Source organism: Ictalurus punctatus, chromosome 21 (genome assembly GCF_001660625.3).
Source record: "Ictalurus punctatus breed USDA103 chromosome 21, Coco_2.0, whole genome shotgun sequence".
NCBI classification, from domain to species: Eukaryota; Metazoa; Chordata; class Actinopteri; order Siluriformes; family Ictaluridae; genus Ictalurus; species Ictalurus punctatus.
This window is the reverse complement of record NC_030436.2, coordinates 19560001-19622500: the sequence shown is the minus strand read 5'-3', so window position 1 is coordinate 19622500 and position 62500 is coordinate 19560001. Positions and strand designations below refer to the sequence as shown.

General features: G+C 45.3%; 3 protein-coding genes across 10 annotated transcripts in view; all 3 read left to right on the top strand.

Moving 5' to 3' along the window:
* slc38a3a (solute carrier family 38 member 3a) overlaps nt 1-4448 on the top strand; it is a 36049-nt gene extending 31601 nt beyond the window's left edge. For all 6 annotated transcript variants that reach the window (XM_017450001.3, XM_017450003.3, XM_017449999.3 and 3 more), the window contains 7 exons: nt 102-269; nt 1477-1556; nt 2268-2368; nt 3127-3251; nt 3472-3616; nt 3739-3842; nt 3997-4448. In XM_017450001.3, coding sequence (XP_017305490.1) covers nt 102-269; nt 1477-1556; nt 2268-2368; nt 3127-3251; nt 3472-3616; nt 3739-3842; nt 3997-4101 — 828 coding nt within the window. In that variant the 3' untranslated portion in view covers nt 4102-4448. The remainder of the gene's footprint in view (nt 1-101; nt 270-1476; nt 1557-2267; nt 2369-3126; nt 3252-3471; nt 3617-3738; nt 3843-3996) is intronic.
* A 5056-nt stretch (nt 4449-9504) lies between these two features.
* gnai2a (guanine nucleotide binding protein (G protein), alpha inhibiting activity polypeptide 2a) lies at nt 9505-47747 on the top strand. 2 transcript variants are annotated; one of them, XM_017450005.2, is made up of 9 exons: nt 9505-10209; nt 35661-35703; nt 36644-36785; nt 40017-40177; nt 42297-42425; nt 44681-44810; nt 45299-45452; nt 45817-46035; nt 46696-47747. In XM_017450005.2, exons 1-8 carry the CDS (start codon nt 10092-10094, stop codon nt 46005-46007), a joined length of 1068 nt encoding a protein of 355 aa, XP_017305494.1. In that variant the 5' UTR covers nt 9505-10091; the 3' UTR covers nt 46008-46035; nt 46696-47747. The 2 variants fall into 2 exon arrangements, with proteins under 2 accessions (XP_017305494.1, XP_053529889.1); XM_053673914.1 differs by lacking the exon at nt 9505-10209 and adding an exon at nt 14651-14765.
* Nucleotides 47748-53331: 5584 nt separating this feature from the next.
* inka1a (inka box actin regulator 1a) lies at nt 53332-57587 on the top strand. 2 transcript variants are annotated; one of them, XM_017496477.2, is made up of 2 exons: nt 53332-53600; nt 56515-57587. In XM_017496477.2, exons 1-2 carry the CDS (start codon nt 53550-53552, stop codon nt 57409-57411), a joined length of 948 nt encoding a protein of 315 aa, XP_017351966.1. In that variant the 5' UTR covers nt 53332-53549; the 3' UTR covers nt 57412-57587. The 2 variants fall into 2 exon arrangements, with proteins under 2 accessions (XP_017351966.1, XP_053529890.1); XM_053673915.1 differs by lacking the exon at nt 53332-53600 and adding an exon at nt 53761-56377.
* The last annotated feature ends 4913 nt before the right edge of the window (nt 57588-62500 follow it).

The window sequence follows — 62500 nt, the reverse complement described above, 5'->3', positions numbered from 1 at the left end:
GGCTCCTACGTTCCGTGCCACACTGACATTTGCAAAAGATGGATGGATGGATGGATGGATGAATAAACTCGAATCACTCCCGTTCCTCTCTCCTCTTGCAGGTGATTTATAAGAAGTTCCAGGTGCCGTGTCCCTTCACCGACTTCTCCTTCACCAATCGGACGGCGGCGCTAAACATCAGTGGCGTGTTGATTGAGCACAACGGGGTCAGCATGACCCCTGAGGACGACCCGTCATGTACCCCTCGCATGTTCAACCTCAACATCCAGGTCTCTCTCTCACACACACACACACACACACACACACACACATAAACACACACACAGCTGCAGAATCTTAGATATCCTTGATAAGGTTGCTTTCACAAATGTTTTTTTTGTTTAAAAAAGTATTTTCTTGTCTCTTCTTGACCTTTTTTTTTTTTTTTTTTACCTCGTGACCAATCAGGTCACACGTTTGGGGAAAGAAAAAAACACTTTGAGGACAATGTGCTAATAAAAAATGATGTTTGGAAAATATTTAATTGCCAACGGAACCGAAAATAACAACGGTTGTGACAACGGGTGTACGTCGCACAAGCAGCTCAAATTCTGTTGATTTTCTGCCTCCAAAACTACAGCGAAGACAGACAACCTCTTCATCACCAGAGTTACACCAAACCCTGTTTCATAATAATACATCTGACCTAGAACGTGAGCTGGGCTATTTATCCAAAACCAGTTAGGACTGGTGAGAGCGTTGTTATGGTTCCAGTGTTTACATCACATGAGCTGCTTCTTTTTTTTTCTTCATATCAACACAAAAGCCGCCCCAAGGAGCGATTAATCTTTTTTTAAAAAGTGTCTCTGAAAGCATAAGGGACCCTCGTGGGATTCTGTGTAGACCTGGGCGTTCTGGGAGTTTTTGGGAACGTCACCATCCTGTGGTTTTAAAGTTCACTGTTAATCAGTGAAGCTATATTCTACAGAGAAGACATTTACATCCTTCTCTCCTTCATTCGTCCATTCCTTCTGTCGCTCTCTTAGAAACAAGGGAGCGAGGAACGTCTCCCTCGGCCTGTCGCTTTCTCCGAGTTCACAGAGTTCAAAGGATGAATTATTCAATCTTATTTAACCTTTAGACCCGCGTTGAGTATCACACAGATCTACACGGGGTTCAGGCATGCATGTTCTTCTATTACTGATGTATACGAGTGTGTGTGTGTGTGTGTGTGTGTGTGTGTGTGTGTGTTGTTCCACATGCCAGTATTAGCATCCCAATGGGATGTTCTGTGAGAATCCGTAGCCCAGGGCACGGGACTGGCATCTCAAATCGGCCCACAATTAGTCGCCTGAACAATTATCCCTCTGTGAAGTGCCTCGTCTGTAATGCTTTATAAAGTGGTGGGCTGTTAGTTAAGGAGTTTGTAGTGGAAGCCTCGGTAACCATGGTGACGTGTCATTCATTTTCGTTTGTGTGTGTGTGTGTGTTCTCCAGACAGCCTACACCATTCCCATCCTGGCGTTTGCGTTTGTGTGCCACCCGGAGGTGCTGCCGATTTACACCGAACTGCGCAAGTAAGTGCCCGAGGAAAGCTCTGGGACCCGAGGTCAGCCCCCGCGTCACGCTTCCGCGATGTGACGTGAATACGTCTGTAGTTACATTTAATGTTGCGGAACGTCCGTGAAACAAGTTAGTTCCTGTTCTCGCTTGCGTTATAGCGGCTATAAACGCCCGTTCCCTCACCAGCCTCTCTCTTTTCTCTCTCTTTTCTCTCTCTCTCTCTCTCTCTCTCTCTCTCGAAGTTAACAAGAATCGCAGCTTGTCACGTTACTGCGAAAGGTTATCCGACAATTCCACGTCTGAGCGTCTCAAAGCACTGGCACTAGAGACTCCTTCCATACGCAAACATCCTAATAAACATCTCTTTACGGAAAATCTCACATGGCGCGTCTTTTCTTTAATCGGTTTGTGTGGAGCGTCTGCCCTACAAGTCCCTGTGAACCAGCTGTTACTATAGCAACGGTTCAGAACCGTATTAGAGCGAGCACATGAATATAAACCTGAACTACTGTCAGAGCTGCTGTTACAGAGAATGAATCAACACCTTCTGAGCAGTCAGAATTATTCTCATTTCAGAGTAGCGGAGCGTTGTTTTATTTACCGTCGATGACGTGGGCTGCTGAAGATCAGTCAGGGAACATCAAGGCTTAACGTATTACCTGACATTTTGAAAGAGAGACAGTGTGCGTGTGTGTGTGTGTCATCCCCTTATTCTGTGATTTCAGCCCCACCAAGAAAAAGATGCAGCACGTGTCCAACATCTCCATCACTGTCATGTATGTCATGTACTTCCTGGCTGCGCTGTTCGGATATCTGACCTTCTACGGTGAGGAACACACGCAGCGGCTCTGTTCCATCATATCTCCTTTAAGTTTCTTTATTTCCTTTCTTTCTTTAAAAGTGGGAAACGCTTAATGCGACGTGGCAAAGGTTCAAAGAATTGCATGAGATTTTGCACCAGGAGGAACAGTTCAGAGTTTTAAAAAAAAATTTTTTGCTTCTTTCTGGTATAGAACGTTATTTTTGATCATGTTCTACAGATTTTCCAGGGTATTTGTACTAGTATTTTTTTTTTTAAACATCTGCACAAATGCACCTTTAATTAATTAAGCACCTGTATAATGATAATTAAATTTAAGGCCAGTGATACCAAACTAGGTTCTAAAGAAGATATGAGACGGAGCCGCCCCAGTTTTGTCCATGTTTGTAGATAACGGTGTCTTACAGAGTTTGAAACATTGAACAACTTCACAGAGACACCGCTGTGTGATTTTACACGCTTTAAACTGGGCTGCTAGCTAAATTAGCCTTGCAGATCCAAGAGGAAAATGTACAGTAAGCAGCAAGAAAAGTCAAATTAGTTATAAGGATTCATATGCAAGCAGTTCGGAGTGGATTTTTCCTTTTAAAATGGGAATCGTGGTATCACTGCTCCATCTAGTGGTCAGAATTGAACATGACACTATTTACTTCTACATTCTATTACTATGTAGGATACATAGCGGGTGTATCACTTGAGGATTCCTGCTCATCCTGTAATCTGTGTGTGTGTGTGTGTATGTGTGTGTGTGTGTCTGTGAGTAGATAAGGTGGAGGCTGAGCTGTTGCACACCTACAGCAAGATCGACCCTTACGACACGCTGATCCTGTGTGTGCGCGTGGCTGTACTGACCGCCGTCACACTCACTGTACCCATCGTACTGTTCCCTGTGAGTCAGCAATCACACACACACACACACACAGACAATGATACTGGACGATACTTGTTATGACACAAATTTAATGACTACTGTTATAACAGGTCATGCCATAACTTCTAAAGTCATTGATGATGGAATTCATGGCATGTTAGGAGAAATTATGACGTGGCCTTGTGGCGCAGAGTGTTTACCTGTGCGCCTTTTAACTTCAAATTTGCGTGTCGCTCAGGTGAGGCGAGCCATCCAGCAGCTCTTCTTCCCCAACAAGACGTTCTGGTGGCCGAGACACATCGCCATCGCCATCCTCCTCCTCACCATCATCAACCTGCTCGTCATCTTCGCCCCCAACATCCTCGGCATCTTCGGGGTCATAGGTCAGTCAGGCCACTTAAATCGAGACACAGATACACTGCGTTTTTAGATAGCACTATTAAAAAATGTGTACGTGTGTGTGTGTGTGTGTGCATGTGTGTGTGCATGTGTTTGTGCCGTACAGGTGCCACGTCCGCTCCATGTCTCATCTTCATCTTCCCGGCCGTGTTCTACATCCGCATCGTTCCCAAAGAGGAGGAGCCCATGCGCTCAGCACCCAAAATCCTGGTGAGAATTCACTCACACAGCTCACACAGCTGCTGATCAAATACATCTGGAGTAAAAATTATAATGTAAATTAGACTCTAAGAAGTGATTCGTAGTTTCAGATTTCTCTCTCTCTCTCTCTCTCTCTCTCTCTCTCTATCTATCTATCTCTCAGGCTGCATGTTTCGCTGGAGTGGGTGTCCTGTTTATGATAATGAGCCTGAGCTTCATCATCATCGATTGGACATCAGGCAGCACCAAATCCAACAGTGGTCATTAGGCCACACCCACATTTCTTTTTCTTTTTTTTTTTAACAGTTGTTGTGGGTGTGTGTGTGCGTGATGTAATCATCTGCCAGGGCCTGTAGTATGTGTGTGTGTGTGTGTGTGTGTGTGCGCATGTTTGTGAGAGAGAGCTCTCAGTGGACCGTCAACATCAGTACAGCAACGATCACTGATCCAAATTACTGTGTGTTTGTGTTCGTGTCCTTCTGTCAGGCAAAATAACCCTGGATGATGATGATGATGATGATGATGATATGTGGACTCACGAAAATCCTGCTAAATAATATTCTTGCTTGTTGTTCCCCCTAAAACTGACCCTTAACATGAATTTAAATGAAGCCAGTCCAGTTTCCTATGTTGGCCTGATTGTGACCTCTGACCCCTTTGACCTTTGACCCCAGGCACAGGAAGACCTGGGGCCATCAAAGCAAGGGTACTTATTCAGGTTGATAAGGATTTCCCTGATGGGAGGGCTGCTTGTTTTTGGATAGTGTAGGTGCCTGTCTCCTCCATCCCTCCCTCTCTCTCTCTCTCTCTCTCTCTCTCTCTCTCTCTCGATGTGGCAATAATCTCTAGCTTAGAAACACTGGAGAGAGAGGTCATTGCCATGACAGCGCCAGGGTCACCAAATCTATCTCTCTCTCTCTCTCTCTCTCTCTCTCTCTCTCTCTCTGCCTCAGACAGTAGCTGTCGTGGCGTATATCGCAGAGCACATTAACCCTGACACAATATGCAAACTGTAAATAACGTGCGTCCGCCATTTTGTTTTTATATGTATGGATTTATATGTGGTTCGTCGTTTCTATAATCACGGAGTATATGACTAAATATAAAGCTATATGTGCTAGTGATACATTAAAAAATCTGCCCATAAGCACATCATCCCTGGAATTTAATGGAATCTAGATTATGAGGAAAGGGGCACGTGGAAAAACTGAGGTCTACTGTAGAGCACAAATAGAAGACACAGATTTATTTATTTCTTTTTAATCCTGAGATTAAATGTAAAGTTGGGGCAGTACTGTTCACAGGAAGTACAAAGGAGACGGAAAGATCAAATGAAAAAACAAAACGTGTTGACATGCTAAAGGTGCAGGGGGGAGAGGGAGGGGGGGGATGGGGAGTGGATGTGGGGGGGGGGGGGGGGGGCAGGTATACAGTAGAAAAACATTCCATGATGGATGAGTCGAGAGAAATAACCTCTCTGCTGCAACCTCATGAACTCGTGATGCCATCGTGGAGATTTGACGTGTGTTGTTGTGTCTTATACCACAGCGCTCTTATATTCTGGATTCTGATTGTATTAACGCGCTCGTTCTCTCTTAATACGTTATCGTTTCTATAGCGACAGCTCCTTCACGGGGATTGAAAAACGCGTGTAATCGTTTATGCGGTGGAGTTTTGTGTAAATCTAACATGTACGGAAGGAGTCTCCAGTGTCGGCGCTTTGTAAAGCTGTACCTTTTTAAGTTTTCCGACTTCTTCAGGACAGATGAGTTTACTCTGCGTGGTGTATGTGTTTTTTTTATTTTATTTTATTTTTTATTAGAGGCTGGTGAGGGAACAACTTTTTGCACAAGGTGTAAATCTAAACGGATAAAAATGTTTTATAAGTGAAAAATTGTAGTCGTCAGCAGGTTGCTGTGGTGTGAGAGGAATAAAACACTTTTGTACAGGCTGTTAGAGGAAAATAATCGGCTTCAACTACGGTTAACTCCGCTTCTTGACACCGACTGGTTGTTGATTATTTTGCTGCAACCGCACGACATGGAGTGGTTTATTCCGTACGTAACGGAGACACGTTATACAGACCACGCAAACACCACTTAATCAGGGTTTAAGGGGCGGGGCATGTAGAGAAGGATGGGCGTGTTTCAAATTAGCATATTCTTCGATTCTGAGTTGATTTGGTTTGGTTCCTTTTGTTGTTGTTGTTGTGTAATGACATTTTTGAGGGTTTTCCAAAAGGTTTTGGATGCAGCTACGACATATTAATATGATATTTCTGAATCGAACAGACGGGATGCGACTTTAAAATAACCGTTGTACACTTTTGGACATAATCCTTATTTACTTCTCTTCAGGTTGTAGCAACAAGAACTACCAGAGGGTGTTTAACAATTCGAATGAAAGCGAATTGTTTAATCGCAGGGTTGGGAGGGTTATTAAACACTTCCTGAATAAAAATGTCATCAGTAACGTAATCCAAGTATCACAGTGTGAAAGTAACGTCATCTGATCACAGTTGGATCACTTCAAGGTCACGTGTGTGAATAAAGTCAAGAGAAAAGCAATATGATCTAAAATCCTTTTATTCAGAGCTGAAAAACACGTTTGGATTTGTTTGAATAAAGTAAATACACTTGTTGCTCATGTGAGTCCGGACCGGCGAGAGAGAGGAACACGACTATAATCATGCAGCTGTATATACTGTGTCATGTCAGAAGATTCATTTCTTTGGTTTTACTTCTTTTTTTTTAATTGTAATCCTGATAGCATTCCCTTTGTTTTTACAAAATGTACCTGTAATGTAATCTGATGACGTTGTTTTCTGACGTAACTGTAACGTATTACAGTTACCTTTTTTTTTTTTTTTTTAAATCCTGATTACGTAACGCCGTTACATGTACTCTGTTACTCCCCGAGCCTGTTTAATCGTTAGCATGATCATCGGATAACAACTGAACACAGTAGCTTTAGCACTTTCTGCTACAAAGCACAATTTAGAGCCATTAAAACACTTAACCTACTGTAGAGACCAACTATATAATGAAATATCTAATAATATATATTTTATAGGCAGAATTCTACAGCCTTTATACTACTAAAGGTTTATAAGAAATGTTTCGTGTGTGTGTGTATGTGTGTGTGTGTGTGTGTGTGTGTGTGTGTCTTGGATATATAGCCTATGTGCAGTGCTGAAGGTGTAGTATAACTCAGTACATTTGAGACGTGTGTGTTTACACCCGTGGTACTTTTTCACTAGTCGATGTAGTCGTGTTCGGTGATTAGACGATTAGATCGTTAGATGGATCGAAGTCTTAACGTCTCTTTGTGTCCCGTGTCACTGGTTTTAATATCCAAGCTGCTGGTGTGTGTGTGTGTGTGTGTGTGTGTGTGTGTGTAGCACATAGTCTCACACTGCAAAAAAAAGACATCTCAACAAGTGAAAATATCTCGAATAAGCAATATGTAATGTATGTAATATATGATTATGTAACATTTCACATTAAATCAAATATACGGCAATTAAACCTATTCCTAGACATTATTTTTCTTCTAATTTCATGCTTCCAAATTTTTCTTATTCTATTGGCAGATCATTTTGATCATGAATGCTTGAAAAGAGAAATCACTCGGCCGGTAGAACAACACTGTTCCACACTTGAAAGCAGTACTCTGCAGTGTAATCGTATCAGTAATAACAGTTCCAGTGTTGTGTGTCTAATCGATATGTAGGGTGTTTTCATTTTTTTACTGTAGCACGTTTTTGGTTTTTTTTTGTTTTGTTTTGTATTTTAAATCCCAGTGTATAGTGCTGTATTTAAAAAGCACAGTGAAAGTAAGGAAAAACATGAAATAAAGTATAAAAGTATATTGTTTATAGATCAGCTCTTGCTTCAGTCTGCAAATTATTCTAATACACCTATATTCAGGGCTTGAGGCAAAATCATCCCACAGAGCAGTTTTGTATATATATATATATATATATATATATATATATATATATATATATATATATATATATATATATAAATTTTTTTTTAATGACTCTAATATTCATATACCTGTATATTTTCATATCATGATGGATATGTTTTGACTACAAGCGTGCCAGTGTATCGTATAACCCTCAGTACAGGCTCAGTGTGTGCGAGATTTATTAGAAGATGCTGAGTTGATGTTTTATTGCGACCTTTATGAACAGGTTTAGGTTTAAAAACAACGGCGTGACTAAAAGATTTTGTTCTCTAGCAGTGTATTTGTGTGCAGTAAACGTGTCTACTTAATCTCTGTACTCTTGACTTAATGCAGTGTGTGTGTGTGTGTGTGTTTTCGTGTATGAGTTCATGACTGACATGGTGGCATTTATAAATGATGGAAATAATTATAAACCCTTTATATGCCTCGTACAGGTCTAGTTTGTACACTGTAAATAGGCAGAGGTTTAGTCTGATGATTAAAACAAACTATAATAATTTGTAAAAGTGCTTTTTTAAAATAAATAAATAAATAAAAAGAAACGTAATCAGAAAGCCAGTTAAATGTCTTTTATTTTTCTTTATTCCTCATATATTGAGTACATGGCTGGCGGTTATTGTACTGTAAACAATGTTGAAATAAATAAAAATAAAGAATGAAAGCGGCCTCCGACGTTTTAATTTCTATCACCATTTTTTGTTGTTGTTATGATAAACGGTATGGAAAAATGGGTGGATAGATGGACTTCACATCATTTCATAGGTAGTCGGTTTTCAAATGACGTCACTGATTCGCGGGCGTGTTTTTTTCCATTATGTGGTCACAAGGGGGCGGTAGAGAAACGCACATTTCCCATCTTGCCTCTTTGTCAGTCCTAGTTCTTTCAAGAATTAGCATTAGAGGAAGAGAACAAAATGTCAAAAACATGAAGAACAAATAGATGAATGAATAAATAAATAAATAAATAATAAAGCAGGAGGAAAAGAAATGAATATTTAAATTTGAACTATGAATAAAATATATTCATATTCCCTACCCAAACCCAGAGGTAGATCCAGATTACACTTGATAAATATGTTAATTTACGAATTATTCAAATAATCACAAACTGAAGTAGTGAGCTATGCGGTTTAAAACCTCCCACAGAACTCACTCATTTATTCATCTCAGTTCATAAACCATTTTATAGTGTGTTCAGCTTGGCTAAGGAAAACTTGTCAGGATGTTTATTTTCACTTTTAACGATAAAGTGGCAGAATCAAAAGACTGCTCAAGTGACGCTTTTCAACTTATAATGCAACTTCATATAATAATAATAATAATAATAATAATAATAATAATACATTTCAGACATATAGCTTAACTGCTTTTATATAAAGATACAAAACGTAGTCAAAAATAAGTTGGCAAATAATAATAATAATAATATAGCAATGACAGGAGAAGAAAATAATATAAAAATAAATTATATTATATTAATAACATATATAGTGTGTAAAAAGTAGAATAAAAACACTATAAAACTAAAGTAAAGCATTTAAAGAAAATGAAATTAAATGAGAAAGACTGTCGGGTTGTTGTCGGGTTTTTAAAAATGGCGCCCGTTAAGAACACTCCACCTCCCATGATGCTCCGCGGCGCGGTGGGCGGGGAGTACGTTTTAAAGGGAGAGGGGGCGGGGCCTGGGCGTGATGACTGAGGCGGTGGGGAGGCTGGGAGCTGCTCGGCTCGGGTGTGGCGGCGGTTTGATAGAACGCTTTGAAACAAATCCGAGGAACGGAGCGCGACGGTTAGCTGACGAAGCTAACTAACGGCTTTCTTTAAACGGTTTCCTATCACAGCTGAAGGCGCGCAGGAGGAAGAAAAGACGGAGCGACACTGACGCGTTATTATTTTTTCTTGTTGAATATTTCAGCTTTTCGCTGGCGAAAGTTGGTGAAAAATTCCGTCAGAACTTTTTTCCTCTGTCTCTCTCTCTCTCTCTCTCGCGTGTCGGATTTGTAATGCTGGAGTGTTTCCCACCCGCGTCATGTCCGACCTCTCAGCTCGGTTCTTCTGTTTAGTTTGGGATCCTTAAACAAACAAACCAAAGAAAAAAACCTGCTGCTTTCTTTTATCTGGCGTCGCGCGAGCTCACGCTATTATCATTGGAAAACTAGAGCTAGCTAACTTTTTTTTTGGCCGAAACAGGGAAGTGAAGTTGAATCTCGGAGAGTAGCAGGAGTGTGTGTGTGTGTGTGTGGTGTTCGGTAAAGGTGTGTGAAGTGTCGGTAAGGGACCCCGATGGGCTGCACGGTGAGTCACGAGGATAAGGCGGCGCGGGAGCACTCCCGGGATATAGACCGGTCCCTGCGCGAGGATGGAGAGAAGGCGGCCAAGGAGGTCAAACTGCTGCTGCTCGGTGAGTCATATACACACTCACACCCTCATCTCTTGTCTTCCTCCTTCAGCCCGGGGTTTCATGATGACACTCAGAACATCTCTGAGATGTTTGAGGAAATCAGCACTGGTGTTTCGATGAGTCAGGAGGAGTGCAGCTGAAGGTTCTAGTGCTTCATGAGTTACATTTCAGTACGAGCGGTTAAATCCATCCATCCATCTTCCCCACCGCTTATCTCACACCGGGCCGCACGGGGAACCTGGGGCTTAACCTGGGGCTTATCCCGGGGAACAGGGTGGTGGACACCCCTGAAGCACAGGGAGAACATGCAAACTCCGCGTGCACAGAGCGGACGCGGGGTTCGAACCCCCAACCCTCCCCCGCCCCGGTGGTGCGACGCGAACCTGATGACCACGATTACGTAATCCTTATTTACTTCGTGTCTGCTGATGCAGCAGCGCTTTAGCCCTTTCGGTCTGCCCGCTCCACTTGCGCGGAAAGCTTCGACCCCGACGTCGGTCCACACCGTCGCTCTCGTCAGTCCGCAGACCGCCCCGACGGACGGGACGGGTCCTGCGAGTCCGACGAACGCTTGTTTTTAGGAGCTGATACGAGCGTTCGGGATCGTAGAGTTATTATTATTTTTCCGTCTTAACGACGTCGTTGCCGCGCTCGTAATAAAGACTGTAAAACGGTTTAAAAAAAAAAAAAAAAACCCCAGCGCCGGTGAATAATTTATCGCACATGACGGGATAAACACTTTAGGGCGGAGTCGCGCTTCAACACGAGACATTTTCCATGTCATATACGTGACATCATAAAGCGTTTTGTGTGAACTTCCGTACGCCGCAAAGTTCCGTACAAGAGTTGCTGTTATCACTGGTGTTACGGTTGTGTGATTATGTTTTGTGATTCAGGATCGACGGGAACATATTCCGCTTCACAGCACCGACGTGTGTGTCGTGACACGTACTGACGCGGCGAAGTGTCGATTACGACAAGGAGCGTCTGCGCTCTGTTTCCCGTTCCCGTCTTTGCCCGTTTCCCCCAGGTTCCGACACAGCGGCACGGTCGGCTCCCGTGCTGCATGTTCACAGCGTGTTCTGGCCCCTGCGGCGCGTCACGCTCTTTACGCACTTTGTTCCCCATCACGCTGTTTATACAGAGCCACAGGGTCATGTGTGTTTGTGTTTGTGTGTGTTATCCTGGAGCGAGCGTGTTTCAGCAAGCATTTGGCCGTCATCCCGGGTCAGGAGGAGAGTGAAAATCTGGCAGGGTCACGCCGTGTTGTCGCGCTCCAGGCGCTCTCTCACGCTCGAGTCGGATTTCTCTTTTTGAGAGCAGCGGGAACGTTTTCTTCAAGTCCGTGTTCGGTCGCGCGCCGGAGTGTGGTGTTAAACCCCACCCCTCATTCTGTCAGTGTTGTCAGCTTCTTTGTTGTATTGTAAAACACTTCACATCTGAAGCGAGCAGGAGCAGGTTTCCCCCTCGCTGGGCGCCGTTTGTTCCCCAAACGCGGCCGGGTCAGGTTTCACGTACGTTAGCGGCAGGGTTTTACCCCGAGCGAGCGAGCGAGCGAGCTCCTGCGGGGCGGGTCCTTTTCTCGGCGGGGGCGGATAATGAAGGTGTTTGGCGTAATTACAGCGCCCGTAAGCGCTCATCAGCTGCCGCGTTTGACTCAGCGTCTGAGGAGGATGTCATCAGGCGCGCTACGTGACGCGTGTACTGCTCATCACGTGCCTTGCATAGCCGTTCCTTCTGTATTCGCTCGGCACCGCCGGGATATTTTGTGGAGTGGACGTTTACAGAGAAATGTCACTTTGACGAGTCTCTCAAACTCGTATACGCGCACGTACGATTTTGTCTGGCGTCGTACGTGTCGGTGAAATTACTCGCTGTAGTCTGAGATGTGAAAACGTCTGGATTTTGGCCTTAGGCTCGGACTTTTGGACCGGACGTCACGTAATTCGACGTTTAAACCGCGTTTCATCGGACTTCGTTTGTCGCGTCCGAGACGGTCGTTTTCCGAGCGTTTACACAAAAAAAATCCTTCGTTCGTATCTTGCGGTGATTTATTTATTTATTTGTTTGTTCCAGAGTCGAATGTTCTCATCACCACTGTGGTTTCATACACGGATTGGTCGCTTCATTTTAACGAGTTGAAAGGAAGCGACGCAAGAATGTATGACCTAAGGCTAGAGGTTCAGCTCGGAGAAAAGTAACTCCGCCCTGTAAGAGTGGGAGGAGTTAGTGTGGTCGCCGTGGTGTCTGAGCTGCGTTACTGGAAGATTTGGCGCACGCCGTGCTTTCTCAGCGTTTAGCCGCCATCTTGTCCTTTTCAGCTCTCTGTGAGCTTTGCCTTTTTTGGAGTTTGGTCACTTACGAAGACGTGTACGCGAGTACGAGGAAAATCAGCTTTACAGAAACTTGTGTAAACCTGGCAGTAATTTGAGTACGGTTTGGCCTACGAAAGCAACGTTCACACTTTCTTCTTCACCGAAAGATTGATTAACGAGGTCTGTTATAAACGAGAGAGAGAGAGGGGTGTAGCAGAGAGATGTTTATTACGAAGGAGCATCGGAGATGTTGTTACTCCCGCTACATAAACGTATTAACTCGGTCACTTCTCGCCTGCGAGGAGCCTCGTAGGGCCTGAAACAGTGGAAACCTGGCACTCGTAGCATATCCGCACGAACGCTTCCTCCCTAAAGCCTGAAATCAGAGCGAGCCTGAGGACGGGACGCGTCTCAATCCGTCGTGTGTGCGTGTGCTGGGAGAGAGCGGACAACGTGCTGCTTTTAGACTTTTTGGTGTGTGTGTGTGTGTACACAGTGAGCGTCGACCAGCGTTCACCATGTTTTACGGGAAACGGGTCCAAATTCTTCTGGAAAAGTCCGATTAGACGGTTCAGGTCATGTGATCATGTGAATATTGGCACTCGTTCAGTTAGCTGGAAGCCGAACCACTTCTAATGACTGTGCAAATCTCTCTCTCTCTGTCTCTCTCTCTGTCTCTCTCTGTCTCTCTCTCTCTCTCTCTCTCTCTCTCTCTCTCTCTCTCTCTGTGACTGAAAGGTTGATTAAGCAGCTCATTAGCGGAGATCTCCTCCAGTTTGTGGACTTTGATCAGGCTTTAATCCGACGCAGCCGGAGCGAATTCCAGCGCTGCCTATGTTTATTTTCTTTCTTCCTGCATTTCTCTAACCTCAGACTTCTGGGTTTTTTCTTCTTCTTGGGGGAAATGCCCTGACTGTAGCCCTGTAGCGGATCAGTGGGTTTACGAGCCTCGGCGTCTCTCGACGCGGTCTGCTTTTCGATGGCAGAACTGATATTGTGATCTGCCCGGCCGTTCAGACTCGTTTATTTGATTTTATTCCACGTAGAAGAGTTTAAGGAGGGTGTGTGGGTAACATGGCGGCTGATCGTGGCATTTCAGTCATTTGTTTGGATTTACTGACATCGCCTACTTGCACTGTAGCCCCGCCCACCTCACTGGTACTGCCTAGAATTATTATTATTATTAACCGTAGTCAATCTTTCCCAGAAATTGTTTTTCTCAGCAGTGGGACAGTCATCAGAATTCCCCGTGTGTGTGTGTGTGTGTGTGTGTGTGTGTGTGTGTGTGTGTGTGTGTGTGTGTGGTGTGTTGATGACTCTCTCATCATTCCTGTTAGACGCTGAGGACTCACACATTTCCTCACACGTCTTAAACCTGTCAGACACAGCTTAAAACACACACACACACACACACACACTTCACTCTGCCGAACGAACAGGTTTGATCCTGCTGTAAACATCCTCGCTGATTTCTGGCTCGTGATTGGACGCGAAGCGGGAAAAACAACACGACAAAACCTCTATCCGAAAGTAAATCTGGAACCGGTTCTGCCACGTCGGCGTCACGGGCAGCGCGACCGCGTGGTCGCGCAGGCACGGGCACCTGCCGATTTTACGTTTAAGGCAGAAAAATAAACTCCCGTGCGGCGGACAGACTTGCAGGACGGCGAGAAACCCGGTGGAAAACCGACGCTTAGCTTCGAGCTCACGTAAATAGACGATAAAAATATATCGTACGTGCGAACTGTTCACACGTGGCTTAGGATCTGTTCTTCTTCATAAATGCTCTGCCGCAGTCCTTCAGTAGTTTATAGTCAGGTTTCACGTCGCGCCGCTGTAAACGGTCATCCCCTCGGCATCCTCCCCCCGTTCCGACGCGCTGACACTGGAGACTCCTTCCGTGCGGGTCTAACCGGCGCGTTTCTCCTCCCAGAAAACCCGTCACCAGCTGTTGAGTTATTAAGAGCGCACTGTCGGAGCTTCTGACCTTCTGAACCAGTGCTGTTCTCGTCTCACGCGAGGGGTTTAAATCGTTTCGACCGGACGGGGGTCGGGGAACGTGGAGGGAACGTCCGGGGGAACGTGGAGGGAACGTCCGGGGGAACGTGGAACGTCTCCGCGTGAGCCCCGGGGCGATCCGAGGCACCGCTGATAAACACGTACGGCTGACGATCGGGGAAGTGAAGCAGGTCTGAACCTGCTGCCGAACTGGTTTTTCCCAGAAGTGTGTCTTCACTTCAGGCAAGGTCAACACACACACACACACACACACACACACGCAACCTTGACAGGATGTTTTTTTTTCGAGGTAAAGGTCGGACTCGCGTTGCGGTTTGCGTGGTGCCGCTGAACGTCGTTGAGTAACACGCGGAGCACGTAGCGTTAATCGAGACGGACCTTTGACGCTGCGAGCTCGTGACGCGTTTGTGTAGCGTGATCTGAGGGCTGAGACAGGAAGTGAATCGGTGTGAAACACACGGGCATCGTCGCATCGTCTCCTCTACTCCAGCGTTTAGATCTGACGCTTAGACATGAGCCGGTATTTTACTAATCAAAACCTTTCACAGTGCCGCGGGAACTAGAACCGATTCGTTATTTCCCGGCGAGCGCTGGAGTGGAGATGATGATGATGATGATGATGATGATATTTGCATAAAAACTGAAATATCTTTTTCGGTTTTCATTTGACTCAGTCGTACATTTATAACCAAACCGGTGTTTCTCTAAAAATAACTGACTTTACCCAGAAACGAGTTTATCTGTGATTCGTAGTACATAAGGAGGAGATTGGTTTCGATCAAAACGTGTGTGTGTGTGTGTGTGTGTGTGTGTGTGTGTGTGTGTGTGTGTGTGTGTGTGTGTGTGTGTGGTCCTGCAGTGAGATTGCTTTGACCTTGTTGTTGTTGAACTGTTGATTTGAGTGCTGCACAGAATTGAACCGGAGAGAGATGGTGTTAATCCCACAGTGCGGGCAAACTCTCACTCACTCTCTCTCTCTCTCTCTCTCTCTCTCTCTCTCTCTCTCTCTCTCTCACACACACACACACACACACACACACACACACACACACACACACACACACACGTACATATTTATACTCTGGGGTACTTTTGGTAGTGTGACTGGTGTTTGTTTCTTCTTACTGCATCGCTGAGCTTAACCACAGACAAGAAGCTCTCTCTCTCTCTCTCTCTCTCTCTCAGTATTATACACTCCTCTAACCACTGGGAACGCACCACACACACACACACACACACACACACACACACACACACATCTTCCCCATCATTAGACATAACGTCCTCCATCCCAAGCCGAGTGAGACACACAGTCAGCGTCCAAAACCCTCAAACACCTTCATTATACACTAAAGAGAGGACTTGCCTGTGTGTGTGTGTGTGTGTGTGTGTGTGTGTGTGTGTGTGTGTGTGTGTGTGTGTGTGTATTGGACATTCATCACCATAGGGAATTTGAATAGACCTTGGTGTTCTGGTCTGTGTCTCTCTCTCGCTCTCTCACAACTAATCACATGACTGTGTTGACATCACAGCACAGGTCAGAGCAGATCACCGTCCTGCATTACCTCCGCGAGGGCAAAAGGGCTTTTTCTTACTGAACACACACACACACACACACACACACACACACACACACACACACACACACACACACACTGCAGTGACTTGTGCTCGGTAAGCAAGCAGGTGAGGGTCATGAGGGAGAAGAGGTTTAATTCTCAGTCACCAAACTCATGGAAACTTCGTAGAACTTTCCAGAAGAAGCAGAAATCGGTCATGTGGTGACGTGCGTCAACAGAATGTACTCGTGGCCCAGGGGATTTCTGACCACCGAACCCTAACCCTCTTTGTCTCGCTAACACGTCTGCGTGTCGGTCTGCGTGTCGGTCTGCGTGTCGGTCTGCGTGTCGGTCTGCGTGTCGGTCTGCGTGTCGGTCTGCGTGTCGGTCTGCGTGTCGGTCTGCCTGTCGGTCTGCGTGTCGGTCTGCGTGTCGGTCTGCCTGTCGGTCTGCGTGTCGGTCTGCGTTTCCACAGGATTATAGAATTTTCTAGATTTCTAGCACCCGATGTGAACCCGGAGTCGAGGAGCGTTTTCAGAGTTGTGAGCTTGAGTTGAACACAGCGTAAATAGTGTGTGTGTGTGTGTGTGTGTGTGTGTGTGTGTGTGTGTGTGTGTGTTTGGGGGTGGAGGTGGGATTGGGGGTTAGTTTGATTTGATTGATGATTGCCAGGCCTTTGGGAGCATGTAGGGTGTAATCTAATTAACCCTTTCACACCAGACCTCACAGCCGGTTCTGTCCTGATTAGTTTAGCTAACCTTACACACACACACACACACACACACACACACACACACACACACAGACACACACACACACACAGACACGCAGCATCTGGTCACTGCTTACTGCTGACCCTGCTCTGTAATTTAGTTTTCCTCCCATCTGTCTCTTCTCTTCTCTTCTCTTCTCTCCTCTCTTCTCTTCTCTTCTCTCCTCTCTTCTCTTCTCTTCTCTCTTCTCTTCTCTTCTCTCTTCTCTTCTCTCCTCTCCTCTCTTCTCTTCTCTCCTCTCTTCTCTTCTCTCTTCTCTTCTCTCTTCTCTTCTCTCCTCTCCTCTCTTCTCTTCTCTCCTCTCTTCTCTTCTCTCTTCTCTTCTCTCCTCTCCTCTCTTCTCTTCTCTCCTCTCTTCTCTTCTCTCTTCTCTTCTCTTCTCTCTTCTCTTCTCTCTTCTCTTCTCTTCTCTCTTCTCTTCTCTTCTCTCTTCTCTTCTCTCTTCTCTTCTCTCCTCTCTTCTCTTCTCTCCTCTCTTCTCTTCTCTTCTCTCCTCTCTTCTCTTCTCTCCTCTCTTCTCTCCTCTCTTCTCTTCTCTCCTCTCTTCTCTTCTCTCCTCTCTTCTCTTCTCTCCTCTCTTCTCTCCTCTCTTCTCTTCTCTCCTCTCTTCTCTCCTCTCTTCTCTTCTCTCCTCTCTTCTCTTCTCTCCTCTCTTCTCTTCTCTCCTCTCTTCTCTCCTCTCTTCTCTCCTCTCTTCTCTTCTCTCCTCTCTTCTCTTCTCTTCTCTCCTCTCTTCTCTTCTCTCCTCTCTTCTCTTCTCTTCTCTTCTCTTCTCTCTTCTCTCCTCTCCTCTCTTCTCTTCTCTCCTCTCTTCTCTCTTCTCTCCTCTCCTCTCTTCTCTTCTCTCCTCTCTTCTCTTCTCTTCTCTTCTCTTCTCTCCTCTCCTCTCTTCTCTTCTCTCCTCTCTTCTCTTCTCTTCTCTCCTCTCTTCTCTCCTCTCTTCTCTTCCACCTTCTCTTCTCTCCTCTCTTCTCTTCTCTTCTCTCTTCTCTTCTCTTCTCTTCTCTCCTCTCTTCTCTTCTCTCTTCTCTTCTCTCTTCTCTTCTCTTCTCTTCTCTTCTCTCTTCTCTTCTCTCCTCTCTTCTCTTCTCTCTTCTCTTCTCTTCTCTTCTCTTCTCTCCTCTCTTCTCTCTTCTCTTCTCTCCTCTCTTCTCTCCTCTCTTCTCTTCTCTTCTCTCCTCTCTTCTCTCCTCTCTTCTCTTCCACCTTCTCTTCTCCTCTTCTCTCCTCTCTTCTCTTCTCTTCTCTTCTCTCCTCTCTTCTCTCCTCTCTTCTCTTCTCTCCTCTCTTCTCTCCTCTCTTCTCTTCTCTTCTCTTCTCTCTTCTCTTCTCTTCTCTTCTCTTCTCTTCTCTCCTCTCTTCTCTCCTCTCTTCTCTTCTCTTCTCTTCTCTCCTCTCTTCTCTCCTCTCTTCTCTTCTCTCCTCTCTTCTCTCCTCTCTTCTCTTCTCTTCTCTCCTCTCTTCTCTTCTCCCTTCTCTTCTCTCCTCTTCTCTTCTCTTCTCTCTCCTCTTCTCTTCTCTTCTCTCCTCTCTTCTCTTATCTTCCACCTTCTCTTCAGGTCATTTCTTTTTTTTCTTGCCCCTCTCTTCCTGCTGTTTAGTTTATAATGATGTCATTTCCTGCTCCCCACTCCCCCTCACTTCCTCTTTCAGCTGGTCTCTGAGAGACCGCCAGGCAAAGTTATCCTTTTGTGTGCATCTTTCAGGAAGCAATGCACACCCTTCCTGTGCGCTGCCATCTCTCTTACTCTTTCTCTCTCTCTCTCACACACACACACACACACACACACACACACACACACACACACACACACAGAGGGAGATGTAACCATTAATCACTTGCAGCAAAAAGCATCGTTTCTAAAATTAAATAAATGCAAGTAAACGTAACTGCATCACAAGTTAACCCCATTACCCCCACCCACACACACACACACACACACACACACACACACACACATATACACACACACACACACACACACATATACACACACATATACACACACAGGCCTAAATCACAGGAACATCATTTCCTCCACAGTCTTGCTAATTGCTTCTCTTTGTATCCCACCACACACACACACACACACACACACACACACACACACACACACACACACACACACACTTGTGATCTGATCATTGTGCAGCTTCTTCCCGGTTTCCATTTGCACATTCAGCATTTACACAAGACAATGCCAGTGTGTTTGCCTCAGCAGTGCAGCATGCAGTGTCACACACACACACACACACACACACACACACACACACACCTGTTATTGCCCACATGCCTGTATTACTATTACACCACAAATCACAGAGCTAGCAGCCTTTATTGTTTTACAGCCTGAGGGGTGTGTGTGTGTGTGTGTGTGTGTGGTTGGTGGGGGGGCTTTAGCCCTTTGCAAGGACCAAATGTCGCATAACGATAAACCTTTTCGCCGGAACATTTGTTTTCACACCACAAGTGAAGTGTGTGCGCCTTGTGTCTGGCTCCGACATGACTCCGAGTCACACTCGTGCAGCGATGAGTGAAGGAATGAAATCCTGAACATCTGTAGCGTGTTTATTAACATCTGCCTGTAAATAATTCCCACTCGATTTCTCCAGAGAGGCCCGGGACAGTCAGCGCATCGGGAACGGCGGGTTCACGCGTCATGGTGAGAACGAGGGGAAAAACTTGGTTAGTGTCGTTAGCCTGCTGCTGTTTCCCACTGCGACCCGGAGCACAAAGGAAAACTACTTCCTGTCTGTAAGCCCGGGACGTCTCCCCAACGGGTCATACTTTGTACACGACAAACACGTGAGACAGGAGGAGGTCAAAAAACACATCAGGTTTAACATTGAAACACACACACACACACACACACACACACTCATCAGCTCTGAGCTACTAGAGTTATGTTAACTCATTTAGAAAGCTGCTCTGTGTGTGTGTGTGTGTGTGTGTGTGTGTGAGATATAAAAGGAGTCAGGTGTGGTAGTGGCATAGTGTTTCAGGCATTTAGTGTATATTACACACACACACACACACACACAGAGGGTTCATAAATGTCATGAAAAGGGGAAGTGGGAGTGGCCAGGTGTGGCAGACCTTCATTTATTTCTTATGTCATCTGCGCACACACATACACACACACACACACACACACACACACACACACACAGATGCTACCTGTAACCTCTCCCCATTCACAGTGTGTGTCCTCTGCGGGCTGTGGCTTAACCGAGCTGAGAGGAACGGCTCGCCACACCGCTGCCTGAGTAAACAGAGAAACTTTCCTAAACATACACATGCACGCGCGCGCACACACACACACACACACACACACACACACACACACACACACACACGTCTTTACCCCAAACAGCCACATGAAACACACTGAGCAAAATTTGTGAAAATTATGGTTCAACTGTGATGTGACTGTGTGTGTGTAAGTGTGTTTGTGTGTCCATGTACAGACATGTTGACTTTGACTGCTTCGCTGAACTATTTTTATCAGCAGATTGGTGACGGATCATTCACCTTTGAATTGTGTGTGTGTGTGTGTGTGTGTGTGTGTGTGTGTGTGTGTGTGTGTGAGAGAGAGGGAGAGAGCGAGCTAATCATTAGCTGTTCTGTGTAGAAGAGCTCAGGCTGCTCTCTACTGGCTTGAGTGTGAGATGTGCACACACAGGAGGACACACTCTTACTCCTCCTGGGAACGGAAGAGTCTGTGTGTGTGTGTGTGTGTGTGTGTGTGTGTGTGCGCGCACGTGCGCTTGAGTCTTGTCTGAATGCCGTATTTATAACTGCACCTGTGGATCAATGGGTCATTTCCTTTCTGCCCAGACTGGCATGCTCTGTGTGTGTGTGTGTGTGTGTGTGTGTGTGTGTTTGCTGGAAGAACAATAAACAATAGAGAGAAGGAGCTCAAACGGTTTTAAGATTGTTCAGTCCATATGGGCTTTATTTACACACATCCTGCTACACACACACACACACACACACACACACGGCTGGTATATCTTCATTCTTCAGTATCTGCAGGCATCGTGGGCTGATGCACGTACACACAATACTTTACTCAAAGTGAGTGTGTGTGTGTGTAGCATGGTTTAGTTTGATTCTAGTTGACTGTAATGTTGGGCATTTATTCTGAGTAGCTTTAGCATGCAATACTGTCTCTCTCTCACACACACACACACACACACACACACGCATGCATGAAGGATTGATGAATGGACCGACACATGAACACACAGACCTGAACAGAGAGACAGATGAATAGATAATTGGATGGACAGTTGGAGAGATAAAATGGATAGAATATATAGAGAGCTGAATGTGTACAAAAACAGATTGATGCAGACAGACAGGTGGAGAAGGTGGTAGACAGACAGACGGGTGCATGAGGAGGTAGACAGACAGACGGGTGGAGAAGGTGGTAGACAGACGGGTGGAGAAGGTGGTAGACAGACAGGCGGGTGGATGAGGAGGTAGACAAGCAGACGGGTGCATGAGGAGACAGACAGACAGGTGCATGAGCAGACAGACAGACAGACAGGTGCATGAGGAGGTAGACAGACAGACAGGTGGATGAGGCGACAGACAGACAGACAGGTGCATGAGGAGGTAGACAGACAGACAGGTGCATGAGGAGGTAGACAGACAGACAGACAGGTGCATGAGGAGGTAGACAGACAGACAGACAGGTGGCTGAGGAGGTAGACAGACAGACAGACAGACAGACAGGTGGCTGAGGAGGTAGACAGACAGACAGACAGACAGGTGGCTGAGGAGGTAGACAGACAGACAGGTGGCTGAGGAGGTAGACAGACAGACAGACAGACAGACAGGTGGCTGAGGAGGTAGACAGACAGGTGGATGAGGAGTTTTTTTTTACCTGCAGACAGACAGGTGGACTGTGTGATAGACAGATGGGCAGATGGCTGTACAGACAGACAGATAAGTATACTGTAGACCAGTCTGTCTGTCTGTGTGGATGCAGGACACAGCAATGTCCAGATGGAGTGATTGATGTGCAGCTCACAGATTCTGAGATGTGTGTTAACTCTACTACAACCAAAATGTGTGTTACACAGACGCTAAAACTGCAAACTTACAGGGTCAACACACACACACACACACACACACACACACACGCATGTATATACGGGCACAGCATTCGGGCATTCTTTTGTCGCCGATTCAACCCGGGTTAAGGGAATCACCATGGCAACGCGAGTACAGATTCAGTAGTGTGGTTAAACAGGATCTAGGGGCTAAAGAAAGCTGTGCCACTCAGACGGCAGAATGGGAGAAGCCCCGTACCGCCCCTCAGACCTCAGACACGCCCCCTTGAAAGTTCTCACTCTCAGCTTTTGTTCCGTTATGTTCCGTTATGTTCTGCTAAGAGAACGGATCGCTCCAAATTCTGTTCATCACTCCGAGTCCAGATCACATGGGACGTGATGTCATCATCCTCACCGAGGTTCATGACTGTTCAGCCGAACTCTTATGGAATTTAGATCTCAGTGGAAGTGGTTCGGGAAGTCGTGTGTGAGTGTGTGTGTGTGTGTGTGTGTGTGTGTGTGTGTGTGTGTGTGTGTGAGAGTGCACAGGGCCTGTGAAACAGGAGCGGGTCATGTTTAGCAGCGCAGAGAAATTCCCGAGAGAGAGAAAGGCTGAGATGTTCTCACATCCCTCTCCTCTCCTCCACACTCAGGAGCACAGCGCACTTCCTGGTGCTTCCTTCTGAAACGCAGAGGGTTTTTATTTTTAGATCTGTGCGTTTCTGCACGTTTCAGCACACACCATTTTACTAGTCATGTGACGGGAAACCACACCACGCCATTTACAAACCAGACCAAAATCTGACAAGATCACGAAGCTCAGGGTCGAAGCGTCCAATCAGTGACTCCGGTTACGAGGCTGAGAGCGACCGCTGACTATTTTTTTTTTTTTTAAATCAGCGATTGATGGTGCGGTCTTACTTCCTGTCTCTCTCATCTTTTTTTAACCAAAAAAAAGTTTGCTACTTGTCTCTTGTTCAGACTGCGTGTGTGTGTTTTGGTTTGTGTGTGCTACACCACCTCCGTCTCGCGCCGGTTCAACACGTCCACTGAAAGGGAGGACAGAGAGATGGACAGAGAGATGGACAGATGGATAGACAAACCTTTTTTTTTTCTCTCTCTCTCTCTTAAGGAAGGCCAACGAGAATTGCCGATGGATTGACAGAATAAAAGAAATATATTTTTAAGAATGAATGACTGGTTGGAATTCCAGACGGACGGGTAGGTGGATGGACACCCAACCAGACGGACAGATAAAAGAACCGATGGAGGGAAGACGACTTGAAATTCCGGACGGATAGACGGACGATGCTCTTTTGAATTTCAATAAGCCTTCGACAGACACACGCACACGTGCGCTCGCACACGTACCGCCTCTAATTCTTCTTATCTTGGGTCCCGTAACCATGGTTACTGGATATCTGTCTGGCAGAAGCACGCCGCTCCGGAGCTCCGGCCCTGTGCAGTTAATTGCAGAAATTTTCAATTAGTCCCTGTGCGATTTTAATTAATGAACGAGTCTCTCCTCTCTCGCCTGAGCCCGGGTGTTATTAATAAACCCCTGTTCGACTCTTCCCTGAGGAACCGCACCAGACGTTTTCAGCACCGATGCCTCACCAGCTTCGTTACGCATTTCTAGCACGCGCACAAGTCGTTGTTAAATATAGAGTTTGTTCATGCTGCGGGTTTAACAGTGTACGCTGCTGCACTGAACTGTGATTGGCTGTTGGTCACTGTGTGTGTGTGTGTGTGTGTGTGTGTATCAAGTAAAACCAATTTAATAAATCTTTAACGTAATAATGAACGACGTGCGTCTCTTCTTCGTCGTCATGTCGAGCTTCGAACAATTCAAAAGGAGTAGAAGACGACAGGAGTGTATATGGGAAAATAATCCACGCCGCGGTGGTGTGACGCGGCCCGGCGCGGAGCACCGGAGCAGCGGAGCAGCAGCGACGCGAGCGGCGACAGCCCCGTCCCTCTTTGAAACTCATGACCCTGCGTTTAGGAACCCGTGACCTCCGTAGTCAAGTGAGCACTGCGCTCGAAGTTATTTAAAGACCTCGCTCGTCTTTGAGGCGTCACAGCGTGGATTAAACGCGTCCAGTTGAACGATCAAACACGGTGCATGGCCAAAAGTTTGTGGACACCCGATCCGATCACCACAGCCCAGACGCGCTTGTTAAACGTCCCGTTCTGAAACCGCGGGCGCTGACGCAGAGTCGGTCTTCCCCGCGGACTCATAGCGCGCTCCACTCTTCCGGGAAGGGTTCCCTCGCTAGGTTTCGGAGTGCGGCTGTCGGGATTTGCGATCGTCGATTCATCGTGGAGATTTTTGGACGTCGAGGAGGCCCGGGGTGCAGTCAGAGTTCCGTTTCATCCCGGAGGTGTTCAGTGGGGTTGAGGTCAGGGCCCTGTGCAGGACGCGCAAGTTCTTCCACCTCCGTCCAACCTCGACGGACAGCGTCTTCATGGAGCTGGCTGTGTGCGCGGGGGCGTCGTCGTGCCGGGACGGGTCAGTACCGCTCCGTTCTAAACGTTTACGGTAACGGGCTGGGGAAGAACCAGATCAGGTGTCCACATACTTTTAGATATATACTATAGTAATAAATCAAAAAGTAAAGACACCTCCAATCGCCCCCCCCCCCTCCCCCCGCGTCCAACTTTTTCAGTTCAGCTACCTCACGTAGCGGATGTTTTATGCAGCGTTATCGTAACTGTGTAAACCGTAATAAATGTCTGACCCTTTTATCACAAACAGAAAGCTGAATATCAGCATGTCGAGTCGAGGACAAGTCGAGTCAGCTACTTCAGTGTGAGATTCTATCAGCGGTGTGTGTGTGTGTAAGAAGACGCTTTGCTTGCTGGCACGCCAAACAGGAAGGGCAGAGCTGCGGTGGGTTTTTCCCTGACTTCCTGTGAAATGGAGTAGCTCTCTCACACACACAGGGAGAGAGAGAGTGTACGGAGAGTGTAGAGAGGCGGATCACTATTTCCCTTCGTATTCCCTTGTAATTTATCACCCTGTAGAAGATTTACAACTTCCAGTTCCTCAGAGCCACACAAACCCCGATACACAAACCCCGATACACCAAGCGCACTCGGTAACACGTCATCAACCGCCGCGTCTCTCCCACCGCAGTCCAGCGTTCAGTGCGCTAACGCACACCCGGTTCAGCTCCAAGGCCACCGGGTTCAGTCAGCGTGGAAATCTGTCCCGAAGCGCACGCTAGGCTAGTGCCGTGCCGATTTAATCTCCCGATCTTCACGTCCCAGTTTTCACACTCGCCATGAACTGATTTTATCCTTCCGGGATTGTTTGCCCCCCAAAATAAATAAATAAATAAACAAAATATAGGAAAGTGTAAATTCCCAGTGGTTTAATGAGAAGAGTACAGAAGCATGTATTATTATTATTATTATTATTATTATTATATGAGTCGTGTGGTTCAGGAACTGTAAATGATGCTTCTCTGAGATTTCGTGGATGATTTCACTTTTTAAATGGCATTTATTTGTTTGTTTGTTTGTTTGCACAACGACTAGACGCTGTAGATTTTTTTTTTCTTTCCTCTATTGAGTTTAAAATATTTATTTCTTATTATTTTCATATCAAAAACCCAAGGTCTTTTTTTATTTTGATCTATTTATTTATTTATTTATTTATTTATTTCATATGACACTCGACCGGCTCTTGGGGGATTTCGGTCAATTTTGGAGTGAAACGTTCTTTACGTTGAGAAGAAGCTGTGTGTGTGTGTGTGTGTGTGTGTGTGTGTGTGTGTGTGTGTGTGTGTGTGTGTGTGTGTGTGGGGTGATTGTGAAGTGTGTAGCTGGAGCCATTCACAGAAAAAAAAAGTTTGTTGTTTTTGATCACATGCTCAAATTGCTTTTACTCGCCTTGCACCTATTTATTTACCCCCCCCCCCCCCCCCCCCCCCCTCTAGTTTGTGCTGCTGTGATTTCTTCCCCACCAAATCACTCACACACACACACACCACGGCTGGTTTGCCAAGAGCACCGTTACCATGGTGTTTATCACTGGCGTCATTACCGAGACCGTGCTTGGAAAGCAAACAGGTCGATTTAGGACGAGAGAAAAAAACCCAACTACGAGCGAAGCAGATGAGAACAAAGCTAGGATCGACAAGGTGCTAAAGTGTGAGGAAGCACAGGAAGCTTGTGCGCGCACACACACACACACACACACACACACTCGGAGGCGAGAGCGTGAGCTGGGAGGGTGTGTTGTTGAGGTGTCGCCTCCGCTGTAGGTGCTACGCACAGCATCTGTTCCCATCTGGGGTGTGTGTGTGATGTGAGACTTACTGGAAGGGAGGACTAGACTGTAAATAAAGCTGACATGTCTCCACACACACACACACACACACACACACAGAGCAGAGAAGGATGCTGACAAACAAAAAAAAATGTTGTATTTAATGTATTTTTGCTGTGTGCTTTGTAGACACATTTTATTTGCCAGCAGTGAATCGTATCACTCAACTGTTTGATTTTCCAGCAGTCATCTGTCCTTTTCAGGAACACACACACACACACACACTCTCTCTCTCACTCACTCACTTATCAGGCCACTCATACTTGCTCTTCCTTATATAAATATTGCTGTAATATTTGAAAGCACATCAGTATCGATGCTGTAAAAAAAAAAAAAAAAAAAAAGAAGTGACTCACGGCTCCAGTAAATTTCGGTCCTGTTCGAGCGGTTAATGAAATTGAAAAGGATTTAGCGCCGCCCTAGTGACCTTATTATGTAGTATAGAGTCATTAAAGTGTTTAAGCGAGTGAGTTCCTGACTGTTCAAGTGTCAGAAATACAGCGATGGGGGAAAAATGTGAAGAAATGTTTAGCACGTGCACGTGGAGATCACGGACATCGGAACGCGCAGCGAACCGTTCGGTTGTTGTTAAATACCGTCCCTCCGGGGAATCAACGTAAAGTCATGCGAACGTCACGATGTTCAGAGGAGATCGGGGTTTTATTAGAATGACTTTCCGCAGATTCGGGCCAGGGCCGTCATCGATTCATGTGCGCGGAACGCGAGTACGGCTAAATGGTCTCGTTTCACCAGCAGACATCACTGCTATAACTATTTCGTGCGATTGCAAATTTCGCCAATTCGAGTAAAAAAAAGAACCAAAAAAAACCCCCACTGCAACACAAAAGATTCACTTCCTGCAGTGAGTCGATTCAGAGTCGAATCGCTTTCTCGATAGAGTTCACTGGGACGCTTTCGGACCCGGGGGCGAGGAGGAGAGCACACGGGGTTCTGCTCGAACACACCGAGTACGTGAAAGCAGCGTGACGTGATTGTGACGTATCCACGGTAACAGTGTAGTGATTTAAGGTGGAAGTGATGGATTTCTCTCCATCCTGCTGTCCTTTATATCTTCCCTACAGTGCAGGGTCAACACTTTATTGTCTTGTTCTACTTCTCATTTTGTTCCCCCTCATCCCTCTGTCTCTCTTTCTCTCTCTCGCTCACCCTCTTTTACATGCTCTGTTTTTCTCACTTTCTTGCTCTCTCGCTCTCTCTGTTCCTCCTCGTCTGGGTGTTTCTCACTCTGTTCCTCATCCCTCTCTCACTCTCTTCCTCCTCATCTCTCAGTCTTTGCATTTCATGCTGTCTGTGTTGGGGGAGAGGAGAGAGAGAGAGGAGAGAGAGAGAGAGAGAGAGAGAGAGAGAGAGGAGAGGAGTGTGATGGAAGTGGACAAAAGCAAAATGATTGAGCGGGAAGGTGGCTGAGGAGCTGAGTACGGGGCTGCAGGGCTCTGTGTGTGTGTGTGTGTGTGTGTGTGTGTGTGTGTGTGTGTGTGTGTGTGTGTGTGTGTGTGTTCACACAAAGAAAGCTCTGTTAGCACTATGGGGGGATCCACTCCTTATGCATACTGCATACTGCTGAACACACACACACACACACACACACACACACACACACACATTTTCACAGTGTAAACACACACACTTACTTAATTCACTGCATGCTTACTGTGTACAGTTGCTGTGGTGTCTGTCTGTGTGTGTGTTGTGATAGACATCTAGAGAAAGTGTGAGACACACAGTCTTGTGGTGTGCAATTATGCTGTGCGTGTGTGTGTGTGTGTGGGAGAGAGACGGAGCTGTGAGTGTGTGTATTTGCCAAAATGTCCAAAATATAATATCACATCCGGTACGCTTTCTCACTCCCTCAATTGTTACACAAGTGTGTGTGTGTGTGTGTGTGTGTGTGTATATGTTTGTGCGCGCACACACTCTGTTGGTTCTGAAAGACAGTTGAGGTGTCTACTGGGAACTTGTGCTGAAAAACACAACAGCAAGAAGTGTGTGTGTGAGCGAGTCTTCATTTCCTGTGTTCCCTCTTCTAAATGTTTAGGTTAGCCGTGTAAAGGTTTCCATGGCGATGTGTGAACAGGACTTTGCTTCCTTTCTCTCTGTCTCTCTCTCTCTCTCTATTTTGTGTGTGTGTTTGATCTGTGATTATCGGTGCAGCTCTTCTGAGAAATCTGTGGTGTCTGATAAGCATCTCCAGTCGGCATCATACACACTCCGTCCCACAGAGCTCGGTGCTCTCGTTATCGACTGAACACCGAGGCTCCGCCACTCAGCGTCTCCGATTGGCTCGCGCCAGTGCGACAGAGCTGTGGCTAGCCTGCCGCCGTACCACGTGGGAATTTTAGCTAGCCGAGATCTTCGGATTAGGAGTGCTGTCACGGAAACGCAGAAAATTAGCCATACCGTCAAAATAAAAGTCCCCAATTTATACAAAAATACTGTTAATACCCAAAGGATATACTATCAGCACACAGCGATTGAATGAATCATTTCTGTTGCTTGCGTTAATCTCCGAATCATCATCATCATCATCGCCATCGCACATGCTACAGGTCCTTTTCTTTCTCCATTTTGCTGGAATTCATTTCAGGAACTAAAGTTTTGGGGAACAGAAAAACGCCAGCTTTCACGCGCCGTAGAATTGACCCGAGGAAAGAGAACAGTTTCTCGTCTTTCTTTTTTTTTTTTATCATTCTAAACTCAGTCACTTTCTTATCTTTTTACCAGCTCTCCGCCGTTTCTCAGGAGCGTTAAGAGATCAGATCTCTGCACATGACCACTGAGATGCGCCTTTGACGTGTAAATTTATTTAATAATTTGTTTATCGTACCGTATAGCATCATACTCTATCGTACCGTATAGTATCATTCTGTATCGTATCGTACCGTATAGTATCAGTATCGTACCGTATAGTATCATTCTGTATCGTATCGTACCGTATAGTATCAGTATCGTACCGTATAGTATCATTCTGTATTGTACCGTATAGTATCATACTGTATCATATCATTCTGTATCGTACCGTATAGTATCATTCTGTATCGTATCGTACCGTATAGTATCATACTGTATCGTATCGTACCGTATAGTATCAGTATCGTACCGTATAGTATCATTCTGTATCGTATCGTACCGTATAGTATCATACTGTATCGTATCGTACCGTATAGTATCAGTATCGTACCGTATAGTATCATTCTGTATCGTACCGTATAGTATCAGTATCGTACCGTATAGTATCATTCTGTATTGTACCGTATAGTATCATACTGTATCATATCATTCTGTATCGTACCGTATAGTATCATTCTGTATCGTATCGTACCGTATAGTATCATTCTGTATCGTATCGTACCGTATAGTATCAGTATCGTACCGTATAGTATCATTCTGTATCGTATCGTACCGTATAGTATCAGTATCGTACCGTATAGTATCATTCTGTATTGTACCGTATAGTATCATACTGTATCATATCATTCTGTATCGTACCGTATAGTATCATTCTGTATCGTACCGTACCGTATAGTATCATACTGTATCGTACCGTACCGTATAGTATCATTCTGTATCGTACCGTACCATATAGTATCATACTGTATCGTACCGTACCGTATAGTATCATTCTGTATCGTACCGTACCGTATAGTATCATACTGTATCGTATCGTACCGTATAGTATCATACTGTATCGTACCGTACCGTATAGTATCATACTGTATCGTACCGTACCGTATAGTATCATACTGTATCGTACCGTACCGTATAGTATCATTCTGTATCGTACCGTATAGTATCATTCTGTATCGTACCGTACCGTATAGTATCATTCTGTATTGTACCGTATAGTATCATTCTGTATTGTACTGTATAGTATCATACTGTATCGTATCATACCGTATAGTATCATTCTGTACCGTACCGTATAGTATCATTCTGTATCGTACCGTACCGTATAGTGTCATTCTGTATTGTACCGTATAGCATCATACTGTATCACACCGTACCGTATAGTATCATTCTGTACCGTACCGTATAGTATCATTCTGTATCACACCGTACCGTATAGTATCATTCTGTACCATACCGTATAGTATCGTACTGTATCTTATCATATTCTGTATCGTACAGTATAGTATCGTACTGTATCTTATCATATCATATTCTGTATCGTACTGTATAGGATCATTATGTATCATATCGTACTGTATCTTATCGTATGGTATCGTACTATATCATATAGAAGTCACATGGTTAGTCGAACGGAGTGCAGGTTAAGTGTCACATGACCTCAAAAATGCATCTAAAGGAGACCGTCCAGTAAGTCAGCGAGGGTGTGAAGGTGAGATGAGAAGTTATAAATTAGGACAATACAAAAGTACAGGAAGTTATTGACTCTATAATAATATTGTGATGTTACGGTGTAAAGTGGTCCTCGGCTCATTATAAGTCATCATGGATAACGTTAAAATGCATCATGGCCACATCCAGCTCTCTACGCTGCCGTGTATCAGTGTGACGCGAGCACTAGCGAGCCGTTCTGTCGAGTTAAATATATCACCCACATCAGACCTGCTCTCAAACCCGAGTGTGTTCAGAGGCAGGAGACACCGAGGACGAGCGATGAGCTGCTGCTGCTTCTTAATGTCTGAATGCTGAATTCAGTGTGTGTGTGTGTGTGTGTGACATTTGTGCAGCAAGCTGTGATCGTAGCCTTGGTGTTTTGCTTTTGATGGATGACATTTTAGCTACGCGTGCGCGCACACACACACACACACACACACACACACACACACACACACACACACACACACACAAACCCCAAAGAACAGGAAGGCAGGTGTTTAACACCTCGTCAGATGACTTAATGACTAATGACTTAACCAGAAAGCACGCAGCTTCTCCGCATGAAAGAACAGGAAGTGACTCTGAGCCCCACTTCCCTTTCCTCCTTTACGTTTTCTACTTCATCTGATTCACCTAAAGAAGTCCAACTTTATTTTAAACTTTTATCGTACAGAAGGAGCTCTGCAGTAACGCACTGAAAACAGGAAAACAAATACACCTTCAACGAAGAGTCACAAACTCTCACACCCCTTTACAGAAATAAACGTGGTGGCGTAGTTTTGGGGGACATCCTCGTTTTTAATTTTGTACTGTAACACTTCCGGGGAAAAATATTGACGGTTTTCGAGGACTGATAATTAGGCTGAGCTTCATGATCGTCCAGTTAGATACTCTGGAGAATGAAAATGTCCCACCCCCAGCTTGTTATCAGTAAACATGCTTCATCTCTGTGTTTTCGGCTCTGCGTCTTCTTACACCCCCCCCCCCCCCCCCCCCCATTTGCTTTTGATGATCTTTTCACTCCGAGTAGTGTGAAAACAAACCATGTAGCAATCGAATCAAAAGCACCCATTTCTCTCCAATTCAGACTCCGTAAACGGACTCGTACGTGTGAAAGTGAGTCCCCATCAGTGTTTTGCAGCCCTGTAGGAGGAGGTGTGTGTGTGTGTGTGTGTGTGTTTGCTTGCTTGCTTTTACACGGACAGAAGGTTGAAACCGCCCCAGGCAGTCCGTCTGTCATTTACAGCCAGACGCCAGAAAATCACAGCTGGGTCTCACACACACACACATTCATATATATACACACACACACACACACACACACACTCATCTGGCCAGTCATTATAGCACACATGCTCAGACATTTCTGTATGTCGTTACTAATGAATGTGAGCACTTTAGCGTTTGTTTCCTCCCACTAGCCAAGTTTCCATCCGCTTTCTGCGCATTTCTGTTATCGACAAAGTGAACGCGCGTTAAAAAACAAACATTTGCGATATTTGTCGCCTCCCTCCTGTTTCCATCCGGTTGGTCTTTTACAGATGAAATGGTGCGCAGAAGAAAATCTGCCCTTGAGCCGTTTCCGTACATAATTTTGTGTATATCGCAGATTGTGTATATCGCAGATTGTGTATATCGCAGATTGTGTATATCGCAGATTGTGTATATCGCAGATTGTGTGGCCCTTTTGCACGTCCTCAGATCTTTGTGAAATGGGGGAAGTATCGAGACAATGAAATGGAACTGACCAGCTTACTTCCATTTTAATTTCGCAGATAATTGCCGACTGAGCAGCTGCTCCACACTGACCTGGTCCTGTGATATTTCGTACGACTGCAGTTTGCACTTGTACAGTAGGGACGAGGTCAGTGTGGAGCAGCTGCTCAGTCTGATTGGGCTCCAAGTATGTCGAAGCCCGTGGGCATAGCCGGAGTGGCTCGGCAGGAGATTCGGGAGAATTCCCCGTGGGTCGCTCATAAAATAAGCATTCTTACTGAAATACTCGTTTCATATTCGTTTGAATGCAGACAGACATTTTTTAATGTTACAGTCGGACTTTGTGTAGCAGGAAACAGTCCTCCGTCATTTGTTATTTATCTTTATTTTCTTATTGAGACATGTCGGTAATAAATATCACGGGATAGTTCGTTTATTAAAGTTCTTCCACCACGAGATAAAAACCCGGCTGGTTTTGGGCATCAAACTCCCGAGCTGAAGATCGGTTTCACTCTGGCACCGCCCACAGTGGAGGTAGTGCCGGTAGAGCCGCGCCCATCACAGGTTGCGACCGACCACCAGGTTCCGACCCGAAAGCCGATCGCCATCACTCCAGACTCGCTCTCATTCATATGTACAGAAAGGGGAAGAGAAACCGGTCTGTGGATGAATTCCTTGAGGGTAAAAGATATTTTAACAGAATGTCCACTCTTGAATGATATCAGACAATGTTTTTACTCAAAACACGTATTAAGGGGCATTTTTTAAAAAGGTTTCTCCTGGAGTAATTGCAGAATTTCTATCATAACACCATTGACTTTGTTACGAATGTGGCCGTTGCTGCGGATACGGCGTCGCGTTATAAGTAAATAAATAAATAAAGCGAGACAGCTGGTGTCTGCGTCTGAGGAAATGATCGGCTGTAAGATGATGTCATTGTTTACTTGTTTAATGTATTTTTATTTATGGCCGAGTGACTGCCGTGAGCTCCGACTACCTCGTAGTCATTTCTCTTTGTTTTCAAAAAGCATGAAAATGATCAAAACGTGTGATTTCACTGACCGTGTCATCCATTTAACGTTCAGGTGTTAAGTGAATGCAAAAAAAAAAAATATTTAAAAATACCACGGTCATATCAGATCTAATGCTCACACACACACACACAAACACACACACAGTGAAATTAGTCACTTCCACAAGCTCGCTAATGAAATATCGTCATCGTCACGGCAGGCCTCCGGAGATCAGGTTCCATCAGCGCACTTCTCTCTCCTTTCTCCACTTCCTGTCAGACGTGAAAAACACAGCAGGGATAATTATCTGTCTGCTGAAGAAAAGGATGGTGATGGGAAGTGAGTCGGATTTAACGAACACCGTTAACCTGTTAAAAATAATACAGAAGTACAGCCTCGTCTACGGAGCCGGGTCCCACGGCGAGCGCCACGACTTCATCACGCGGACTGAAGAGGAATGGAGTGCTGAGATTTCACTTAATGAGCTCATCCGTCTCTACAGACCAAACACTACCGGAGTAGAGCGGAGTGATGGCCTCGGCGCACCACTCACGCCGGCTGTGATTTCAAATAATAAGTCCTGTCTCTGTGTCAGTCACGCCCACGTCCCTTTATTATTACTAGTTTATTACTGACAAACTTCGTTACCCAAACTCCCCTTCGACACCATGTGTTTCTGGTGTCTGGTCTGGTCACCGTGGAGGAGGCGTGGCCTCTGTGTTCTGGTCACCGTGGAGGAGGCGTGGCCTCTGTGTTCTGGTCTCCATGGAGGAGGCGTGGCCTCTGTGTTCTGGTCTCCATGGAGGAGGCGTGGCCTCTGTGTTCTGGTCTCCATGGAGGAGGCGTGGCCTCTGTGTTCTGGTTACCATGGAGGAGGCGTGGCCTATGTGTTTGGGTCACAGAGGAGGAGGTGTGGCCTGTTTTTGGGACACAGTGGAGGAGGCGTGGCCTCTGTGTCCTGGTCTCCATGGAGGAGGCGTGGCCTCTGTGTTCTGGTTACCCTGGAGGAGGCGTGGCCTATGTGTTTGGGTCACAGAGGAGGAGGTGTGGCCTGTTTTTGGGACACAGTGGAGGAGGCGTGGCCTCTGTGTTTTGGTCACCGTGGAGGAGGCGTGGCCTCTGTATATGTCAGTCACAGTGTATTGCATTGAATCATCTCATTTTCATTTTCATTCCCTTTCAATTTAATTTAGCCTTCATCCTGAGAAAGCCAGCGAAGACCAAAACCTCATTTCCTCATTTACTCCCTCGTGACCCATCTCCCTGCAACACATTCACAAACACACACACACACACAGTCGAAGGCATGTGTGTGTTTTGCCTCCCGGTGTGTGTTGTGTATTAGCTGTGGGACTCTGGGAGGCTCTGAGTGATTGTGATATTTACAGTCATTACAAATCCCAGTCCAGAGCTGCGGTGTTACAACAGATACCTTTTACACACACACACACACACACTGAATCTCCGCATCTACAGTGCCATTATGTTATACCCTTTGTAGTCAGCGTATATAGTGATTAGGAAGCCATTTGGGATTCAGCCCAGGCTGGTTCTGGTCCGAGTTGTTCTCTAGTGATTTAGATGTGAATCTGCTGTGTGCACAAAGCCACATGTTCACCAAATACTGCGTCATTTAGGAAATTCTATAATCGTGCCTGTGATGAAAATCCCCCACAGTGCACTGCAGTAGGTCAGTGACGTCTCGTCATTTTACTTTCTTTGTGATAAATAGGCATGGCGTAAAGTATCTTCTTCCTGTATGTATGTGTGTATGTGTGTGTGTGTGTGTGTGTGTGATGCTCACCGCTTGTGATTACCAAAAATCACACCCACCTCGCAGTCACTTGTGTAAGAGTTCAGCGTGAACGTTGTGGGAATCTCAGCTTCTTCATATTGTGTGTGTGTGTGTATGCGGCCCTCCAGCACGAGGACTCGACGGACCACGTATAAAATCCAACAGAAACCCGGTGTGTGTGACGGGAGTGAACGTGTGAGAGTGAGTTGACAGCTGTATGTGGATTTCACTAATGGCAGATCAGCGGTGTGTGTGTGTGTGGGTGTGTGGGTGTGTGTGTGTGTGTGTGTGTGTGTACATGTACGTGTGAGAGAGAAGGCAGATAAGCAGTGTGTCACTGTGGTCTTGTGGAAATAAACATTGCTGAGACAAATTGAAGCCCCTCTTCCTGTTGCGGTAACTCCTCGAGAGAATGAGAGAGAGAGAAGAAGCTAAGGCCTCTGTCTGAATTAGGGTAGATGTGGTTGTCTGTGTGTAACGTGTGGTTACTTTCTCTCTGCAGGTGCGGGGGAGTCGGGGAAGAGCACCATAGTGAAGCAGATGAAGTAAGTAATGACACACACACACACACACAGAGCACTGAGGGAAAGCTCTCATGCAGAAATGAACTGATCTGATTTCTGTTCAGTTTAGACATTGCACACAGACGTATTGAGTTAGGTGTTGATATCGCCCCCTTCTGGAGAATCTTCACCCTCTAAAAGGGCACTCACTCATTCACTCACTCATTCACTCACTCACTGACAGACTAATTGACGCACTCACACACGCTCATTCTCTCACTGACACATACACTCACTCACTCACTCACTCACTCACTCACTCACTCTGAGAAGGATTGTGTGACAGGTTCAGGTTGTGCTGCGCCGAAGACGGCTGTATCTGAGCCTGTAGCGGTGTGAGTGTAACTTGGAGCTCCACTGAGGAAACGCAGTGAATAACAGCTGTGTTACTAACGGCAACGAGACTTCCTCTGAGACGAAGTATAGAATAAACTCGCACAGAGGAGCCTGCACGTCGCCCTGCGTCTGTAACCGTAACGCTACGGCTGTAGACACAGAATCGTCAGATGTCCGAAAGTTTAAAGCCACAAATTCAGAGTTTCAGTTAAAACACAGGATGTTAAGCTGCTCTTTATTTTCCTCCTGCAGCTGGAAAATTCCACGTCTCATTCGAAAATGCCTGTTTTTAAAACTGGACACACTCCAGAGCGCTGTGTGTGTGTGTGTGTGTGTGTGTGAGAGAGAGAGAGAGGGAAGTAGAGGGAGTTTATAGTGTGTTTTCTCTTCAGACTCCAATCTGAGATCTTCACTTCCTGTTTCAGTCTCTCTGTCTGTCTCTCTCTCTCTCCTTATCAAGCATAAAGAAACATGTACTAGTGTGTGGAGGATATTTTGGGTCAGTTACAATTTCAGACATGTTTGTTTCGATAGGGAGATTTTCTCATCCCCCCCTCTCTCTCCCCCTCTCTCTCTCTCTCTGCAGGATTATCCATGAGGACGGATATTCGGAAGACGAGTGTAAGCAGTACAGAGCTGTGGTCTACAGCAACACCATCCAGTCCATCATGGCCATCATTAAAGCTATGAGCAACCTCAAGATCGACTACGAGGAACCTGCCAGAGCCGTGCGTACACACACACACACACACACACACACACACACACACACACACACACTCAGCTAGTGCTGTAGTGAGAAAGGGACAAGTTATGCAGACGTTGTCCTCCCATCATGGCCGCCATCGATGTGGCGTGTCTAAAAGTATTTTCCCAAGTGGGCGTGGTCTAATATTCTAAGTAGCGTGGTTGATTGACAGCGCTCTGTCCGAGACTCCCAGTCTGTGATGCCGTTCAAACCGATCTGTTATTAACAGCTCAGTGGGAGGGGCATGTAACATCAGCCTGTGATTGGTGAGGATGAAGCGTAACGGTATGATTAGCCCCGCCCAGTTTACATCAAAAATGTAGGTATTTAACTAAATGTTTAAAACTTCTGAATGAATGTTATCCTGTTGCCTCCTTCAGTTAGTGGAGCAGCATCATTTCCACCTTCGAGAGCGCTAATGGGAATGTTTTATTACAGACTCGTTAATATTTAAACGCATTTGAATATTAAATCTTTTAGATCATTAAAATGGCCCTGCATTTTTTAAAGGTGTGCGACAGCCCTATATATACACACACACCGCTTTATCTCCGCATTACTCATCGCCTTATTATTATTAAAGAGTCTCTGATTACTTTTCCAGATTAGACTCCTTCCCCAGCAGCTGTACATGAGCTCAGAGCAGCACAAAGCCCCTCTCTCTCTCCCTCTCTCTCTCTCTCTCTCTCTCTCTCTCTCACACACACACACACACACACACACACGGGTCTGTGAAACGCTGCTTTCATTTGTGGTCCTGATTGAGAGTTTAGGGGATGAAAGCCTGGTATTGTTCTCCTGCCAAAGCCGCAAAATCGAATCAGAGAGGGAAAATAACTGCAGGGCCAAGACGATTTCACACCTCACACCTCACACAGACTGAGAGAGAGAGAGATAGAGAGGGGGAGAGAGAGATAGAGAGAGGGGGAGATAGAGATAGAGAGAGGGGGAGAGAGAGAGAGAGAGGGAGAGATAGAGGGAGAGATAGAGAGAGGGAGAGAGAGAGGGAGAGAGAGGGAGAGAGATAGAGAGAGAGAGGGAGAGAGATAGAGAGAGAGAGGGAGAGAGAGAGGGAGAGATAGGGAGAGGGGGAGAGATAGAGAGAGGGGGAGAGAGAGAGGGGGAGAGAGAGAGAGAGATAGAGGGGGAGAGAGAGAGAGAGATAGAGAGAGGGAGAGAGAGAGGGAGAGAGAGGGAGAGAGATAGAGAGAGAGAGGGAGAGAGATAGAGAGAGAGAGAGAGAGAGAGAGGGAGAGATAGAGGGAGAGATAGAGAGAGGGAGAGAGAGAGGGAGAGAGATAGAGAGAGAGAGGGAGAGAGATAGAGAGAGAGAGGGAGAGATAGGGAGAGGGGGAGAGATAGAGAGAGGGGGAGAGAGAGAGGGGGAGAGAGAGAGAGAGATAGAGGGGGAGAGAGAGAGAGAGATAGAGGGGGAGAGAGAGAGAGAGATAGAGAGATGGATAGAGAGAGAGATGGATAGAGGGGGGGGGAGTTTCACTTACTCGGGTGAAGGAATGATAAAAGTGGTGATCTTCACGCCGTCCTTTACACTCTCACGTGTTCCTCTGAGATGGGTTTTATCTGATGTGATGGACAAATGAGGCTTTTTAGGAGGCGACAGTGACCGGAGTGTGTGTGTGTGTGTGTGTGTGTGTGTGTGTGAGAGAGAGAGTGTTTCCTTACTGGGTCACAAAGCACTTCTTTCAAGCTACAAATGACACAGTTGTAATACAGAAAAAAGAGTAAAGGCAGAATTATAATAGCTTTTAACCACACGTATGTGTACACAAGATGGCTGCTGCATGTGTCCTGTGGTGTGTAGCAGTGCGTGGTACTGTGTTGCAGTTTGTCACATTGTGTTGCAGTGTGTAGCTTTGTTTAGCTGTGTGTATCTCTGTGCAACAGTGTGTATCTCTGTTTAGCAGTGTGTAGCTGTGTGCAACAGTGTGTAGCTGTGTGCAGCTGTGTTTAACTGTGTGCAACAGTGTGTAGCTGTGTGTAGTTGTGTTTAACAGTGTGTAGTTGTGTTTAACAGTGTGTAGCTGTGTGCAGCTGTGTTTAACTGTGTGTAGCTGTGTTTAACAGTGTGTAGTTGTGTTGCAACAGTGTGTAGCTGTGTGCAGCTGTGTTTAACTATCTGTAGCTGTGTTTAACTGTGTGCAACTGTGTGCAACAGTGTGTAGTTGTGTTGCAACAGTGTGTAGTTGTGTTTAACAGTGTGTAGTTATGTTTAACAGTGTGTAGCTGTGTGCAGCTGTGTTTAACTGTGTGTAGCTGTGTACAACAGTGTGTAGTTGTGTGCAACAGTGTGTAGCTGTGTTTAACAGTGTGTAGCTGTGTGTAGCTGTGTGAAGCTGTGTTTAACTGTGTGTAGCTGTGTTTAACTGTGTGTAGCTGTGTTTAACTGTGTGTAGCTGTGTTGCAGTGTGTGTGTGTGACAGGTGTTAGCTGAGTTTACATGAATGATTTAGGTTTTTATGAAATAATGAAGTTGCAAGACAAAAGGCTGATTGAGGATTAATGTTAAGCTCAGAATAAACTCTTGTGGTTTGTCTTGTGTGTGTGTGTGTGTGTGTGTGTGTGTGTGTGTGTGTGTGTGTGTGTGTGTGTGTGTGTGTTACATGATGTCCTCTTTGTACAGGTGGTTGAACGCTTGTCACGTTGTTGCTGCAATACAGCCGTAAAACGCTCCATCGGACACGCAGTGCTCCCTCGTTAGCTGTGAAATTACTGAGAACTGATTGCGCTGAATGTCTGCAGAGCCCCCGCCCCCCGCGAGCCGTTACTATAGAAACCGTAACATATTAGAATGAGCGTGTTGATATAAACCTGTCGTTCGTGTTACAGCCTCCATGCAGATATTCTGACCAATCAGATTCGAGAATTCAGTAGAAATTTTGAACAACTCTGAATTTTGAAGTCTTAAAGGAACGTCACGATAGTTCCTCGGACACTCGATATCTCGGTGAAGTGTACTGCGAGACTTTTATCATGATTTCGATGTTGGATGATGGTATCGCCCAGCCCTCCTTCCCCGTCCCGCTCAGACACGACGGCTTGCGGAAACACGGAGGACAGAACTGATGAATAATTTTATTAGTAATTGTTTATCACGATGCCTAATGATGCATAACTCTGCTGTTGTGGTTTGTCTTGTGTGTGTGTGTGTGTGTGTGTGTGTGTGTGTGTGTGTGTGTGTGTGTGAGAGCAGGACGATGCGAGGCAGCTGTTCGCCCTGGCCGCAGGAGCGGAGGAGCAGGGCCTGTTCCCTGACGATCTCTCCGGCATCGTCTCCCGCCTGTGGGCCGACGGAGGAGTGCAGAACTGTTTCGCCCGCTCCAGAGAATACCAACTCAACGACTCAGCCGCTTAGTGAGTGTATACACACACACACACACACACACACACGTGACCAGACACAGTAGTGTGTGTAAAGTCAGTGCGTTTCCTGATGATCAGTTGCCTGAAAGTGTTCCATCTTCAGTTCACACCATGTTACGCTGGTCATGGAGGACGCCGCCTACGCAGGCGGGTATTCGAAATTATTTATTTATTTATTTATTTATTTATTTTCGGACCAGCACTTCCCAAAATAAGAACTGTCCCACTGGGAAGTCTGCATCCGCGTAAGGGCCCTAATCTCGGACGGCGCCGGGGGCGATCCCGTCGTTCTGTTCAGCACACCCTAGACACAACCGTAAAGATTATAAAGTGAATCCGGATTAAACTCGGAGCTCCGAGTGTGCAGGAGTCCTTTCGGGAGATTCAGGAGTGCGCCCTGTCCTCCCTCAGCACTTCTCCAGGCTTGATCACGCTGTGCGTGCGTGCGTGTGAATTAATAATGCATGTGTAAACGTGTTCGTTTGTTTATCAGTTTGTTCATGTGAAGCTCGACACCCGAGTGTAGCCGAGAGAGAGATGAGGAGGTGGAGTAGAGATGATGGGAAGGGAGAGAGAGAGAGAGAAAAGGATAAACGTCGAGAGACGAGTACTCTGTAAATGTATAACTTCTGTTCTAATCTGCCTGCACTGTTTGCTTCGGCAATAACGTGATTTATAACGTTCATGCCAATAAAGCACTGCCGAGTTTAATGAGAGAGAGAGAGAGAGGACAAACAGTGGAGTAGAGATAAGGAAGAATGAACGAGAAAGAGAGAGAGAGAGAGTGGAGGAGATATGAGGAAGAATGAATGAGAGAGCTAGAAAGAGAGCGAGCGAGCGAGAGAGAGGCGGTGGGCTAGAGACGAGAGAAAGAGGAGTGAAACAGTGGGGCAGAAGAACGAGAGAGAGAGAGAGAGAGAGGGACGGAGGTGAGACTGGAGTGGAGACGAGGAAGAATAGATGAGAGAGAAAGATGAGCAAGAACGAATGACTGAGAGAGGAGAGAAACAGTGGAGTAGAGAAGAGGACGAGTAGAGAGAGTGCAGGGTGGAGGTGTTTGTGGTTTCACAGTGAGTGCGTTGATGTACTGCGCCTGCGTATGTGTGTGCGCGCGCGCGCGTGTGTGTGTGTGTGTGTGTGTGTGGTTGGCGTTAAATGGTAGTCATCACAGGAGGACATTCATTCGGTCTCATGCAGTTTTTACTTTGTTTCTGCCTTTTTGTGTGTGTGTGTGTGTGTGTGTGTGTGTGTTCCCGGCGTCATCACGCGAGCCTGGTTTCTTTGTGGATTATAGACTTGATCCAAAACGCATATTAAATACAACTTAGAGATGAATACCATCGGTGGCGTGGCTGCTAAATGGGGATCAAACAGCCGAGGCGGCGTATAATTAACAGAACTAATTAAACGGCCAATTAAACTAATTACTCTGCGGTAAATTTATTGCCGTGGTTACGAGCGGGGAATTGGTGCACACAAACGAACGCTCACGTGAGTGACGGCCGTCAAAGCAGCTGAGATGAAACTGAGCCCGTTCATACGGCGGCGCTGTTGTTGTTTTAACGCAGTAACGCTGGAGTGAGTCTCATCCGCGCTCTCACTGCGCCATTCAGCCCTAATGAGCAGAACAGAGTCTCAATCAAACTCCACACCTGAACCAACAAGCCCCGTATTCCCCAAACCAAGTGCGCTCAGGACCATGCAATCACAGTGTGTGTGCGTGCGTGCGTGCGTGCGTGTGTGTGAGCGCTGCTCAATCGATCTGCACGCCGTCTCTGCTTACACAGCCGTGTGTGATGAGCCTGACGGTGAGAACGGGCTGCTTACTCCACATCTCGAGACAAGTGGCGCACAGGGTTTATCGTTCCCACGTAGATAAGGAGGAAAGAGGAAATGCGTGTGTGTGTGTGTGTGTGTGTGTGTGTGTGTGTGTGTGTGTGTGTGTGTGTGTGGCGGGGGGGGGGAATCACAAGCTTCAGGATACAGTCAGGAAATATGGAAGTACAAACAGCTGATGCAGATATTTTAGAGTTAAAGGAACCGTTTGGACAAAAATTTTATGTATTGATTGTGTGTGTGTGTGTGTGTGTGTGTGTGTGCACGTGGTCAGCTACCTGAACGACCTGGAGAGAATAGCCAAAGCGGACTACATCCCCACCCAGTCTGATGTGTTGAGGACTCGAGTGAAGACCACGGGCATCGTAGAGACACACTTCACCTTCAAAGATCTCCACTTCAAGTGAGTGCTGTGTGTTCGAATATTAGGCCACGCCCATTAGAACAGTTGTTGTGTATCTGATATTTGAGTGTGTTCTATAATTTCTCTGTTTATTTTCACTCCGACTGCAGGTTTAAAAGAATTTATTCATAAATAAATATTAGACTCAATAAAGCGACGCAGTCAGGCCTTCTTTCTCCTCTGACACTTTCACCAGTGAACCTTGAGAATCACACACGTCTTATTCTCATCCCTAAATCTGTTCATCAGCAAACCCCAACCTGTCTCTCTGTCCACCTGTCTCTCTATCCTCCTCTTTCTCTACACAGCTGTCTGTCTCTTTCTCTCTCTGTCCACCTGTCTCTTTATCCTCCTCTTTCTCTACACAGCTGTCTCTTTCTCTCTCTGTCCACCTGTCTCTCTATCCTCCTCTTTCTCTACACAGCTGTCTCTATCTTTCTCTCTCTGTCCACCTGTCTCTCTATCCTCCTCTTTCTCTACACAGCTGTCTGTCTCTTTCTCTCTCTGTCCACCTGTCTCTCTATCCTCCTCTTTCTCTACACAGCTGTCTGTCTCTTTCTCTCTCTGTCCACCTGTCTCTCTATCCTCCTCTTTCTCTACACAGCTGTCTCTATCTTTCTCTCTCTGTCCACCTGTCTCTCTATCCTCCTCTTTCTCTACACAGCTGTCTGTCTCTTTCTGTCTGTCCACCTGTCTCTCTATCCTCCTCTTTCTCTACACAGCTGTCTGTCTCTTTCTCTCTCTGTCCACCTGTCTCTCTATCCTCCTCTTTCTCTACACAGCTGTCTCTTTCTCTCTCTGTCCACCTGTCTCTCTATCCTCCTCTTTCTCTAAACACCTGTCTCTATCTTTCTCTCTCTGTCCACCTGTCTCTCTATCCACCTGTCTCTCTACACAGCTGTCTCTGTCTCTCTCTCTCTGTCCACCTGTCTCTCTGACTTCATTTATTCAACCTCCGGTCTCTCTTCACCTCCTCTCTCACGCGCGCTCTCTTCACCTCCTCTCTCTCTTCACCTCCTCTGTCTCTGACCTCCTGTCATTCTACAAACCTGAAAAGATGCCTCCACTCCACACGCTTGATTACTCACCACACACACACACACACACACACACACGCACGCACCTGAAGCTAATATGAACCGGAGCTTTCTGAACCATGAGGATCTAGAACTATCAGAGATTTCTGAAGGTCACCCGAGTCGCCTCTCAGAAGCAGCTGCAGTATAACGAGCCCTTTAGGTGCAGAGTCGTGACGCCCCAGGTTCCTGCGCTCTGATAGGGGCGCTGAAGGGCACGTTTCCTCCGACTCTAACATCAAACGCCAAACACACCCGGAAAGCAATCCGTGACCTGGAAATTAAAATGAGTCCATTTTCCCTCTCTCTGAACTTTATAAGGTCTGTGTGTGCGCGTGTGTGTGTGTGTGTTTTTCAAACATCTAACAAGTTCTCATACACACGCTGTAATACCTTACAACGTTCTCTAATACCAGACAACACACAATGCGTTTCACGCACACCTTAAACTGTTTGTTTTCTGTGTCCAGAGGTTCTAAAACATGTCGATCTATAAATCCAGGTCATAATGACATTTTCTAAAACAGCAACAACAATAGCAGTTCATCTCTCTATCTCTCTCACACACACACACACACACACACACACACACTGGACAAGGGCATCTCTCTCTCCAGCTGGGTGTAACCACAGCAACAGTGCCCACACTGAAATGGCACCAAATGCCACTGAAATGGCATCGTTAGTGGACTCCACACACACACACACACACACACACACACACACACACACACACACACACACCCTGTGGAAGAAGTGCTGGAAGAGGAAGGACAGAGCTGTATTCCATTAGCCCTGAGGAGAAAGAGGATGATGATGAGGAGGAAAATAGTGCGTTAGTAGTGGATCAGACTCGATGTAATATCTGATCTGATCCACTGCTGTATGTTTTGTCAGTATTTTAGGTCTGGGTTTCTTTTTTGGCAAAATACGACAGATTCAGCATCTTCATTTTCAGCCTCAATCCATCATTCGCTAATGGAGCAAAGCGGCCATCCTTTCTCAGCACGTTTTACGATGATCGCCTTTACGTTTATTAAAGATAACGTGAGTCATTAAAGACGAGAGTCAGATGTGGTGTAGAATTAATAAGGGGGACGCTGTGCTCTCTCTCTCTCTCTCCCTCTCTCTCTCTCTCTCTCTCTCTCTCTCTCTCTCTCTCTCTCTCTCTCTCTGCAGGATGTTCGATGTCGGAGGTCAGCGTTCCGAGAGGAAGAAATGGATCCACTGCTTCGAGGGCGTCACTGCCATCATCTTCTGCGTGGCCATGAGTGCTTACGACCTGGTGCTGGCCGAGGACGAGGAGATGGTGAGAGAACTCGCTCCTCTTCACGCCGTTTTCCGAACGCGTCCGAGTGGCGCTCTTCAGGACCCCGTGGTCCTCGGTTACGTGTCTGCGTGAGGTCTGAAGAGACGTAGAGCAACCCGGTTCTCGTTTTGTGGCTTTTGTGATCCCCTCTATATTACACACTCAGCTCGGCGTGATTCAAGAGGATGAGTGCGAGAGCAGATAGCTACACACACACACACACACACACACACACACACACACACACTGATGAAGAGAAAGATGTGCAGATTTGTCTTAATGTGATTTTTAAAAGAATGAAGTGTTCTTGAGCAGCATTAGGGTTGCTGTACTTCTGTGTAGAAGAACTATAAAGCCGTCACGTACATTCTGTAGCTGGTCATGTGATCAAGGACACTCGCGTAATCGTTTAAGTCCCGGTCGGGGGTTCGGAGCAGCGATCGCGCAGCTTTATTTGATTTATTTATGCGTAATTCCTTCCCCCTCAGAACCGCATGCACGAGAGCATGAAGCTGTTCGACAGCATCTGCAACAACAAGTGGTTCACGGAGACGTCCATCATCCTGTTCCTCAACAAGAAGGACCTGTTCGAGACGAAGATTGAGCACAGCCCTCTGACCATCTGCTTCCCCGATTACACGGGTAGAAAATATTTCTCTGAAACACAGCACTCGCCTCAGAGTCTAATAATCAGCTCTGTACCAAGTCAGAAGACGCAGATTCATTTCCTAGTACTGACTTTACATTACTTTAACATTAAATGTAGCTGTAAACGGATAAAACTTACAGCGTGTTAACTAAATAATTGTAACCATGGGCGCGCTGCTGCGGTATAAGAGGAATAGAACTTTTGTATGTGCTGTTACAGGTAAATAATCAGCTTCAGGACGGTAACGGTGACTCCGCCCCACCACACCGCCCTGGTGTTGATTATTTTCTTGTCACGGCACAGCCCGCGGTTCCACACTAACGAGGTGTGGCGGTGTGAATTCTGTCCGTGTTCCAGGGTCCAGCACGTACGCCGAGGCGTCGGAGTTTATCCGCACCAAGTTTGAGGATCTGAACAAGAAGAAGGACACCAAGGAGATCTACTCGCACTTCACCTGCGCCACCGACACCGAGAACATCCAGTTCGTCTTCGACGCCGTCACCGACGTCATCATCAAGAACAACCTGCGCGACTGCGGACTGTTTTAGAGGAAAGGCCCACTGACCGCGGGCCCAGGTATGCGCACACACACACACACACACACACACACACACACACACACACACACACTCACTCACTCACACACAGTGTATGCAAATGTATGTGTATCAAATATACACCATTAATGTAAATAACATAATCACTGTCTCCCTTCATTCTTTACCTTCTCTCTATCTCTTTTCCTGTCTGTCTCTGTCTCCCTTTCTCTCTGTCTCTGTCTCCCTTTCTCTCTCTCTCTGTCTCCCTTAATCTCTCTGTCTCTGTCTCCCTTTCTCTCTCTCTCTGTCTCCCTTTCTCTCTCTCTGTCTCCCTTTCTCTCTCTCTCTGTCTCCCTTTCTTTCTGTCTCTGTCTCCCTTTCTTTCTGTCTCTGTCTCCCTTTCTCTCTCTGTCTCTCTCTGTCTCCCTTTCTCTCTGTCACTGTCTCCCTTTCTCTCTGTCACTGTCTCCCTTTCTCACTGTCTGTCTCCGTTTCTCTCCCTTTCTGTCTCTGTCTCCCTTTCTGTCTCTGTCTCCCTTTCTGTCTCTGTCTCCCTTTCTCCCTCTGTCTCCCTTTCTCTCTCTGTCTCCCTTTCTCTCTCTGTCTCCCTTTCTGTCTCTGTCTCCCTTTCTCACTGTCTGTCTCCCTTTCTCTCTTTCTCTCTGTCTCCCTTTCTCTCTCTGTCTCCCTTTCTCAGACTTGAACTGGAGTGATGAGCAGGTGAAGGTGTTCTGACTGACTGCACTGTAACTGTTTCCTGCTTCAGCCTGCCTTTGGAACGGCCGAGCACTCGGAGCATTCACCATTTCACCGACCGTCACCTTCCCCAACCCATCAGTGTTCCTCTCCCTCCCTCCATACCCAACCCCTCTCTCTCTCTCTCTCTCTCTCTCTCTCTCTCTCTCTCTCTCTCTCTCTCTCTCTCTCTCTCTCTCTCCCTCCCTCCCTCCCACCTCACTCATTGCATCACTTCTCTTTTCCCGTTTGATTTTAGACCGCAGCTTCATCGTCTTATCTTTATTAACCTTCTTCAGGCTTCAACCACAAATCAAAATTTATTGTATTACCTTTTTTTTTTTTTTTTTTTAAATCAATGTATTTTTTTTCTATGTTTTTTTTTTTTTTGAGTAATAGCAGAGCTAAAAAAAAAAAAAAAGAGGAGCAAAAAAACTTTTTATATGAATACTTTCGTTTTAGTCTAGAGAATCTGATGTGCAGATTTTATTAAACATTTAATTGCATAAAGTGTTTTTATAGTAGCAGCAGATGCACAGAGAGAAATTAGATTGGAAAAAAAGGAAAGATTTTGTAAAAAATAAATAAATAAATAATAATGTTTACATGTCGTCATTTATATCCAAACAAAACATCGTTGTGCACCGCAGAGTCATTCCTTTTTCAGATTATCTTAAAGTTTAATTTAAAACACACACCAGCTGCAGAAATGACGAAGGTATGAGGGTTCAGGGGTCTGAGCTGGGAAGTGTGTATAAGGACAGTTCTCTCTCATCCATTCCATCCACCCTGTGCCTTTATTATTCCTTATTATTGTTATTATTATTATTATTATTATTATTATTATTCTCACACCCATCTCTCTCTCTCTGTACACTAAGTGTGAGTCGGAAAGTAATGTAATCTATGTAATGAGTCAAAAATCTAATTGGTAAAAAAAGGGTAGTGTTTTTGCTAAAGGTTAAAATACATCCTGTATAATGATTTAATTTAAATAAAAGTTAAGTCACTATAGATGATGCTGTGTAATTTATTTGTCCCCCCCCCCCCCACACACACACACACTCACTCACTCACTCTAGGGGCAGAACCTTACAGTATTTTCAAACTTGGCAAATAAGTTTGCTTTGTATTATTTTTTTTTTTTCTTTTAATGTAATGTTTATTGGATTGAAAGGTTTATCTTTTAACATGGACATTAGTGACGTCTTAAAACAGTCATAGAATCTTCCAGAAAGTGGGTGTGGCCTAACATCTGATCGCTTTCATTTCTTGTAAGCATTAATGCGAGTGTCTTGACCGAAGCTACGGGTGGAGTGTGTGTGTGTGTGTGTGTGTGTGTGTCTGCAGTGGGCGTGTCCAGTCCGTGCGGAGACACAGCACGGGAGAGAGAGGGGGTGCTTGTTACGGGTTACCCAGCATCCAAAACGGCTTTTTAGCAGGAAGCTACAGGTTTGAAATGTTGATCAACAAACCTATAAGCCCCGCCCCCTTTTTTACTTGTAGAATGCATGAGGACAGACGTCAGAAGGCATGCTCAAAAAATATATGGGATGCCATTTTGGATGTAATTACTGTATTGGGAATTTTTTGTTGCAAGTCAGTTTTTAAAGTTCCTCTTACCTCCACGTGAAAGAAAAATTAACCCCCCGCCCCGATTTACAGTGATATCTTCGTGTTGTATTTCCACTCTGGGACTCACTCTGCCATCTAGTGACGTCTTTATGGAACAGCAGCCCAGGATTCATTTATTACAGGCTGATTGCTGAATATTCGTAACTTTAATGAGCTGTAATTATAATATTCATGTATGATGTTTAACTCTGCTCGTTTTGGGGCGACTGTGATGATCTGAATCTGTTTCTATGGGTTAAGAGTATAGTAAAAACCTGACCCGGTGCTAAGCCACGCCCCCTTAGTTACTGTCGCTATCCATGACAAGCCCAGAGTGTGAGATGATAACCACATACTCACCTTTTCACCCTCATCTGAAGCTGTGATTCTCCGACCCGTCTTTCATCTTCTGCACGCTGACGAGGTCACATGGAGAGCATGTTATATTCTATAGGAAGAACGTGTGTGTGTGTGTGTGTGTGTGTGTGTGTGTGTGTGTGCTGCTCAGAAGAACCTTTTTTTTAAAAGGACCTCACAAATGGCTGCTGTTCTCCAGATCATTCTTTCTCCCTGATGTCTGTAATTAATCAGCATTGGGCGGTTTTTTTTTTTTTTGGCTGCATCTCCTAGAGTTTCAGGGCTGATTAGAGAAAAGTGCCTGAGGTGCAGAACTAAACCGAGTTACACAAAATGAAAGGAGGTTTTTCAGTGATGTTCAGAGTCTCGGGCAATCTGAGCTTAATTCCATTTAACGATCTCCGAGCAGCGCGCGAAACGAGCAGGCTTCAATAATCACATTTCCTCTTAGTCATGTCATCACTGTGGTGTGTGTGTGTGTGTGTGTGGACACACACTTCTCAACTCTGTAATCAGCTAATCATAGTCGGCGTGGTCTCGGCGGTGTACTCAGGGTAAGTGGGTGTGGTCTCGGCGGTGTACTCAGGGTAAGTGGGTGTGGTCTCGGCGGTGTACTCAGGGTAAGTGGGTGTGGTCTCGGCGGTGTACTCAGGGTAAGTGGGTGGTCCTGATGTACTCGAGGTAAGTGGGTGTGGTCTAGGTGTTGTACTCACTGTAAGTGGGTGTGGTCTCGGCGTTGTACTCACGGTAAGTGGGTGTGGTCTCCATATTGTACACACGGTAAGTGGGTGTGGTCTCGGCGGTGTACTCACTGTAAGTGGGTGTGGTCTCGGCGTTGTACTCACTGTAAGTGGGTGTGGTCTCGGCGTTGTACTCACTGTAAGTGGGTGTGGTCTCGGCGTTGTACTCACGGTAAGTGGGAAACAAATAATGAAACAGTTGAGGTGGATTAGTGAGAACCGTGGCTGCTTTTTAAAGGTACCACACGTGGACCACACCCTTTTTTCTGGGACAAAATTTTAAAAATGGTATCAAACATGGTATCTATAGCTATAACGGTTCGATAGTCTGACTTAACCCTAACTCGAGAGTATATTCGAGTGTATAAACTCAGTCCCACTGTCCCTCCTACTATGGAGAATGGAGAAAAGGGCGTGTCCTGCTGCGATGGAAAGTTGGAAGAAGGTGGAAGAACTCAAGTGTCCTGCACAAATCCCTGACCTCAACTCCACTGAACACTTTTTGGCATGAACTGGAGTTGGAGCCTCCTCACCCAGCCTCAGCTCCTGACCTCACTAACGCTCTTGTAGCTGAATGAACACTAATCCCGAGTTGCAGTTCGGAGTATAATGACCGCTCCATTGTTGGACGTTGCTTGTTTTTTTTCTTCCCGAGTTTCAAGTACAGTGGATTGCAGCATTAGTTGGCTGATGAGGTAAATCAGGTGAACTCTGGAGCAGGGAAATTACCAAAATGTTGTGCCTAGTGGGAGTACTCCGGGACCAGGGTGGAAAAACACTCTGCTAATCAATCACAATTAAAAGTGATTACATTGGATGCGCAAGGGGACAGACTGTAACATTCATTAAAACAACAACAACAAAACAAACAAGTAGCTTGTTTAAAATCTGTTACGTAGCCATGCCAATTTTATATTTTTAAAGCCTTACTACTACTACTACTACTAATAATAATAATAATAATAATAATAATAATAATTGTACAAAAATAGGCTAGTTGAAAGAAGGGAAGCATTTTGTGATACAATACAAGTTTTAAGCTGACTCTTAAGTTAGAGGAAAAGGAAGTGAGGGATATTTCACTCATTTTTGAAAAAAAAACTTAAGTGTGAGTGTGCCACACTGTTTCTGTGACCGGTTTCACTACAGTAACAAAAACAGCCAATAGAGGGCGCTGATGTCTGGCTGATTCAAGTTTATCCTATTTTCAAAGTCGCACAAACTTTGAAATTTTATGGCTTTTTGGTTCGTAACTTTTTTTTTTTTTTTTCCCTATCATGGGTAATTAATGACTTCACATGACAGTTCCTGACAAAAAAAAAATAAGGCACAGAAGTGCGTACAGCTTTACCTCCTTCTTATTCTTATTCTTAAAAGCCAGCTTTTCTGAATGTGCAAGTTAGAAACACCATCAACTCGCTCCACCTGATTAAATGTAAATGATTTACAGAAGTCATTTGCATACTGTAACATGATTGGTTACTATATTTTTTTAATGCAAAAACACTTCATAACATGCTCAGTGCTACATTAGAGATTTCACTGAAAGTTTTATTTTGCTCTTAATTTAAAATAATAAACATCTAAATTAAATAAATAAGAATTAAACAGAATTATTGAGACTTGCTACTAAAATGCATGCCATCTCCCAATAATGCTGCCAAATAATTCAATTCAATTCCATTTTATTTGTGTAGCGCTTTTTACAGTAGACATTGTCTCAACACAGCTTTACAGAAATATATAAACACAGGATACAGATTTTAAGTGTGTGAATTTATCCCTATTGAGCGAGACGGTGGTGACGGTGGTGAGGAAAAACTCCCTAAGATGTTAAGAGGAAGAAACCTTGAGAGGAACCCGACTCAGAAGGGAACCCGTCCTCATCTGGGTAACAACTGATAGTGTGAAAAAGTTCACTATGGATTTATATGAAGTCTGTTTGGCTTTAGATGCAGCCGTAGTCCCAGCAATCTGGACTTGGAGTAGATGAGAGCTCCGTCCAGAGGTAGGACATCCGAAACGGATCAGGCGGGTCCGGAGAGCAGAGAGGATCAGGATCTCTAGTATCTCCATAAAATCGTGTGTGGCTTGACAGAAGGAGAGAGGGATAGAAAAGATTATTAGGACTGTGCTTAGCGTAATACAAAGTCTAGTCAGGGTAGGCTTGAGCAAACAAATACGTGTTAAGCTTAGACTTAAACACTGAGACTGTGTCTGAGTCCCGAACACTAATTGGAAGACTGTTCCATAACTGTGGGGCTCTATAAGAGAATAATAACAACGGGGTGAGAATAGTAAAATAAAATAGTAGGCCTACAGGACATCACGTTTTTCACATCTTTTTTTTTTTTTTTTTTTTTTTAAAGAACCAAACAAACAAAACAAAAACAAACCCCCCCACACAAACCGTTTTGTTAGACTAGGTTTGACTTCCTTGCAGTAACACGCACAGCCGAATGAGGGCGCACACGTCCAGGCCATTTTCAATTACTTACAACTAAACGTCAGTATGCCACAGTTTTCCCCCAACAAATAAACACAGCCTTGTTATTCTTTTCACCTATTTTATGTTCTTATTTAGACACATTTCAGTGATCCGAAGCTGTTTAACAAACAAAATTCTGTATTCTAGCTACATTTTTATTACCTTATTTGATTTCAAGCACCAACCGGGTAAATTAACCACAAAGCTACAACTTGAATCTTACAGATCATGGGTACAGATCTACCTCTGAGGCTGGTTTGACCGGTGCAAAGAAAATGTCCTGGGATGAGTGACAGGACCATCTTTATCATCACTGCAGCGGTTCTTTAGTCGGTGCAGTTACGTAAATGAGCATTAAAATACTTTACGATAATTTCCCCAGACGTGTAAAGCTGCCAGCTCATTTGTACCTTTAAGTTTGTACCTTTAATTCATTTTCTAATAGTGTAAAGATGGACAGTGTTTATATGACTCCAAGTTTGTGTTTAAACTATTCATTTACTCGTTTCTGTTCATCGCCACATCTCACCGAAGCAAGCATTAATCGCCTTGTTAATGGTTTATTAATGGTTAATAACAGGGTAAATAACGCCTTTTTGACGTGTTCTTTACATTTGTGATCATTTACACTTCTTAATTACCCTAATATTACCCTGTTATCACTCCGGTAGCCTATTTTAAGGACATTCTGAGTCCTGTGCATTTATCTAGCCTAGCTCAGTACAGCTGATTCCTGTAACTTGGAGGTAGAAACCACATCGCCGTCGGTTCGTTTTGTTGTGACTAATACGATGGGAAATATGTGTGATTGCAATGAAGGAGAATATTTTCTGATGTGTAAATGACTCATGGATCTGAAGTTTGAACGTCAGGTTCGTCTTCAGACTTGAGTTTACTGATTCTGAATGTTTTTGTAACTCATTACCTTGTGTGTGTGTGTGTGTGTGTGTGTGTGTGTGTGTGTTGTTTAGCAGTTTTGTACGACCGTTGACGTTTTAACTCTTATAATTATAAAATATTGGGCTTTTGGAGTATTTTTTCATCACATTATTTCAGTTTTCACTCAGCCGTATGTTTAGCCTAGCGTATTCTCTCATGATGTTGACCCGAGCTGCACTCTTTCAAACACGTTTTTCACCCATTACATCATTTATTTCACCTGAAGTGCAGCCGCAGGAGGATTTCCGTTAGTTATTTTTGTCTCTTTTTTTGAGCTCAACATGGCGGTTTGTTACCGCGTTTCATTTTTCTGAGGTAAAATTAAAAAGAAGGCGGGACGGAGAGATAGAAAACGGTCGCTCGGATTTCACCCCCGCGTTCTGATTGGACGCTTTCGCTCCCCCCGCTTCTGATTGGCTGACCCCAGAACAAGGCACGCGCTCAAACTTGACGTTCGCAGCTGCCGCGAGCCCATTCCCTACAGAGCTGAGATCAGAGCAACATCTGGAGTTTATGCGTGTTTTATATTTATATTTCTATACGCGCGACTTCTTTAAATGCCTTAATCATCCACTTTTGTGGATCCGCACAAGATTTCGTCTTCTGGAACTCGTTATTTAATGCAATCGGTTTAATTTAGGACTTTTAAAAAAAAAAAAAAATTATTATTTTTTACGTATGTTTGGAGAGACTGAATTGATTACTGAATCTTCAGAAAAAACAGATATGGTAAGCACATTTATTGCAAAATTTATTCATATATATATACATGCATACATATATATATATATATATATATATATATATATATATATATATATGTATATATGTATATATATATATAATATTATGTATGTCTAAGCTTTTAAGGTCACTCAGATAAACAGTGGGTTAGCACTAACCCAGAGCTGCAGAAACTGCATCTGATCCCCATACAGATGTGTTTAATCATGCTTCCCATGCTTTTTATTCTCTCTAATGCATGCACTGATTTTTATTTTTAATGAAAACATTTGTTGTTTTTAATGAAACATTTTTATAGTTTTTAATGAAAACATTATGCTTTGTGCATAAGTTTTGAACACAAGCACAAGAATTGGCATGCTGATCTCTTCAGATTTTGAGCTCAGGTAGTTTATGTTCATTTCTGCGCTGCATGTGTTATAACTAAAACTAGAATTATCACTCATGTTTAATAATAATAATAATAATAAAAAAGATGATCATTTGCTAAAAAGAGTTCGTGTTACCAGAGTCTAATGTTTGATGTGTAGGTGTTTGTGACCTTTATGCTCTCTGGAGTTTTTGTTTGTTTGTTTGTTTGTTTGTTTGGTCTCCTTAAAAACAAACAAAAATAAATAAATAAACCCAAAGTAAGCTTTTTTTGTGAGGAGGTCCAGGGTTATTGGTCCTTGCATCAGTAGAAGTTGGTGTTCTTGTCCATCACAGGATTCAGAGATGAAGCGTGAGATATTATTCACAAAGACCCTCGAGATCTGGAGATCAGTCGACCTCCCTGAACGGGTTCCAGAGGCGATGTGACTCAGCCGCAAGTCGGAATATCAGCTGGCATAATTAGTATTTTTTTGTTTTGTCGTCGTTATACGGCGAACCTGATTTTAAGAAACCGTTCCTTAAAACGAGTTTGCAGAGTAGGTCTCGTTACCGACGCGATAACGAGCGAGCCCGAAAGAACCAGTTTGGCGAATAATCCAATTTAAACAACGCTCCTTCTCCCTCGTGTGTAGTCCATCAGTTAATCAGTCGGGACGTTTAGTTTAGCGCTGGTGTAGTTTTCCATTTGAAGCTACAACGCCGATGTAGATAGCAAGCAATGGAAGTCTAGCACGCCCGAAATGTTCTCTGTAAACATCTGGCACAAAATGTGCATCCACTTCACTTCTTCAGAAATGCGAAGCTGATTTGCAGATGTGCTTTAGGACGCAGTCTGTAAACGCTTGGAACTAGTATATAAAGATTTCTGCAAGCTTTTTTTTTTTTTTTTGGAAAGTCAGACGTCCGTTACTTGTTTGGACGCGAATGTCAGACACCAAGCTGCAGATCTCGGGTGATCAGTTTTAGATCTGGATCGTGTAAATAGTGAGAGGATCTTGAGACTTATCTTTAGGTAAGTGTTGATAATCCGCAATACGATAAACCGTGATTCTCATCACACACGATATCGCTATCACGGACACGTCGACACGTCTGTTTTGTATCGGATGAAGGCAGATTAAGTAGGCAACATTTCTGGGCAGCGATCACAGTCCAGATTTAAAGACTGTCCCATCTGGAAGACAGCATCAGGACAGAGGCTACATGGCTAGTTGTTGTAACAGAAGGACGAGACAGAAGCAGCTTTGAGATGAAACTCGAAACATCTTCACTTCTCCTGGGCTTTGACCCAGCAGATGTGCACTTTCAGATGGAGGTTGGATTTTTCCTCCATGCTTGGACAGATTTGTCCAGGGTCAGTCGTGAATCGTGGCGGACGATTGAGCAGGTGGGTGATATCGACCAATCAGAACTGGGATATCAGGGCCAGGCTGAGCATTATCCAGTTCTGGGGTTATCTTTGAGTCGGGATTTGGCGACCTTTCAAGGTTGATGTGAGTCATAGCCGGCGCTGGGGAGTGATCCGTTCTGATCTGTTCTCCAGCGCTATCTGCCTGGACGAACATGCAATTTTATTTCATTTGAGCTGTTAATATCCGGGCATGTGGACGGTGTAGATATAATGCAGATTTCTTTGGCCGTGGACAGGGCGTGTGACCCGGCACGGTGAGTAGCTCTCTTAATCGATCAGGTGTGGCCGACTGCTTTCCCTCTAACTGATTCCGACACGTTCTCGTCCGCGTTTTGTTTTGTGTGCAGCAGGGTGTAACAGTCTGGATTAAAACCGGTGACGAGTTCCCGACTGTTGTTGTGTTCTCGGTTTGAATAGAGCAGGGTGCAGCTCTTACTGTCTGATCCCTTCATGTCTGAGCTTGTCTACACGTCCAAGTGTGTAAAACCCAAAACTACTCGGTAGAACAAGAAACACACACACACACACACACACACTCTCCTAACAATCACCTATTTTGGGGTTGTTTTGTAGCACTAATATTTATAGGTCACATGTTACTCTGGCAGTGGGGGTTGATTCTTTTTCTTTTCTTTTTTTTTTTAAAGACAGAAAGAATCGAAAGTCAGGGATAACTTTAGGATCCTTTCTGTAGTCTCACTGCGTAAATTCCAAGGGTTTTGCAGGATTCGCGATTACAATGTCGGAGATCCGAGCCTTTTTTAATACAGTGTAAGAACCTTTGTTCACCGTGACACTGGGAACATAAAATAATTTTTAAAAAAAAAGGAATAGTGATGATGAAAAACATCGTTACGTTGAAATAATAATAAAAAATTCTCGCTGGTTGTTTGCACGGTTACAAAAGATGCGAATCTCTAATGAAGAAACGCGCAGCTGTTCCAGAAGAATTGCAAAGACTAGCATCACTGTCGTCATGGTAACATACTTTCACCTCTGTGATGTCTTTTTTTTAAGGTGGTGTGTTCTGTTGCTTATCACACGGTCGGCTGTTTTTCACGTCTTATCGTTACGGACGTTAGTGTTCTAACTCCACTTTTCTTCTCTGTCTCTCAGTTGTGCGTTCAGGACTCGGGTGGGTGTCTCAGCGAGCACATGCGCTGTATGATGCGCTCCCTGCAGGACCTGAAGCAGCTAAACCGGACCTGCATGATGCCACCCTCCTCCGGCCCCTGCAAGATGCTGATTGGTCGGCGTGAGCGGCGAGCACGGCGAATCAGCGAATCACGAATCAGCGACGCCAGCGACTCCAGCAGCGCCGACTCCGCCTTTCCACTCTCCTGTCCCCTGGAGGACGAAGAGAGCAGCGCGGCCAGCAGCCTCGAATTTGACTCTGGATACTCGGAGGCTTCGTGGCCTGACGAGGGACCTGTGGTGCTGCGCCGATTCAGGAAAGTACGCGCCGCGTCGGCCGATCTCCTTCTAGAACCGAGCCCCCGTCCCAGAACGCGACCCAAATCCACGTCGGACGCCTGCTTGGAAAAGTGGACGTCGTTTGAGGTACCTAGCGAGCCGGAAGACTGGACTGCAGCCCTGCTGACGCAAGGGCGCAACCGGCATCCGCTTGTTCTTGGGGATAACAGCTTTGCCGACCTCATTCAGAACTGGATGGATTTGCCCGAGTGCCCATCGGAACCGACAGAACCGAGGCCTAGCGCCAGCAAACGGCTAGCCAAGGACTTTCTGGTCAATGTGAAGCGGAGGATAGCGAGGATTTCTCAGAACGTAGACGGACAGAAGAAGCTGGTCTCGGACTCGTCTCGGTCAAACAGAGCCGCCACGGCGACCAAGCGTCTCTCGTGTCCCGTCGACGTTCCGCGGAAAGTTCCGTTTTTCCACAAATCTCACATGGACCTCCAGGAACTCGATACGGACTTTTACCGCTTCACGGCGCTCATGAAGACAGGCAGCCGGCAGCCAATCATCTGTAACGACATCATCGGGTACATATGAGTCGCCGAGCCGACCCTTCCGACTGAATGGACTCTGATTTATACGGACACATCGCTTTTATACCAAACAACTGTATTATCATTGCCATGTTGCTAATGGTCAAGCTAATAATAATAATGCTCAGTCTATAATAATAATGATAATAATAATAACAATAAAAATTTTGGAAATTTTAACTCCCAGTACTTATTTCACCAAACACATTCACATGACTTTAAACAGAATGAACACACATCCTCGCGGTGTGGACGCTGTGCGGAAACATATTTCCATTTTAAACTTAAATGGGTAAAGAGACGGTTCACCATCGCTGCCGTTTTTACGTGTTTATTGAATGGTTTATTTTAAAGTGAAAATACAGACTGTACAGGAAGCAACACGAAGCACAGATCGTAAACGTGACACTAAACCATCACATTATATTATTTTGTAATGTAATTTTTAGTATGTTTCTTTCCCACCTTCACACGCAGGGTGAGGAAGTCAAAAATGGGAAGATACATCATGGTGAATCATAAAAAGGTGTTTGATGCTGATAAATGACTGACTAACTGGGGAAAAAAAGAAAAGGGTCAGATTCAGTTTCAGGTTTTCTTCTCCGAAGCAAGTCGATGGTGATTTGTGTATGTAAAAATTAAAATTGGATGATCTGACTACATTTGGCTCAGAGGAGAAATTTTATTGTATGTATTGTGTGACGTCATCACGACGCACATGAATCGAAGGGTGCTTTGGATGAACACGAGTACAGCTAAAAGGTCTCGATTATCAACTAACAAAAGACCGCGCAAAACTATTCCATGCGACTGCGATTTCGCCAGTTCAAGTAGTTTTCTGGGGGGGGGGGGGGGGGGGGCACGAAAACCTCTACAAGTTGCGTTGCCAAATGTTGAAAAAACCCACGAAATAAAACCCCTGCGATCTCCTGTACGGACTGTCTAAAACCTCGTGCGTCAGTCCTAACAGGAAAGTCGGGTTCGTTTGTTTCTTCATAACCCAAGTGGAAGATGTTCCTGCATGGAGGAAGAGATATTTGTTGCAGGGAAATAAAGCGAGTCATAATCAGTGGAAAAGATCTCAGCGATGTGTTCCACCAGTTCTTTGCCTTATTAAGCGCGGCTCTGCCGGAGCGCCCGGTCTGAAACCCATCCATTAACGCGCTTTTGTTTTCATAAGGCTCGGTTTCAGCCACGGTTCTGGTTAGACTCATCGAGCGGTGCACGGAGAGCGATTCCCGAAGGCAGTAAAGCGTGCGAGGGCTCAGAGTGGCAGGATTGAGGTTCAGATTTCAGGATAGTGTGGAGATTTACTGCAGCCGAATGCGTTACGGTCTCGTTCAGGCTCCTCGAGTTACACTGAACCTAGAAAGTGTGCGCGAGGGAGCAGGCACGTTTTGCTTTCACGTGCACGGGCAGATACGAAGGCCATGTTCGTTCGAGCCGACCTCACACCGTACGCCAAAAATCACAGGACAGCTACAGATCGTGGACTGAAGATGGATTCTTATTACCCGGAGAACGTTTGTGTTTACGCAAGCCAAGTTTTGGCGAGATCTGATTGATGACTCAGTCTGTTACAGAACTCAGACAGGATTGTATTGGTATCGTCTCGTCCAGCGTGACGTGTGACGATCGTACAACACCGCTGAAATCGGCTTCAACTTGTTTCTACTTTCAGAAAAGTTCACTAGAAAACATTAAAGTTCATGTGTTCAGATTCAGTTCAGAGTGAGATCTCCTCAAAGATCAGATTTCCTCTTTAATATCCTAGATCTGATCCCAGATCTAATTATTCCATCCAGAAGGGTCTAAACCAGGGCTTCCTCGACCATGGTGGTGTTGCAGGGGGTTCACAAGACTGTGATAAAATAAAACATCAACGTCACATTAAACTTCCCAAACTGAAAAGTAACACAGGTTTGGTGATTTATTACAAAAGATTCACTTAACGCGAACCTCCTTAAAGGGGGATACCCGGGAAAATTAATTTCGTTTGAAAGGGTTCAGCTGACGAAGGAGTTTTGAACCTGGTGTAAAGTTACGTTTCTAGTTAAAAACCCATAACTCTGGCGCGGAAGATATTTCTCGCATGGAGCAGATGGTCCGAGTTTGTGTAGCGGAAACGAGGAGCAGGGGGTGCAGTTAGAGGAGCGCGGGACTGCTCGTATATAGTCTACGTCACCTGGCAGGTTGTAGATTATCCAGACGCTCGGACAGAAAGCAGCCGTTTCACAACAAAAAAAGAAAAGAAAAGAAAATGACGAGAGATGAGCGGTACACGGTGGAGGAGTGAACGCACACATGATATACACCACTTTAAGCTTTATCTACAATTCGTTCACATTAGGTTTAGCAGTTAGCTAGCTAGCAATGTTATCGAGGTTGGGGGGGAAAATACAGCGAGCATAATTTACCACAGATAGCTTCAGTGAGTCACGTGCATGAAAACACACTGCCGTTAATGGATCTGAGTAATAAACATATTCATTATGATGTGTTTCATTCATATAGTGGTTCTCTCAAACCCGAGCTCGTACGTCGTTTTACGATTTCGGAGAAGAAACGCACAAAAAAAAAAACAACTTGTGTTAAATGTTTTAAAGCTCAATCGCAGCTGACATAATTTAGCCCTAATAAACAATCATTAATACAGTGAATTAATCTGACTAATGAAAATAATTCTCCTGAAAACTCCCCATGACATTTGCTATACAATAAATAGCACAAACAAAAAATCCACGGTTTTTACTCAAATTAGTGAAAAAACAAACAAACATGGCGGCTAATGACGATTACGTAGTCCAGTAGTCCAGATGTGGAACACTTTTTATTCAGAGTGGATTATTTGAACAGTGTACGGTATATATACATGTCTACAGGTAAACTCTCAGGTCCAGGACAAAACATGAGACCGCTGTAGCTCATACTTCTCACTGTTTTCTTTCTCTTTTCTCGTGGTGTGTGTGTGTGTGTGTGTGTGTGTGTGTGTTTTACTGTTTTAGTGCTGTTTTAGCACCTTCCAGCTACACACTGCGCGCAAACATTCCCCTGAAAAGAGCGAGTGAGAGAATGCGAACCTCTCGACCGAGAGGAAAACACACCTCATCTGTAGAGTTGAGACGTGGAGTGTGTGCTGGGGTTGTTTACTGTGTGTGTTGGGGTTGTTTACTGTGTGTGCTGGGGTTGTTTACTGTGTGTGTAGAGTGTATTTGGGCAGCGTGTGATCGCAGGTGTGATATGACGGGGACAAATCAGTAGCGCGGAGAACCAGGACGAGGCAGGTTGCGTAGTATTATTTTGTCATTTGGTGAGTAGCTATGTTTGCGATCGCAAAAAAGGACAAAGGGAACTCCGCGATATCCGGAGGGGTTTGTGATTTTTTTTTCCCGAAATTTCCGCAGGTTCTCCGCAGGTCCGGGCCGAGACGCGTCGCGTGACGTCATCGGACCGCGCGTTCATCCGAAGCGCTCTTCGATTCACGTGCGTCGAGCGCGAGTGCAGGTCTCGTTTACCGACAAACATCGCTGCGAAAGAGCGCGCAGAACGATTTAATGCGATTGCGATTCAGTAGTTTTCCGCAAATGAAAAACACCGCAAGCCGCATCGCAAATCGCAATCTTGAAAAAATTCACGTATTTTTGGCCGCAACGATCACAAGTAGAAAATCTTGTACGGACTGAAAATCAGTTAAGTAGCTCACTACATCACCGCATGTCATGTTACGTTAGTTACCACTTTTTAGCCTCGGCAGTTAGTTTCTGGAGTCTGAGCAGCACACTGGAGCTTCTACTTTCCCTAGCGTCTGAATTTCTGCATACAAAGAAGTCACACGGTGTGTTTTGTTTTTGGCATGATGGGAACTGAAGACTGTAGGAAAGTGTACAAAAGACACACAAATAGAGTTTTCCGGATATTCCTGTTTATAATATTTGAGAGGAAAAAAAACTTTGGCCTTCAGACTGCGGTCCTGACTGGAGCGAAAGCCTGAGCTGAATTTAGGAGGTCAAAGCTGGCAGGTCGTTCATCCTGTCTGTGCCGGAAATCTGGAGTAACTCGAGGAAAATCAAATCATGTCCCAACTCGTGACTCTTGACTTTAGGAGGAAAATTAAATGAGGAAATCGTGATCACGTTCACGCAGGCTCTTGAAAAGACTCTGCTCTTTAGGAAGCGGATTATCTGGCAACCGTGACGCTGTGGATCGCCCGCTTCGGAGGTTTCGGCCTTCCCGGGACGCTTCCAGAGAGAAGGTGGTGGTTAGCGTGGAAGCAGAGAGGATGAGAGAAGCTTGTTCGGACTCGTCCTCGCCTCCTGTGCCATGGTTTCGCTCTGTGCGTGTGTGTGCGTGTGTGTGTGTGTGTGTGCGATTCAGTGAGGTGAGGGAGACATGGCACAGAATATTTCCACATTAGCACATTAGCGCTGGTGGTGATTAGCTCATACACACACGCACACACATTAACGCCCCCCTAATCACCACTTAAAAGAGCGAACGAGCAAAATGATCTTCAGATGAATGGAAAACAGATGGATGGCTGAAGAAAACCCGACATTAAATCACTACTCTAACAGCTCCACGTGCTACGGTGCTTAAAGGAACGCTTCTTCCACTAATATCACTTTACTGCGCTAATTGTTGCACCAGCGCTACGAGGCTAATCATGCTAATCACGCTAATCTTCCCCAAACGAGTAAAGGAAGCAAATAGACTTCAACTTGAAGGGGTGTAAATCCTCACGCGCGTCCTCACGCTCGAGTCGGGATGCAGACTCGGACAGAATTCCCGACCCTTTACGACACACTGCTATTTACAAAAACTCACAAAAGCGCACCGGAGAGCTTTAAAAACAATCGTAACATCATCTTGATCTCGACCAGAAGTCTTTATTTCGGTGTTTGGTTCATTACTGTCATTATTTTCCCGGTTATTTTGAAGTATCTAGACACAAATGGATCCTTTTTATGTCCTAATAGGTGAACGATTTGACGATGGAGTAATCGGTGCCTTAGCGTCATTGGCACATCGTTTCTCAGCGTTTATCCCGCGGTTAGTGAGTCACGTAGCGCTCATGACTCCGCATATTAACTTAA

Excerpts from the sequence above, each read along its gene's own strand:
- inka1a (XM_053673915.1), top strand. The coding sequence starts at position 56,306 with ATGCGAATCTCTAATGAAGAAACGCGCAGCTGTTCCAGAAGAATTGCA. Across the intron at positions 56,378-56,514 it reads CTAGCATCACTGTCGTCATG|TTGTGCGTTCAGGACTCGGG; the intron begins GTAACATACTTT and ends TCTGTCTCTCAG.
- gnai2a (XM_017450005.2), top strand. The coding sequence starts at position 10,092 with ATGGGCTGCACGGTGAGTCACGAGGATAAGGCGGCGCGGGAGCACTCC. Across the intron at positions 35,704-36,643 it reads ACCATAGTGAAGCAGATGAA|GATTATCCATGAGGACGGAT; the intron begins GTAAGTAATGAC and ends CTCTCTCTGCAG. Across the intron at positions 36,786-40,016 it reads ACGAGGAACCTGCCAGAGCC|GACGATGCGAGGCAGCTGTT; the intron begins GTGCGTACACAC and ends GTGTGAGAGCAG.